Below are 72089 nucleotides of genomic sequence, written 5' to 3'. Positions count from 1 at the left end.
CTATATGCATCTGCCATACCAGGACCAGTAAATGATGAAGAACAAATACTCAACACATCACATATTATTTTTAATTAAAACCTCTATTAAAAGATTCATTTTTTATTTGGCTACCCAAATCTGACTGTGCAAATCTAGCTGCACAAATAATAGCCCCCATAGAGGTCTATTACACTTAGTCTTGGTACAATTAGCAAGGTGTCTCACTGCCAGCTAGAGCCAGGCGTCGATGCCACCAGAGGTAGAGCTTGATGTATTCTTGCTTGTTATGTGGCGTATGATGATGTTTCCGGTAATAAAAAAAACCTACCTTGGCTTATTTATAAGTCTATAAAAAATTAACTTACATACTCACCTTCCAGCACCCCCGGCTTACATCCCCAATGCTCCGCGCGCACCCCCCGCCCACCGCGGCTCCTCCTCTCTGCTGTAACAGCCGGCAGAGCTGCAGCCGTGCTCTCTGCTGGTTGGCTCACACTATGATGCAGGGGTGACACTGGTCAGCAGAGCACATGAACGCGTCTTTGCCTACTGTTTTAGCAGAGAGAGGAGAGAACAGGAGTCAGGGGGACTTGAGCATTGGGAAGCCACACCGAGCATTGGGGGCTGCCGAAAGTTGAGTATGTAAGTTTATTTGTTTATGTGCTGGGAAAACTGGGGCCTATCTGGCTATATACCAGAGGGGGCTGTGTGACAATATACCACAGGAGGCTGTCTGGCTATATAAGATAGGGGGCTGTCTGGCTATATACCGCAGGGGACTGTCTGGCTATATACTACAGGGGGCGCCCTGGCTATATACTACAGGGGGCTTGCTGGCTATATACTGGGAGGCTGTGACCAATGCATTTTCCACTCAAGTCAATAGGTTTGCCCATTTTTTGTTGGTAAAATTAACCTTGGCTTATACTCGGGTCGGCTTATACTTGAGTATATACCGTAAGTTACATTATAGTGTCCCTGTAATTACAACAGTATGTAACACCGTACTAAATTATCTATAATCGTTATAATTGATCACACTGTACCCCCAATAAAAATCACAAGAATAAAGCTCAAACAGCTCAAGGATGAAGTTGTAGCAAAATGTATATTCTATGGGAGTCAAAACAAGTAGGCATGGTCAGACAATGTGGGTGAGTTAAAAACTCCCCACAGACAAATTGTTGGTTATTACTATTACTATTATTACAGCTTTTACTACACATTAATAGACTTACACCTTTCTTTGGAACTAATGGTGGCCCTACAAAGTATACATTTTCTTTTCACTTCATAAATACTTGATGCTTTAAAGGAACTCTACCATCAAAATCAAGCATGATAAATCAGCGACACTTACTCATAGATCAAGGCACTGTGGTTGAGTTTCCTGCATTTGTTATCCATGGCCTCTTTCCTCCTAAAATCAATTTTTACAATTACATTTTGGTGGGTGTTTTCAGAGCCCCTTAGTGCTGTAGCTTCACAGACTGTTAAAATTAGCATAGCAGGTCTCCCCTCCCCCTGCACTTCCAACTGCTGCTAGATTACACAGGCAGATGGAGGAGGGAGATAACAGGGGGTTGGGTGAGACATGTTCTGCTCATTATAACAGCCTGTGAATCCCTTCACAGTAATTGTGGGAGAAGAGAATTGGAAATATGGATAAAGGAAAACCCCAAGATCACTGTGGCTGAGCTCCAGAAATGCAGTAGGGAGTTGGGAGAAAGTTCCACAAGGTCAACTATCACTGCAGCCTCCACCAGTCAGGGCTTTATGGCAGAGTGTGCTGACAGAAGCCTCTCCTCAGTGCAAGACATATGAAAGCCAGCATACAGTTAGCAAAAAAAAACATGAATAAGATTCTCTGGTCTGATGAAATGAAGATCAAACATTTTGGTGTTAGTTCTAAGCGGTATGTGTGGAGAAAACCATGCACTGCTCATCACCTGCCAAATACAATCCCAACAGTGACACATGGTGGTGGCAGCATCATGCTATGGGGGTGTTTCAGTTTCAGGGATAGGCAGGGCTGGTGCTATAGGGAGGCAAAGTGTGCAATTGCCCAGGGCCCCTTGAAAGGGGAGAATATCTTCTTTCAAATGAATCTTGAATTTTGTTTCTAGGTGCTATGGATCCAAAGGTTTAAAGTGAGAATATCTGGTGCCAGAATCACTCCCAATGGCAGTTTAACAGTTAATATCTCTGTGTTCCTGACACTTAGAAACACATATTTAGATTCATATAAAAGAGGAGACTCTCTTATTTCATAAAGAAGAAAAGAGAAGAAAAAAGAAGAAAAAATATGTAAGGTTCTATGTCTCAGAGAGCCAGAGATACAGCCCTCTGAAGTATAGCCCCCTCCAGATTCTTAGCCATCAGGCTACAGGGAGAATTTGCTGCACACAGGAGTTGCTGCACCTTACAGATAATGGAAAAATTCACTTTATCTGTTACTACATTTTGAGAAGGGATAATATCAACTAATATTCATGTTTTTAACCCTTCTCTATGCAGAACTATCTAAGAACACACTTTCTCTCTTGCCTTTTATTTTGTGATAGTTTTATTTTGCGTTGCTTCAACATTTAAAAATGAGAAAAGGTTCAAGAGGTATGAATGCTTTTGCATCCAGCTGTACACCGAAATCAGAATGGTCTGGCAATTTTTCACAAACGTATACGAAGTCTTTAATGGTATGTTGTAACTTTTCTTGGGTTATAACTTCTGTGATGTGCAAGAGATTTGAAATCAGAGACTAGGAACTTCAAGATACGTCTCAGACTATTGTAACACCCAAGAGAGAAGAAAATCTAACATTTGAGTTTTATTTATAGTTTCATAATTTTCAGGAACTTTTCTGATGCAGCAGCCGAATATCAGTAGGTTGTCATTCCTTTCTACATCATATATTACCAAGCTTTAAGTCTCCTATAAACATTTAATTGTGCAAAAAACTTGTCTATTTCACATGTTAGTTTAAATTTGGTCTAAGGTTGTTTATGAAATTCAGGGGGATTATATGAATATATTAAAATACGTGAGATGCCTTCTATACAAATGGATTACATGTTACCCAGTTCATGAAAAGCATGCTGTGAAAGGTATGCAGTGTTCCATTGTATGTTCTACAAGAAGAATACCAAATCCTCTGTGATCTTCACCCTGCGCTGTTCTCTGGGACAGGCAGTGTAGATTTCCATACATATTTAAGGATTACTCCTTCATTTTTAACAGATTCAGTGCGCCTTTTGCTGGTAAATACTTTAAATACCTTAAATCTCATCAAAGGCTTTGTCTTTGATCACTTCTCAGCATAAAATGAAGGGTTAAAAATAGCTCTGAAGAAAGAGTAATCAGTTCTGGAAGGCTTAAAATACCGGGGAGTCCCAGATAATTCTTCTGTGATTTGCTTTTTTGCACACAAATCATTTCATCCTACTGAAACTTAAAACAGGGTGAGTAAATTAACTGAAAATGTAAAATCTGCACATGTCATAACTTCTTTTATAGGGAAATTTCATTTATATATAAATCTTATTTGCTTGTTGTAAACGGGAGAACCCCTGCATCAATTAGCTGTTCTGTGCCATATAAATACATGAACAGGTAGCCAGTAGTTGGTTCAATGTGCATGTAGTGGTGTCACTGTAGCACCAACTCCTTGTGAAAGTAATAGTTGTAGTTAAAGCTACCTGTAGCAAATAAAGCATGGAGCTAACTGTGTCTGCCTCTGTCATCCTGGGTTTAAGCAGCACCAAACAGTTGAGCAGTGCGTGGGTTGTAAGTCTGCCCTCTATGATCAATGATTGCTGGCCTAACCTGGGCACTGGCCATCAATAGTCATTCCTGGACAACACCTTAAAGAGGACCTGTCACCTAAATTTTCGGCACCAGGCGCTGCTTACTCCTCTTTAAGTGTATGAGCTATATAGTACTAGTGATTTCACAGAACCCACTTGTTCCCATAACTAACCTGTACATGGGGTCAAACACCTGAGCAGTGTGGAGTCTGTTTATTAATCCCCACTATCATCTATTGATAATCTATCATGAGCAAAGGCCATTAATAGTCATTTCTATTCACCCCCTTTTATAATACTATTATATTGACTGATTTTACAGAACATCCAAGATGCAAGACAAAGGTTGTACAGAGGCTGCAGTTGCAACTGGGCCCGGGAGTCTTAGGGGCCCCATACGAAGAGCCCAGAACTCTCAACTATACATCATTGTTGGAGTTCCAGCAGATTAGATTTTGCCCGCTGGTTGTTTCCATTTAGGGTAGTACATTCATGATGTACATAGAGGGAACAGAAGGAATTTGTTACAATTCAATGGAGTCCATTAATTTCACTATTGTCAGATTAAACAGTAACATATTTTTGTTTTTAATGTGTTTTACTATGCAGATGTGAGAAGAGCCACTTATTTATGCTTGAATATACATATGTGTGTAAACATATACACATACATCCTTCTTCCTGGATGTAGTCATAGCCATATTCAAAACATTGCACATTTACAAAAATGCTATTATGATAAGTAAAAAATAATAATAATAATTAGATAGTGTTATTTATAATTTATCAGATCAGTGGCTGAATTGTCACTATATTGCAACCATATAAACAAAACAATGTCTGGACAGTACTTAGTTATGGACAATATTTAGTTATGTGCTTAATGGGTTTTAATTTGTCTCCCAAACACTGACTTTTTACAAACAGCAGAGATTCAAGAATACATAATGAAGTTAATACAAACACATCATGGATTAATTATGTTTACTAGATCAAAGCTGCAGTCATAAAAATATGCAAATAATAATAATGGTCTTTGGTCTGCTCCGTTATTATTTTACTTTACGTGAGTAATGACACATAATGATAAGGATAATATAAGTCCGACTATACAGGCGCATAAATAAATGACACCAACAACCTTTTTTTGGATAAACAAAAGGCCACAGTGTTTATTAAGGATTACTCAACAGTTAAAAAATATATATTCTCAATTAAAACTATAAACACATAAACAGTAACAATGTAATCAACATAGACCTAATAAATAGAATTAATATCAATAATTAAAATGTCCACCCAATATTAGCTAAGTAACTAAGCCCTGCTAATAAATAACTTGACAAAATTTTTCAAATATAAAAATCATAAGAAACTAAAAACGGAGAGTGTGGGCACTCTGATGAATAACCTGGGGGTCATGGTGGAAGGAGATGAGGAAAGGGCCAATCTACTGAATGCCGCCTTCCCAACTGTTTTACAGAGAAAAACCCATGGTGGGAGACATGATGAGGAATAATGTAAATTCTCATTGGAATGTCAGCAGTTTAACCCAAAAAGAAGTACTGTACGTAGCTTGTAGACTACTATAGCCACAATTCCCTGAACAGTACTACATAAATTGCAAGGAGAAAGAGGGGAATTGCATCTAAATGGCTAAAAATAAACAAATAGTTTTTATGCCATTAAAAAATGAATGTTTATTGTCGCAAAAAATTGTCACACTTAACAAACATTTAAAAACACTTAAAAAGCCCAATAGATGTGTGCTTGTACCTAGGCATGAACTACTTGGGTTGTCTGCAGTTCATGCTAAAGCTGCCTATCTCCAGGTATGCCTATTGGTGGTGATGTCTAATGCTAGCTGTGGATGATATAAGTATGTATAGTAGGATATCTTACTGGTTGTGAAGGTATACTTAACTCTGTTGAAACAGTGTCATGACAGCAGCACGAGTAGGGAATAATCCTAGATGTATACGAGGTAGAATGTCACCATGTCCAATAGTGAGGGATAGGGGCTCAGCTCCCCACGCGTTCCGCCAGCGTCTGGCTTCCTTAGGGGTAAATGTTTTTGGTATAGGATGTCGTATTTATCCTAAATAGTTGGTTTGCTAAGAGAAAAAAGAAGTACGACGCCGCCTCACAACCACTAAGATAGATAAATCACCAGGCCCAGATGGTATTCCCTGAGGACTGGTTCTGTTCCACAGGACTGGCACATAACAAATGTGGTACCAATATACAAAAAGGGATCAAAAAGGGATCCTGGAAACTACAGACTTGGGAGTCTAACTTCTGTGGTAGAGAAAATATTTGAGGGGTTTGTTAGAGATCCTATCCTGGAGTATTTCTCTTTGCACAACCTTATAACCCAGAATCAGCATGGGTTTATGAGGGATCAGTCCTGTCAGACTAATCTGATTGGCTTCTATGAGGAGGTAAGTTCCAGACTGAACTTTGGGGAGGCTGTGGGATGACGTCATGGGGAGCGACGATCTTCGGCAATATGGTGCCGCCATTTAAAAAAATAAAAACACCCACTGTGGTCGTTACCGGTAAGCCTTTGCTGAAATATGCAGCAGAGACTTAGCGGCTATGGAGAGGGATCAGCCAGTGAGCCCTCTCCATGCACCCGCACCCGACATGTGATGTACCGTTACGTCATATGCCATTATTCGTTATTATTCGATTCGGTTCGAAACAAATGTTCTCTGGAAATTCACCGGACCAGGTCGAATCAAATTTAGATAAATTCGCCCATCTCTAATTCTTCATAAGGACATAGTTTTCCCCTTACACAAATCCCTGGTCAGACCACACATGGAATATTGTGTACAGTTTTGGGCACCAGTGTATAAAAAGGACATGGCAGAACTGGAATGGGTGCAGAGGAGAGCAACCAGGATTATTAGGGGAATGGGGGAACTAGAATACAATGACAGATTACAAAATCTGGGGTTATTCATTTTAGAAAAAAGAAGGTTGAGGGGAGACCTTATTACAATGTACAAATACTTGAACAGGCAGTACAAGGATTTCCACATTAATTCCACATGGTTTGGCATTAATTCCACATCATTACATATGGTTCCCTGAAAGTCATGGTTAATGGTAAGGGACCTGCCTTACATACTAGCAAAAGAGGCGTGGTTTTCCTTATTCCATCTTGGAAAACTTATTTGCATTTCTCCAATGCCAAATCTAAGTGCCAGTCAACTCACTATAAATTGTGCTCTTTCAGGCGCAGCTTATAGAGCAATTCTGTGCCAGGTAGAACTGATAAATGCAACGGAGTCGGCAGGGTTTAATCACGATGTGCCAGTGTATGATAAATCCCCATGCATAAGTATATATGTGAATATTTGCAATTTGTGTAGTTTTAGAATTTTATTTCAGTAATGTGTGCTATCTCTCTCTCTCTCTCTCTCTCTATATATATATATATATATATATATATATATATATATAATGAATATATATTATATGTGTGTAATGCATACATGCCTATGTGTAATGTTTGTATATCTATTTTATGTGTGTACAGTTGTATGCAGGGTATTTTACCAGCATCTGTAAAATTTAGGGCATAGGCGGAGGTATACCTAACAAATTGAGAGGCTGGGAGTAGAAGAACGCTTATACCCAGTACTTATCCTGCTTTACCTACATCAGCTCTAAGATGGGCATTTTCATTGTGTGGAGAAAGAAAAAGAGTTATAATATCATCCACCTTTTCATTGTGTGGAGAAATAAAAAGGGTTATAATATCACCCACCGTTTCATCACTGTCTCGCGCAATAAAAATGCACATCTACTAGCCTGTGCTAGATAAATAAAGCTTTTGTTTGGTCAGCTTTTGTTTATACTAAGCCATCTCCAGGGAAAAAAAAGGTAGACCGCGGCCAGTTGCAGTCTCATCCTCCTGTGCACGCCCACACAGCGGAGAATGCTTGCAGCAGGGCTTGTAGAGCATGCATGGCCGCTGTGCAAGCTCTGCAATACAAGCCTATAACACAAGCAGCCAATAGCTGCTATGCTGTGCATTCTGTGCACAAGCACACAACGCTATGTGGGAGTGGAGTTTCATGGGACTTGAAGTGCTCAGTCCTCGCCTGCAGTGATAAAAAGGTAGTAAGTGTAAAAATAACTAATTCCACACAAATGTCAGTGGAAAACTGTGTATTCTTAGGAGTAGTGGGTGTATTTATCACACACAGGAGGTTTTTTTTGTCGCTTCAGGGACTGTAAAACCCCTTTAAAAAAGATTTCTTGGTGTAAAACACTGTATGCCTTGAGGCTACAATCAATCTATGATTAGACATAATTTATAAATGGAGAAAACAATTTTCCCTCTCTCTTTCTCTACTCAACAAGGAGTTGGGTGAGTTTAACTTGCATAAGAGAACAATAGAAAAAAGCATGAAAGAAGGCTGGATCAAACTTGGTCACGTCTAGAGGGCGGTGGAGTAGAAAATCACAAGGCTAAAGAATAGTCAATAGTAGAGGCAAATATCAAAATTGCTGGCATAATGTGAGCTAGTTAGTTAATATAGGCCACAAGGAGGCAAAAAGTAGTCAGGTAAATGTAGTGCTAAGACACAAAAGTTGTGGTTGTGGCTCTCTGTCACTCCTACTGGCTCATGTGACACACACCCTACTCACAGAGGCTGCTCATCTGTCACTCTAGTCTCTATTAGAACATACCATCCAGGGGTGGTCTTGAACCTAGAGAACTCACAGCTTCAGTACCTCCTTTCCCCCAGGAACCACAGGAGTAAGTGCTGAAAGCTGTTCAGGTAAGTGGGTTCTGACAGGAGCTGTGGAAGTGGGTATTCAGACCTTCCAGCAAACTATGGAGATCATATTTTTTTTTTCTTTTACACTGTTGCTGTTGTCAGATTTTTGTATTATCCCTATAGTGTAGTCTATTCTAAGGTTAAAGCTATGCAATAGTGTTTATATTTTCTTACAATATCGAATATTACAATATCGAAAAGGAAGATTTGAAACTGTAGTTGATCAATTCAATACGAATTTACATTTTTTTTCAACACAATGCACTTAGATTCATGAATTTACAGTATTCACTCAAACTCTGCTTAAAACTTGTACTTGTAGCATCTCATTGATTTACTGAAACTAATACAAATACATTTGCAGGTGTCAAAATTTTAGACATTAAAAATGTTGCTTGTCTTTTACGCCATGAATTTGTTGGTATATAAAAATTGGCGAGACAGAACTTTAGGATATAGATGACAAGTGAATTTCCGATATGACTTTTACCTGCAGACAAGCAATATAACGTCTTTTTAATTTTACTATGTATTCCGCAAACGATTTTTGACATATTTAGTAGTTTTTCTTTGTTGCCTAGGTAACTTGGAAGAAACAACACAGAACTTGCATTAGTTCAAAGTTTACTTCCAGACATTGTTGATGGAATGCTTATGTTAACTCATTTTAATCCTAAAAGGAAAAACATATCATCAGTGATGTGACATGACTACATTCCACAGAAGGCAGCATTCTGGTCCCATATGCTGGTCACTTTAAACAAGCTACATGACATTTAATATATTTAGAATTACATTCATTACATAAGCCTTATGCTAGACTTCTATAAGGAAATGGCAATATTCTCTATCATTTATCTTCTAGAATAATATTTCCTGTGCCATGGTACTTCAATGAAAACATGTAAAGCATGAGACACAGGAACCATAGTTATAAGGAACCACCAGCCACAGGAATCCAAACCAATAACAACCACGACTACCAACCTGTATAGTTATCAGCGTCAGCCATGCTGCAGTCTGCCACACAGAATTGTAACTGACTTCAGCTACATGACAAACCCATATAACCAAAGCCTGTAAATAATTATAGTAAAATGAATATAAATATGTATGTATAATCCATTGTCTCTACAATTAAAAACAAATAAACCTCCTTTAATTATTATACAAATAGAAAGCATAATACTTAAAGGACACCTGTCATCAGGTCTCTGCCACTAGTCCTGTCACCTCTACCTGTTGGAGCAGCTCACAAGGATCCATCCCAGCCTTTATCTAGTTATTTCATACATTATTCATTGTAAAATCATCTATTTTTTATCATGTAAATTCGGCTGGTCACAAAGTCAGAGGCAGTGATGTCACCCCTGTTACCCCTCTCCTCTCCTCCCCCTGCTCATGTCTGTGTGTAATGTATAGTAAAGCATGGCTAGTGTGTGTACTGCATCTGCTGACATGCTGCTTCCTCCTAATATACAGGAGAGAGACACAGACATCAGCTACACATGAATCTGACATGTTCTGCTGTAACATGGCTGCCTGGAGCTGCTGGATCTCTCCTAAACACACACACACACATGCACACACAGGCTGCAGGGGGCGTGGCCACCAGCACCAGGAAGCACATCATTATACAGCCTCACATCATTATACAGGCTGTCAGTCATGCACTGGGGGTGTGGCTGTGCCTCCCACTCATGAATAGAGGGGACAGCTTGAATATGCTAATGCTTCATTGGACATTTCACAGGTCATTTGCATACAGTTTTAGGACCTCATTGCTTAGGTTTACAGGCATGTAGAGGGACAATGAAGGGACAGAGGCACTGCTCTCTAATGGCAGTTTATGAAAATATATTTAGTTTGGGGGGGGGTTATTTTGCATGACGGGTTCTCTTTAAGGGGGTACTTCAGTTATAGCAAATTAGCCCCAAAACACAGGGTATGGTTTAGCTTGCTGATTCGTTGGGGTCGCCATGATGTACCCCCACTGTAGCTTGAGGCGAGGAGAGAGCAGCCAGTCGTGCATGTGTCGGCTCCTGTATTCATCTCTATGGCACTTTTGAAGATTCCCAAGTTCGGCGCTCAGTTATCTCAGTCAGGCCCATAGAGATGAATGGAGCAGCCGAATGCTGCGTGACTGGCTGCTGCAGTCATCTTTAGTGCAACAGGGGTACAACCATGGGGGTCCCTTTACTGTGGCCTGTGGATTTGGCCTAACTTAGTATGTCCATAGAACCTCTTTAACTGCAGGTGAGACCACAATTGAACTCTTTGGATGCAAAACTACAGGTCATGGAGGTTGAGTGCAATATTTAATGTTTACTCTAAAACAATTGTACTTGCTTTCTTCTTTAGATCTCCACAGCTGCTCCTACGACAACTCCTGTGATAATTATTTTCACTACTCAGAAATTTTGTACACGGTTTTGGCCAGTTTATGGGAAAATGATGACTTCTATAATCCATCAGTTTTAACCAGCTATTATTATCTAACTACTGATATATTTAAGATAGTGTTTTGAATAATGTTAATTATTGATAATTATTAATTAATGTTTTTCTGAATATTCTTCTCTTCAGGTTCTCAATATTTTTTGCTTGTGTCTTCTTTTTCGCAACAAGGAAAAGTTTATCTATTATTTATCTATTATGACCAACCGGCTGAATGTCAGCATATTGCAGCAAAGTCTTACCGGTAACACCCGGCGGCGGCTTAAAAAAAATGGCGGTGCATGGGCGCCGTCATCTTGGTGAGGATTGACGCTCCCTGAGAACTGATATAAATATAAATAAACAGTAAAAATCATAAACAGATTAGGTATCGCAGAGTCTAAAATGCCCGATCTATCAAAATATAATACAGGTTTTTCACTGTGTTTATCCCCGTAATCCCCAAAATTTGCACTTTATGTCATACAATCCTCAAAATGGTAGCATTGAAAACATCATCAAAAGTCCCCAAAAATTATACCACCCTCAGCTCTGTACACGAAAGTATAAAAAAGTTATTAGCACCAGCAGATGCCAAAATATATATATTTTTTTGTAAAGGAGGTTTTAATTTTTGTATGAAAACATTATAAAACCTATACAAATTTGGTATCCCCGTAATTGTACTGACCCAAAGAATAAGTAGACATGTCCTTTGGGGCGTACAGTGAAATCCAAGCCCACAAGAAAACGCCAATTTCACTGTATTTGGATTTTTTTCCCACTTTCCTGTACACGGCATTAGATACCACAATTTTTAAGTGCAATTTGTTACACAGAAAACAAGCCATCACACAAATCTGTACATGGAAAAATAAAAAAGTTAGAGATTTTTGAAGGTTGGGAGTGAAAAATGAAATGAAAAAAAAATTAAAAAGCAAAAATGAAAACGGGCTGCGGAGGGAAGGGGTTAAAAGGGCAGGAGCTTTGTTTCAAGATTTATGTATATCTTTTTCCTGACCTGGGGTCTCCTAAATGGCTGGTTTACTCTCCATTGGTGTTCACTGTGTTTAGACTTATCCAGGCTTCTGTGCATTGTGGTCCTGTTGCTGATATTAGACTTATTGGTCCTGTTGCCCATTGTTTTGATCTATTATTGAATTGTATTTTTTTTTTCAGAAAATAATCCAACAGTATGAATTCTTGTCAAATTAGACCTTTCTTTGATACGGATTGTAGTTGTACAATCTGTATATGATTACGGTCTAAGGTGACTGAAGCATCAAACTTTTGAATTGTTTTTGAAATAAAAAATACACAAGCATCTCTTGAGTGACTAATTTCTATATATACATATGTGGGGTTTGGACCCCATGTACCAAAGACACCAAAAGGAGTGCTGCGACATTCCCTGAAGACTGTGTATTTCTCATTGTTATACATGACTTGATTAGTGGATATCTATGGTTTGACTTTGTCAGTATGGACTGGCCTGATTGCCACCAACATCTGGTGATAATTTCATGTCAATAGCACCTTTGTAAATATATTTAATGAGAGAATTGTGTTCACTTCTTATTTCACCAGCTGTATATAAAAGCTTGTCTTTTTGCATTCTGCTACCATCCTAGCTTGTTTGTGGCCACATATACAGTGGGGAATAGATACTGAATACACATATGTAAACAAGTCCTGTTGAATTCCTATTTTATCCAACATCTTGACTGTGAAGTGCAACAGTGTTCTCATTAACCATTCACAGTGGTTTGAATGCAATGTTCTGTTTCATATCACAGGTCAATAAATTCCTTCTTCTAAGAATCCAATGTACTTTGAGTCAGTATAAATCGAATAATAAAATTATAGTGTTTTGGTGCATTTGTGAGCTTCTCAAGTTACAATTTTACTAATGCCCCAGCTTTCCATTACATAAATAGACTCAGAGGCTATAACATGCACAAATAGGTATATTTTACTGCCTGCATATGGGTTTATTATTGTCAAGTGGGCTGAGACTCACAGACTAACAAAAGCAGCTCTGGCTCTAACAGACCTGGCCTGTCAAATAATATATTAAATAAGCAACCAGTAATAATCAATTTCATTTACATGTAATACTATGAGGACATACCTCTGAACATGCATAGCCTTTTCCTACACATACCTCTGAACATGCATAGCCTTTTCCTATGTATAACTCTGAACATGCATAGCCTTTTCCTACACATACCTCTGAACATGCATAGCCTTTTCCTATGTATAACTCTGAACATGCATAGCCTTTTCCTATACATACCTCTGAACATGCATAGCCTTTTCCTATACATACCTCTGAACATGCATAGCCTTTTCCTATGCATACCTCTGAACATGCATAGCCTTTTCCTATGTATAACTCTGAACATGCATAGCCTTTTCCTATACATACCTCTGAACATGCATAGCCTTTTCCTATACATACCTCTGAACATGCATAGCCTTTTCCTATACATACCTCTGAACATGCATAGCCTTTTCCTATACATACCTCTGAACATGCATAGCCTTTTCCTATACATACCTCTGAACATGCATAGCCTTTTCCTATACATAACTCTGAACATGCATAGCCTTTTCCTATACATAACTCTGAACATGCATAGCCTTTTCCTATCCATACCTCTGAACATGCATAGCCTTTTCCTATGTATACCTCTGAACATGCATAGCCTTTTCCTATGCATAAGTCTGAACATGCATAGCCTTTTCCTATACATACCTCTGAACATGCATAGCCTTTTCCTATACATACCTCTGAACATGCATAGCCTTTTCCTATACATACCTCTGAACATGCATAGCCTTTTCCTATACAAACCTCTGGACATGCATGGCCTCTCTCTTATATACTCCTCTGCATATGTATAGGTGTATATAGGAGAGACATTTATTTTTCCATGAAATTTTGGAGACTACAATCCAGAAACAGAAAACCAACCAGGCAAGCTTTTCTACTTTCTTTTACTCATGGCCAAATCTCTTATCCCGCTTCTTTGGAAACAATCTAGGCCCCATGTATAAGTGGATTAATAATATTGCTCAGCTTGCTAGATTAGCAGAATTTACTATCACAGGAAACATAGTGCCTACAAGAAACTCTGGGAGCCCTGGTTCTAATATTTTGAAACCAGTCTACAAGAGGAAGATGGTAATGTCGCCCTTGTTCCCTAAGCACATTTGACATCCTCCCTTTCTCATCTAGTATGCCAGTTTGTAGTATGGTAAAACAAAAAGCAAGGAATCTCTAAGGAAGAAACGTCACATGCCGGTTCCCGGTGCATGGAGAGTCCTCTCCATAGCCGGTAAGACTTTGCTGCATATTGCAGCAGCGGCTTACCGGTAACACCTGCGATTGGTGCCGGCACCGATTGCGGGTGTTTTCCTGCTGATCGCATGGGCGCCGCCATCTTTCCGAGGATCATCGCCATGTCGCCATGGTAGAGTCAGGTCTCACGAAGACCCGAAGCTACTTTGGCTTAACCCATGCATTACAATGTGCTATCAGCACATTGTAATGTATGAGGAGTAAAATCCCCATATACTGCCATACTGTAGTATGGCAGTATATGATAGGATCGTACAGACACCCTAGGGTTAAAGTACCCTAGGGAGTCTGAAAAATAGTAAAAATAAAAAAAAAGTTAAAAAAAAAATTATAATAAAAAAATCTAAAAATTCAAATCAACCCCCTTTTCTCTAGAACAGTGGTGGCGAACCTATGGCACTCGGAGACCTCTCTGCGGGAACACGGGCTGTCTCCCAGGCACAGAGTTGGAATGCCTGAGACTGCAGGAAGGTGTCATGTCAGGCAAAGTAGTGACCCATCCTGTGCTGCTTGGTCCTGTCTGAAGAGTGAGGAGGTGTGGACAGGGTCGGGTTGGAACTCAAAGATTCTGGTAGCAATAAGTTTGTTACTGCCTAAATTGCCGTGTTGGCACTTTGGGAAAAGCTAGTGTGTTTTAGGTCTCATTTTGGGCACTCGAGCTCTAAAAGGTTTGCCATCACTGCCCTAGAACTTATATTAATATAAATAAACAGTAAAAATCATAAACACATTAGGTATCGCTGCGTTAAAAAATGCCCGATCTATCAAAATATGATAACGTTTTTTCACTGCGTTTAACCCCGTAACAGAAAATCGTGCCAAAGTTGAAAATGGCACTTTTTTGCCATTTAAAAAAAAATAAAAAATTCTATAAAAAGTGATCAAAAGGTTGTACAGTCATAAAAATGATAACATTGTAAACATCATCAAAATCCGCAAAAAATGACACCACCCACAGCTCCATACATCAAAGTATAAAAAAGTTATTAGCCCCAGAAGATGGCAAAATCCCCCCAAAAATTTTTGTACAGGAGGTTTTAATTTTTTTAAATGTATGAAAACATTATAAAACCTATATAAATTTGTTATCCCTGTAATCGTACCGACCAAAAGAATAAAGTAGACATGTCATTTGGGGCGTACAGTGAAATTCGTAAAATTCATGCCCACAAGAATACGGCACAAATGCGTTTTTTTACCAATTTCACTGCATTTGGAATTTTTTTCCCGCTTCCCAGTACACGGCATGGGATATTAAATACCATCATTTTGAAGTGTAATATGTTACGCAGAAAATAAGCCCAAATACAGCTCTGTACATGGAAAAATAAAAAAGTTACAGATTTTGAATGTGGGGAGTGAAAAATGAAAACGCAAAAACGAAAAAGGGCTGGGAAGGGGTTAAAATGCTGAAGGGTGGAGATGGCAGATCAGACCACACTAGGTTCATCAAATACTGACATTCTGAGATCTGACATGATAATATAAGAGAAGTGGGCCAGGCTTGCAACACATTTCTCACTCAACTGAAACCTCCACTATTAGCAGAACTATAAGAAATACAAAAAGGAGAAACCAACTAATGTTCAGGGAATGATGAGACCTGAAGGGTATATAAATAGGCCTTCATGAAGTCATTAACATGTGTCATGTTGCTTTGACAACATGATACTATTAGCCAAGAATTTAAAACTTGTGAAAAAGTGTACCACATCTAAGTGATGCGAGTAGAATGATAGCAAAGATCACCCCTGAAGTGAGGTAGATATATGTGGGGGTGAGAATACTGTGTGTCCCACTGTTGACTGCACTGCAGAAGTGGTCTCATCAAAATAAATAGCCATAACTGCTGGATTTTTTTGCTTACACCGGTTATCATATAAAAACATGCAATCTTTATATCCAATTCACTCATCATTGCAAGTAAACTTTATATTATAAAGTGGCTCAAGGTCCTCCAAAACAATTATTGTCTAATGTCCTCAGCATACAGAGAAGAATGCTACAGAAGTTGTCTTCCTTCCTTGTTAATTTCTCTTTTGCCCCTTTTACCTTTTGCAAATACACATATTATTACAGTCTCTCAGTGCAACATACAATTTATCCAAGATGTCAACAGAATCTTGTGTGAAACGTCAGTTCATGAATGGCTTTGATTTAGCAAAGTGAGTAGAACAATCACAAACACATTCAAGTCTCTCAAGCAGTTGATCTGTATCCCATAAACACAACATGACGCAGCTGTCAGACCTGCCAACCGGTGCTAAAGCGCAAGCTGTGAGCAGCTGTAACTCAGCAAGGGATGCTAAGGACAATGGCACAAAAATCTGTTAGTGAGAGAAGGGTCAACCTGACACATAATATATTGTATGTACTGTATGTGCTAAGGTAAATCATGCATAGTATGGTTTGGAATTTTTTCTCATTATTACTGTAATTATTATTATTACAATAAATTGTAACCTCTTGATTTTCAGCATTTTTATGATTAATTAAAACATGTTAAAGTGCATGTACATAATTCTGTTGTCAATTTCTGGCCAACCTTTTCAATTAGTAGAATAAAAACTATTTTTTATATTTAGAATTACAAGGTACTTTCAAATATATCATTACATTGGATTCCCAAATGTAGGGCAAATTATGAACTGTAAAAGAATATAATAAAGTAGGTGTCATGCAGGGAACAGATATAGGAACACAGAAGACAGTGAGCAGAAACAAGTATGTGATCTAGAAGCCCCCACTCAGAGACCCAGACAACACAGAGAGCAGCAGAGGAGTGTGAAGCTGTCAATCAACATGGATTAAAGTGAACCTGTCGTCTGGGATTTTAGCTGGTGACAGGTTCCAATAGTCTATGTATTGCTGAGTTTAATCATTTCAGTAGTTTATGTAAGGTTAATTCACATTACCTTCTCCCTGGGGAGGGGGCAGCTGCAGACTGTGTGTTCCTGTATCAGTCTGCTCTCCTCCAAACTCATGCAGCTCCCTCCCACTTTGTTCATGTGCAGTGAGCTGTCAGGGGAGAGAGGCAGTAGGTGTGGAGGAAAGAACAATGCATGATGTTTGGCATATTTAAGGCATCCTTCTTTCCTGGGATGCAACAGCAATTTTAATGCTACCCTTCCTTAAATGAAGTAAGATTGTAACTATTTTAAAAGTTCTGTTCAATAAATCGGGGGACTTCAGTTAGACAGGATAACCATGTTCATTTTCTCACACACTTTTCACAAGTGAAATGCCTTGGTAAAATGCAACAATAAAAAATAGCAAAAAAGCCCAAATACTTTCAAAATCTTATTTTGATATAAAAACTAAAGATTTATCAATTGAAGGATCCCCTTAATTCATGCAGTACCTCTCCATTCTCTGTTGTTTCTAGTCCCTAAGACCAGAATTGATGGTTAAGTATAAAAGTTGATCCCTGAGGTCGGGGTTTGGTTCAGACATTACACCCATAATATTCATAACTTCATCAGTTCTGGTCCAATTGTGCAGATAGCCACAGCTAAAACCATAGAAGACCACAGAGATGTAGGAGAGCTGACTGTGTCATTGTGTGTAATATCGATCTCATAATCTCATCTCTGATCTGTCTCATCTCTCCTTCTATGTGTCTGTTACTAGTAAATGTTCAGAAGTGAAATGAAAGTGTTTATAAACCTGTACCCTGATAATCTAACCACATTGTCAGGTCATAGAACTAGATGGATCATAATGGGGCTTATTTAGTAAGGGTCCTCAGATTGCATTTCCGTCAGCCTTTCTGACATTTTCGGGATTAGTGCCGCTGGGACAGGTATTTAGAAGGGGATTTTGTCGCACGCAATCGTTTTTGGTGCAGCTGCACCGGCTTTCATGCGACAGAAATTGGGGGGCGGGCAGTCGGACGATCCAACAGATTCGGACTCAGTGCAGGATTTAGCATTCAAATTGTGTCGCATCCAATGCACTTACATACACTGGGAAGAAGATGTTGAACTCCGGCAGACCTGAGCGGGGAAGCGACACATGCAGGATATCAGACTCACGATCTTCATGAATCTTGGCAGAGTTCATTCTCGTTGGACAATGCACATCGGGGAACACACCAGAGAAGGGTAAGTAAATGTGCCTCAATGTGTCGCTTAGAGAGACCCCGCCCACACTCTGGACTCTTACACTGACCATAAGTGAGTTATAGGAGCTAAAACAGCAATAAAACTGAATAAATTGTAAGGTAAGGGGTTGTGTAAACATCACTAGTGGATTAAAATTTGAGGATTTTCTTTCGTGTCCAAACCCCTTTAAATATATGTTTTGCTTTTTTTTCATTTATAAACAAGTGATGCCTCCTTAGGGGGTTTTCCAGAAAATGGAAAATCCCTTTAATTAATGAATGAAATGTCAACAGTGCACATAAATACTGGAGCCCATGGTTGAAAGATGCCCAGAACTGAACTCAGTACATTTGCTCATCTAAGGAACACCACAAAATAAATCATTTAAAGGCCATGTGTAAATACAGGTGCTAAATGTAATGAACGTGTCTTTATGTGGAAGACATAAGAGCGCTTGTCGTGTAATTGGCCATAACAAGTGATGTACTATCTTGCTCTCAGTTGCATTTAATGGTAATTGATCCAAATACTTAATAGCTTCAGGCTTCACTCAGCATGTTTGCATTACATAGTGAAAACATGAAGAATGACATACGTTTTTACATACTGCCAGATGTTTAAAGTCATTAAATGGTTTATCTATCTTTACACCACAGATCACTCAAGCCTATATCTCTGTCCCATGGGCACAAGTCATTATAATGACATAGTCCTCTGTTCTATATTTTATTTAATCCCTGGCTTAAGGTCTCTACTAAACTCAGGACATTAGCAGTTTCTTAAGTACGTATTAATCCTATGATATGTTGGATGAAACATCTTAAACATAATTCTTTATGTGTTATGCTAGTTGCTATGGCTAGATGTAATTTGGAGATGTTTTACATTCTCTGCCTACACATTTTCCAGAAACATTTAATAATTTATATAAATTATAACAGTCTTGTCTGCATTAGATAAGCCCTTCTCAAATATCCAATTCAGGCATTCAATACTAATATAAAGGACTTGGTCTTCTGATTTTGAGTGTTACATCTGTGTCCCAGTCTTCTGCAGTTCGGACTGTCAGGCTGATAAGGGGCTGATTTCCATCTAGTGATCAGTAATCTGAACAGTGCTCTATTGGCTGTACTGCTGTCTCTCTGTAATCCTTGCTCTGAACTAGTACGGATTAATGCTCTTGCACCATCAGAGCCCTGCCTCTCTCACCTGGAGCACTCTGATATAAACCTCGTGAACTTTTCCTATTTGACTATCTTCAGAATTGGATATTCTGAATCCATGCCTTCACATAAACCCAGTATTTGCCTTTTAGACCCTATGTGCAGCACCTTCCTTTGCTGATCAAACAGCTTTCTGTCAGTGTTGATTAGATTAGATTAACTTTATTTATCCAAAAAAGGGAAACTATTTAGCCGTAGCATACAAAAATACATACAACAAAAAACAATTACATATTATTATAATAATATGAATACATTATAATTTAAAAAACATCCCATAACCCCAAAAATACTGTTTCACTTGTTTTTCTGTTTTCAATATTGACTCACATTCTCGACTATTCTCCTATTTTGTCAATTCTTTTGTTTCCTTGCTGTCTTGTTGTAACCCAGATTTTCGAGCTCCCCTTTGTGTTATTTGTTTGTCTGGCTTGTTACGTGCCCTGCCCTTACAATGAGCTTCAACCATTAGACAAAACATTAGACATTAGACAAAACTTGTGGCACATTTAAGCATTTTTTAATGTACTAAATATCCATGTCAAAAGGAGCGTCATCATTTAAATAAGCCCTATACCCTTTTTCCTGTCTATGACTCTTCTACCATTAAGTGATTTCAACAACATGTAATCCCTTTAGTATACTAGGTTTATACAAGAAAGTACATAGAACAAAATCAATTCTGTCAAATCGGCAGCATTCTGTCTATAGCATCTTTAAAAGAAATCTACCACTTTATTTGTGGTAGATTAACTATTAACACTGCTAGGTAGACCCCAGCAGCATAATAAGAAAGATATGTGTGATAGAAGCTGTGCTCCTTTACTTGTAAAACTAACTGTACTTTTATGCAAATGAATCGCTAGTACTCGGGGCTCCAGCTATTACAAGGTCCCTGGAGCACTTCTCCCTGCATCCCTGCTCCTTCTTCCGTGATTTCTGGCAAGAGAAGAGCATTGAGGTGGGGGAAAAGTGCGCTAGTGGGAGGGGGTGTTTGAAAGGCAGATCCCCTGGAACCCAGACGGCCCCCTGGAGCTCCTAATACACATATTTTCTTATCACACTGCTAGGATCTACACAGCAGCATTAATAAATAATCGACCACAAAGATAGTTGTCGATTTCCTTTAAAACAGAGTAGATCACAGATCATTCCATGATCCCAGTAATCCACAGACTAATGCTGATAGGATGCATAACATAACATAATATAAATTGAGAACATTGTGGGATTTCAGAAGACTAGAATGAGTAAATTAGCTAGAAAACCAGTGTGTGTGTATTTCCCTACATAGGTGCATATATCATAAAAATTCACAGGCCAAAAAGTTGAATAATTGAATAATTTTTAATCTGGAAAAATTATAGACACTCCTATTGAAGTACAAGTTGCCACATTGCAGTTAAGGGTTAATGGGTTATTTTCGATTATTATGATAGTAATCATGAATACTAGCTTGAGAGCCTAGAAGGGTCATGGACAGTTATGATCACATGACCCTCCATCTAGGGCCATTTATTGGATAGGAATGGCTGCTGATTAGGTAAAAGAACCAGGGGCAGGGTTGGTTCTAGGTTTCAGTAAGCCTCTAGGCGACAGCGCCTCAGCATGCCCCTGGTGGCATTAAAAATTCAGAAACTAAAACTTTAAATTTCAAGAAAGCAGTGCAGAACTTTTAATAAATGTTTATTGGTAAAATTATATTAAAAGTATTAAATATACTACACCTATACTTACACATATTACAATAAAGCATAAGGTAAAGTGGCCACCCCTATCCACTTTCCTGTCAGGCCAATCCTTTTTTGTACAAATAATAATCCACAACACTTGTGAAATATGGCACATGCCAATTTAGACTTTTCTTTTTGCCATGTCTCTTTTTGCTTATAAATCTCTCACATAGTATATCAATTACATTACATTATAAAATAAGGGGAAATGATCAAGCCTGCACAATTGAATTGTGGAATGAAAAACGCACAAAATTTTACTATCTTACCACCTATTGGACAAATTATCATAAAAATCTTTTGTTGTCTTTTGGTTCTTACTTTTGCTTATAGTTGAAGTTGAATGTAATGCATGTTTAAGAATGTGATAATACTTTGCATTTCATAACATCAAATATTTACTTTGTATGTTGATTTGCAAAATTTACTGTATAAGTACCTTCAAAGACCTGGGATACCCTGCCTGGATGATCAGAGGTATATTTCAGATTCTTCACATATTTTCTTAAATGTAAACTGCTGAGTGCAGACCATAAGGCTTACATTGATGAGTACAAAAAGGAAGCTGTGTCAGGGTAAGATACAGTAGAAGGCATTTTATAAACTCATGGACTGCTAGGAAAGCATAACTTGTTTTTTTTTTGTTAATTTTAAGTTTACTTTCCAGGTGTACAGTGGAAGCCATTTAGTAGTAAATTCATGCTTGAGCTCACAGACAATACAAATGAAAGATCAATGACAATTTTACATCCAAACATACATGGATACTGTATATAAGGACCTCCAACGGGCATCACTGTGGAATGGCCACTTGTTTCTTCTAGTGATCAGGAACTCTTTATAGGACTTGCAGTTTTTATAGGTAAAGTGGTCAATGCAATACGTAGACTCCATCCAGGAATATATGAGTATATTACATGCCTCTTAGAAGTCCACTGTCTAACTTAAAGCAAACCTGTCACCTGTAAAAATGGAACTATGAGCTGCTAACTAAGGTAAACAGCACCTTGTGCTACAACAGTCCCATGTACACTAAAAACACCGGAAGCATCATGCTGCAGTCACCGCTTTGAGAGCGGTCCGACATTTCTAGTGTATACTGCGGCAGTGCCTGCTAGCATTACCGGAGGTTTCCGATCACACTAGCAGTGTGTAGCATTAGGAGCACTGTTGTAGCATTAGGAGCTGCTTACTTTAGTAATCCCCTAGTGATGTTTACATGATAAAGATAATTTTTAACCCCTTACTTTATAATTTTACTCAGTTTTACAGCTGTTTTAGCTCCTATCACTCCATAGGCTGGTCAGTGTAAAATTCCAGAGTGTGGGCGAGGACTCTCGAAGCTTACATTTCATATTTCCTCTAGTTCTGTGTGCTGAATGTGGTTAAATTATCAGGGTACAGGTTTATATACACTTTCATTTAGCTTCTGAACATTGACAAGTATCTGACACATAGGTAGATGAGACAGATCAGAGATGAGAGATAATGAGATCCATGAGATGGATATTACACATGACATTCTTAGCTCTACTTTTACAGCCATAACATACACAGCTCTGCTATATGCCTCCCTCTCCTTCTGCTCTGGATAAAGATGTTATCTGTCTGTAGCTTGTAGCTTTACTCCCCTCACAATGTTTTTGTTTGACGGCAGAAAGTCAGTGTGTGTGTGTGAGCTCTTCTGGAATGCAAGATTGGGGGATAGAGGCATAGAGCATGCGACACAAATCGAGGGCGTGGACGTCGGACAACCCAACTGATTCAGACAAACCGCGGAATTTAAATACCAAATTGTGTTGCAAGATCAGCACTTACATGCACCAGGAAGAAGAAGGTGAACTCCGGCGGACCTCAGCGGGGGAAGACATGCAGGAAATTGGATGCACGATCTTAGTGAATCGCGGCAGCTCCGAATCCTCATCGGACATTCCGGATCAGCGGCACCAATATGTCTGCCAACCTTAGATTTAAAATTGTGTACACCAAGCATAATGATCTTTGCACAAAAACTCTATGTGGATACTATTGCACCACATTGATATCTCCCTTGCCACAAGTCTCTGGTTTCCCACCTGTTCAATGTCTCTAAAACTTGCATCTAGCCTGTTGGCACTTCACTGAACCTCCATCATTTCTCCAATGACTTGTTAATAGACTTCACCAGATAGAAATTCACGGACCTGAAAGGAACAGCTTGCTTTCAGAAAGCTTGGTTTCACTGTTCCTCCTTATTTCCTTCACCTACTACTTCAAAAAAATTATCTGCACCAACCATTAATAATCCAAAGTATACTCCCAATTAAAAAGAACCCCATACCTACAATGAAAAGAATTACTCTTTGTGATTTAGTAATGTCACAAAGTGTATGTAAAAGGCAGGGTCACTCTGACTGTAGACATGGTGGCAGGTATATGGGGGACATATGGTAAATGCGCCTTACGGTAATTATTTATTTTGTATCACTTTTGTATATGGATATATAAGCCTGTACTCATGATTCATTTTGTATCACAATGATGTTTTGGTAATTCTTCATTCACTAGTTTTGCATTTTAAATAAGCATCTTATTTTGTATTTTAATATGCACAGTATTATGTATGGGCTATATTTAGCTGCAAGTATTTTAAGTATAATTGAGTACTCAACTTTATACTTTAGTTTATACTAGTTAATACTTACCTAGTCAGCAAAAATATTTCCCAAAAGAACGCCCTATAATAAGCTTTGTGATATAACTTTATTGAATGCGGTAATGCTTCTGTATAGGTTCCTTTTAGCGTGGAATACATTCTTTCTTTTCGTTGGTTTTACTCATTGTTTGCAAGGAAACTCCCATATATCATGTGGACAAGTTGAGGAGGCATAATTATCAGGAGTATGTTATCAAAAATGTTGCCAGGAAGCATTTCAAAGCCATTACATACCCACACAAAGACGTAAATAGTATTCCACTACATGACACAATGGCCCAGATTTAATAATAGTGAGGCAAACTGCACATAGTACAGTTTGCCTTACTACTGTGCAGAGTGCATAGGATTAATGAAGGCCGGCACATTGAGTGCACCACTTTTTTTTTGGTGCATTCAGCTTAACTGGTATGCTGCACAATTATGACAGACTTATGGACATAATTGTGGTGCACGGTATTGTGTGGTGGCGGACAAACTGCAGCCATGATGCCTTGCCACCTCACAGAACACATGCCCATGGCTCATGACTCTAAATTTACAAATTCAAAAAACCTTATTCAATGAAGGGAAGATAAGCTCTTTTGCTGTTTTATGGAGCAATTTAATTGTCTGTGACCTAAAGGGAAAACAAATGTCTAGAGCATTATCAATGCTGTTCCCTGCACCTTCATGTTGACTTTTTGTTTACAGGGAAGTTAGCCAAATCTATAACAATCCACTAAATTTGGATACCTTCACTGCACCAAAAGAGCAGTAGAAGGAGTTCTGCAATGTGAGTGATATTTTTTTTACATTTTTAAACCAATCATTTAATCTTTATTCTCAGTGCACAAATAGATAACACAGCTCCCAACCGTCCTGACTTTAGCAGGACAGTCCTGGTTTTTCAACACTGCCCCGCCATCCTGAGTGGTTGGGAGATTGTCCCAGACTACCCCACTTTGTCCAGCCTCCTTCTGGTTTTGTACTCTACAGCTGCAGAGCAACCAAGGAATCAGGACCAGGAGGACAGCTCAGCTTCCTGTTACCTCCATATTGTTTGCTTTTCTTTAGCAGATGTGTGTGATACTAGCATCTCCCTCAGGTTGGCCCAGCCCCATCCTGCAAGTCAACTGAGAGGCAGAAGAAGAGGAAGCAGGACTGCTGCTGGGGAACAAGGGAAGGGTAAGTTACAAAGATTTTTTGTTTTCATACAGTTGTAGGTTGAGAGGAGGGGGCCATAATATTAGGGAGAGGAAGGACAGGGGGGCACAATATGAGGGGATGGAGGGCAAGGAGCCACAATATGAGAGGGTTGGCAACAATAAGATGGGGTGGAGGACAGGGGGCCACAATATGAGGGAGTGGAGGACAGGAAGCCACAATATGAGGGGATGGAGGACAGAAGGCCACAATATGAGGGGGATAGAGGACAGGTGCCCACAATATGAGGGGGATAGAGGACAGGTGCCACGATATAAAGGGAGGATAGAATACAGAGGGGTCACAATATGAGGAGGGTGGACAACATAAGGCCACAATATGAGGGGGTGGAAGAAAGAGAGGCAACAAAATGAGTGTAGTGGAGGACATAGGAACCATAATATGCGGGGGATGGAGGACATGGGACCACAATATGAGGGGGTGGTGGAAGGGCCACAAAAAAAGGGGGATGGAGGGCAGGAGGCTACAGTATGGGAGGATGAAGGATAAAGGCCCACAATGTGAGGGGGTGGAGGAAAGAGGCCACAATATTAGGTAGATGGAGGAGAGGGGCCACAACATGAGGGAAATGGAGGGCAGGGGGGCCATAATATGAGGGGAATGGAGGATCGAGACCACAAAATGAGGGAGTGGAGGAAACAGGTCACAATATTAGGTAGATTTGAATAGGGGCCACAACAGGAGGGTGGTCGAGGACAGGCAGCCACAATATGAGGGGTGTGGAGGATTGGGACCACAATATGTGGGGTGGAGGACACAGGGACTACATTATGAGGGGATAGAGGATCGGGGGCCACAATATGAGGGGTGGAGGACAGCGGCCACAATGTAAAGGGGGGGGGGGTAGGAGTACAGAAAGCTAGAGCAATAAACGTAAGTGCGTGGGGCCATAGAAAGGGGGAAGAAAGGGGGTGTTATATGGGTCCGTAGTGGGTTGGCCACAAGAAGTGGGCATTATACTATGTGGCAAGCCATTAAGGCTGATAATATACTTTGTTTGAGAGTGGGGCAGGGCAATGGTCTTGGTCTGTGTTAAACATTTTTATTGCGGAACGCACACCACCCCTTTTGTGCCTCTTATTTTTGGGGCATCAATGTATCTATACAGAACATGCCTAGAAAACTCTCCAGAGATCTCTATGATATATAATCAGAGAGCTAAAAATTAATTGGAAAAAAGATACATTTTATATATTGATTTTAATGATTGAAATTAGTTCAAATATTTTCAAGAAAATCCCTTTCTTGAAGATAGAGAAAGGTAGAGAAAATGGGGCAGATTTATCAAGAGTCTGAAAGTCAGAATATTTCTAGTTGCCCATGGCAACCAATCATAGCTCCCCATTAAAATATTCATGAGCATTGGTAAAATGAAAGCCAAGCTGTGATTGGTTGCCATGGGCAACTGGAAATATTCTGACTTTCAGACTCTTGATAAATCTGCCCCATTGTGTGAAATCAAATGAGAAACTCAACTACAAGTGAGAATTTTCAAGGGACATATTATAATTTATTTGATATTCATGACCTAAGGGCCAATGATTGGTTAAACGTCTACTTAGTTTCTGTGCACCACGTGTACCCCCTTGTGATCAGTAAGGGAATGCCAAACATCAAATAGCATAAAACACATTCATTTTAGTCCCAGCACAATGTTCTCTCATATATAGACAGTACATGTCACTTTTCCACATGAATGATATGTGTGTTAGATTTCTTACATGCTTCAGTTTCCTATCGTCTTATATTACATATATATTTAGAAACTGTCTAGTGTCACAATTTACAACAATAAGGGACATACACTTTCATAGTATCATATATTTTACTAATCACTTTCTTTTGGTCTTTGACTAAGTAATTTCTTTCTTAGCTGTGAACAAAATGCAGCCACCTCCTCCTCTTCTTTGCTGTAAATGAGATTCTCAGTGCTCTGTCAGGAATACAAATATAAAAAACAAAGTGAAAAAAAGATTACATCCATGCTTTCATCTACAGAAAGTATTTACTTATTTACTGGTTGGTTTATGGCATCCAAATGTCTGTAGACAGTATAAATGTTGCAATGCAGGAAGATAGTGACTTAAAGGGGTTGTATTGGGTTTATTCAATTTATCCCTTATTCTGTGGAATGATCGCTGGGTGTTCAACTCGCAAACCCCCTTCGATATTCAGAACTGAAGACAAGTTCTCCAACCCGCTCTATGCCACTAGGTTTCCTGGTTTTTTACATGACCTTATATTAGGGGGTTGGATAGTGACCTGCTGCCACCTAATGGCTATTCCTGAGACTGCTTCCCCACTCTATACTCAACCACAGATATACATTTTAGGACTTGTCTGATATTAAAAAATGTCCTGGGCACTGCAACAGCATTTTGTATTGTTGCAGGAATACCTTATGTTCATATGGAACTAGTGGACTTCCCCTGGCACAACACCATCAACTTTTCCCTTGCACAAACTCCAAGGCCAGCATAAATAAGAAAACATCGCTTAAAGGGCACCTATCACCACAAATCTACCTATAAAGGTAGATAGGGTGGTAGGTGGATCAATGGGACGTGAGGATAGCTCTTTTAAGGGCTAATCCTCACGTCCCCGCACTTCTTTGGTAACTTTTATTTTACTTTTATGGTAATTTTATTATGCGGCTACTGGGGCGTGGAGTAGCCGCATCTGAGATTACACGAGGCGGCTACTCCACGCCCCGGTAGCCACTTTACCCCTCCTACTCACCATCTTCGGCGCGCATATACGGCGCCTGCTGTAGGAGGAGTAGGAGGGGTAAAGTGGCTACCGGGGCGTGGGGTAGCCGCCTCGTGTAATCTCAGATGCGGATACTCCACGCCCCAGTAGCCGCATAATAAAATTACAATAAAAGTAAAATAAAAGTTAACAAAGAAGTGTGGGGACGTGAGGATTAGCCCTTAAAAGGGCTATCCTCACGTCCCATTGATCCACCTACCACCCGATCTACCTTTATAGGTAGATTTGTGGTGGTAGGTTCCCTTTAAGAAGTTCTCAACCCCTCCACTTCTAAAAGTCAAAAACAGATAGAGAGACATTTACCTTAGACATCCAACCATCACAACAACAATCACAGTGTCTATTATGAGGCCTCCACCAGCACAGCTCTGGCTCAAACTGACACTCCAGGATAATGGGGCACTTACCCGAAAGTGCATTGTCCGATGCACTGTGCCGCGATTCACTAAAACTGTGCGCCCGATATCCTGCATGTGTCGCTTCCCCGTTCAGGTCCGCTGGAGTTCCCCATTTTCTTCCCAGTGTATGTAAGTGCATTGCTTGCAACCCAATTTTAATCTTAAATTCTGCGTTAAGTCCGAATCAGTTGGATCACCCGACGGCCCGCCCCCCCCAATTTCTGTAGCATAAAAGCCGCTGCACTGTGCTGCCACCTGCCGGGATCTATCAGGAGACCAGAGCCGAAGGTGCCGAAGTGCACCATCATACCCTGGCACACTTATTGAAAAATTCATACTCCTATCTCATAACCTCCTAATCTTATTTAATTCATGTTATCAGTATACGGTCGATCATCGAACATGCAAATTTAAAGTTAAAAAATAGAAATAATTAAAGGTTCTTAAGTTCAGATCGTCCATTGTAGATTATTTCATATTTGCCTGAACCTTTATGTCAGTAAAATCCAACTGTTACCTTAATCTGTGGGAATATGAAGGTCTGATACAAAAATACAAAATCACTGAGACCTTTTAAGCCAAAAAAATTCTCTTTTTCTTTTATATAAATATATAGCCATAACAAACATATTTCGGAACATCACCAATCTTTGCTTGTATTTACAAGCAGCAGTCCATAATCTCTGATATTGTCCACATAGACTCCATGGTTTCCCTAAGACCGTAAACTCTTTAGCTGCATGTTATGACGTTTTGAAGGAGACTCCTCCTTCTTCAGACATGTTTGGTATCGCCAATGGACTCTTTTATATACTTCAATATGAAGTCTTCATAAGAGAGTCTTCCATTGTAGACCTATGTTCACATTGTATTGCATACGGAGAATTACTAGATTATCAGTGGCGTAACTAGAGTCCTCCGGGCCCCAGTGCAAAATTCCCAACAGGGCCCCCCCCCCGGGTAGGCATAAAAACATTGAACACCATTCACCAGTAGCCAAAATAAATGTCCTCCCCCACCAGTAGCCATAATTAATGTCCCCCCCCACCAGTAGCCATAATTAATGTCCCCCCACCAGTAGCCATAATTAATGTCCCCCCACCAGTAGCCATAACTAATGTCCCCCCATACCAGTAGCCATAATTAATGTCCCCCCATACCAGTAGTCATAATTAATGTCCCCCCCACCAGTAGTCATAATTAATGTCCACCCATCACCAGTAGCCATGATTAATGTCCCCCCCTCACTAGTAGCCATGATTAATGTCCCCCCCACCAGTAGCCATAATTAATGTCCCCCCACCAGTACCCATAATTAATGTCCACCCATCACCAGTAGCCATGATTAATGTCCCCCCTCACTAGTAGCCATGATTAATGGCCCCCCCCCACCAGTAGCCATAATTAATGTCCTTTCCACCAGTAGCCATGATTAATGTCCTTCCCACCAGTAGCCATGATTAATGTCCCCCCAGCAGTAGCCATAATTAATGTCCCCCTTACCAGTAGCCATGATTAATGTCCCCCCTTACCAGTAGCCATAATTATTGCCCCCCCTTACCAGTAGCCATAATTAATGTCCCCCCACCAGTAGTCATAATTAATGTCCCCCCCTCACTAGTAGCCATGATTAATGTCCCCCTCACCAGTAGCCATGATTAATGTCCCCCCACCAGTAGCCATAATTAATGTCCCCCCCACCAGTAGCCATAATTAATGTCCCCCCATACCAGCAGCCATAATTAATGTCCCCCCCACCAGTAGCCATAATTAATGTCCACCCCTCACCAGGAGCCATGATTAATGCCCTCCCTCACCAGTAGCCATGATTAATGCCCCCCCCACCAGTAGCCATGATTAATGCCCCCCCCACCAGTAGCCATAATAAATGTCCTTCCCACCAGTAGCCATGATTAATGTCCTTCCCACCAGTAGCCATGATTAATGTCCCCCTTTACCAGTAGCCATGATTAATGTCCCCCCTTACCAGTAGCCATAATTATTGCCCCCCCTTACCAGTAGCCATAATTAATGTCCCCCCACCAGTAGTCATGACTAATGCCCCCCCCACCAGTAGCCATGCTTAATGTCCCCCTTACCAGTAGCCATAATTAATGTCCCCCTTACCAGTAGCCATAATTAATGTCCCCCCACCAGTAGATATAATTAATGTCCCCCCCCACCAGTAGCAATAATTAATGTTCCCCCTTACCAGTAGCCATAATTAATGTCCCCCTTACCAGTAGCCATAATTAATGCCCCCCCCTTACCAGTAGCCATAATTAATGTCCCCCCTTACCAGTAGCCATAATTAATGCCCCCCCTCTCCAGTAGCCATAATTAATGTCCATCCATCCACCAGTAGCCATAATTAATGTTCCCCCCATCAGTAGCCATAATTAATGTCCCCCCTAGCCGTAGCCATGATTAATACCCCCCCAGCAGTAGCCATAATTAATGCCCCCAGCAGTAGCTATAATTAATGCCCCCCCTCACCAGTAGCCATAATAAATGTCCCGCCCCAGCAGTAGCCATAATTAATGCCCCCCCTCACCAGTAGCCATAATTAATGTACCCCCCCTCATCAGTAGCCATAATTAATGTCCCCCCCCCCAGTAGCCATGATTAATGTCCCCCATAGGTAATATCCCCCCAAAATAGCCATTTCACCTATGCCCCCTCAAATAGAAACAGAGCCCCATATAGTTAATCAAAATAAAAAATAAAATTCTTACCTAGTTATTCCGCTCAGCAGACCCGGCGCAGGCAGACGCGTCATTAAGCCTGCATCGGCGTTGATGGATGCGGTGCGTGGGGACGGCGGATCGGGGGCCTGTTCTAATTTTGAATTGTGACAGCTCCGGGCCCCCCTGATCCAGCGCACGGACCAGATGCAGAACAGTCCGTGCACTGTAACGGGAGGGCCCATGGCTGTCACAATTTAAAACATCTGCCCGCTGTGCTGTGCCGAGTTATCAGCGCAGCGCAGGGGTCAGGTGTGGGCCTCTGACTGACAATGGGCCCGCTCTCAGTCGCGACCCCTGCGACCGCGGTTGGTACGCCACTGTAGATTATCATTTACGGTCTGTTACAAAAACCTATAATGCTATATCTAAATGAATACAACAAAACTCAATGTCATTAATCACAAAATGAAACTTAAATGGTTTTCTTTAATGATTCACACAATGTTATGGCCTTTCTAAAGTAGGTGGAGTTATCTCCAAAATGGCTGCCACAGAATACTACTGTAAAATTCCCATGATCCCGCAGTTCTCAGTAACAGCTTCTACCTCTCACGCTCTGCTCCCAGTGATAATCTAACATCACTATCCTGCTCTGTTTCCATATTAATGATGTGTAGCTGCCAACACTACACATTGCCCCACTCAAATGGGTCTTTTCACAACACTGGCCATACTTGATGCGCTGCAACCAACTGACTACAGCCAAACATATTGATGTTCACATGACCAAGCCAGGCAGGCGTAGGACAAGTGATGTAGATTTGTGACCAGCAGTCACCTTCTGTCCTGTGTCTCCTCCAAAGGGACAAAATCAATGAACTTATTAAAGGGCCATTAGCATTTTAATTCTTTATTATAGTGCATGACCACACAACTGCTAAGGGAAGCAAAATTTTAAACAACAATTAATTACTTATAAACTTATATTTAAATGACCCATTTGAATATGAATTATTGTTTCTGAAATAACTTTTACATTTTTTCTGCTCTTAGGTCATGTTTACATATTGTGCTTGAATTGGAAGGGGCTTATTTTGCTTGCAGATGCATTTAGCGCACAGAATTGTGGAGAATGTCAGTAATAAATGTGGTGCAAACTCCGACTGCCGTGCGGACAGTGGACACAACACTAAGGTATTGAGGACCCGGTCCTTACTGCTGAAGACCATAGGAATGGGCTTCCCCCTGCTGCGCTGCTGTTCTCCGATGCACCACGCGGGCCGGCATCTCTGCCAGTTGGATTTGAAGGCCATGCTTCAAACACTGTTGTGAGCTGACTGGCGACAACTAGATGACCACGCAGGCACCCCCTGCCATCGCATCTGCCCCCCCCCCCACCCCGGTGATCACCCCCGCGATCGCACCCCCCCCCCCCCTAAGTGCAGGAAGTAGAGGAGCTTTGGCAATAAACTACGCAAGGAGAAGAGAACTTAAGTGGCTGTATACAAGGGACAGTATTGCTGGTGTGTATGTTACATTGGACTGTATGGCTGGTGGGGACTGGGGTGTATGCTACATGGGACTGTATGGCTGATGTGTATATTACATGGGACTGTATGGCTGGTGTGTATATTACATGGGACTGTATGGCTAGTGAGGTGGCTGTATGTAGCTGTGTTACTGGGGGCAAGGTGGCTGTATTTAGCAGTGTTACTAGGGGCGAGGTGGCGGGTGTATGTAGCGATGTTACTGGGGGCGAGGCGGATGTATGTAGTTGTGTTACTGGGGCAAGGCGGCTGTATGTAGCTGTGTTACTGGAGGCGAGGCGGCTGTATGTAGCTGTGTTACTGGAGGCAAGGCGGCTGTATGTAGCTGTGTTACTGGGGCAAGGCGGATGTATGTAGCTGTGTTACTGGAGGCAAGGCGGCTGTATGTAGCTGTGTTACTGGAGGCGAGGCAGCTGTATGTAGCGGTGTTACTGTGGGGAAATGACCGTGTGTGAGCGGGGCGAAACGGCCGTAGGTAGGGTGTTATATTAATTAGGGCAAGACGTATATTAGACAGGAAGGGAAAATGTTGCAAAGACATTTTAATAATAACAAATAAACGTTATATTTTATCTGCCACAATTTTTCCCAATTTTCCCTTCCCTTTCTGTAAATGCTATACTGTAAGTGACTGTGATGTTTATAGTTGTAGTGTGGATTATGTGCTGCACGGAGCGGAAGACGCAGGGGTCATGGGTGAATACAGTAGCAATAATTTACGATCAGGAAGTGCCACTATGTTTTGCATGCAGAGTAGCAGATCATCACCTGCAAGTTGCTAGATGCCATTTGTGTGATGCTACATGTGTCTGATTTGTGAACCTCCTAATGTGCGTAGCATTGATATCTCATAAGCTGTACAATGGTAATTTGTAATGTCGCTTTGATGGGGAGGGGGCAGGACTGACTAGTTGCATCTATACTTTTGGTTTTGGTTATTCTCTTCAACTATGGAGGAGAATAACGGAAATCAAATACTTCGCCATAATTTACAATAGATGTGCAGCATTGAAGGTTCCTTTTAGTCATTCTTTCACTATTTTAATGTAAAAAAGATAACTGAATGCGTTGTTATGTTTTTTTTAACTATAGCTGAAGCATGACAAAAGGTAACTTTTCACGCTTGCCAGTGTTTTTTAAATAGGTGGGGGGCTGTCATAAATATTGCCCCGGGCCCCCAGGACTCTAGTTACGCCACTGCATTCCCCTTTAGGTGCACAGTTTTCTTCTCGGTCATAACTGGGAAGACACTTTATAAATACATGTACAAGCAGTTTGCACATTCTTTTCAGTGCAAAGTCAGACCGAAAACTGGTGGAAACCCTTGAATTAATGTGGCCATACTTACCATACTGCAGCAGTAATCCTCCAGTGTCTGGCAGTATGCAGCTCCACTGCTGCTGTGAATAGTGGAGCAGGCGATTGGAGGAAGTGCCCTGCTAATTACTGCTCTACTAATGAACTCTCATTTAAGCTTATGGCGGATATATGTCTCTATAAGGGTTTTGTGCAAGGGGCCTTACAGTAACAATATATAGGTTTTGCATGAATAAAATAACTCAAACCAAACGTTGGTCAAAAACAAGAGTCGGATGTAACTCATTGAAAATTCTGTTCCCCAGTGATTTATGTAGTCTGGGGGAGGGGCATAGCATGGTTAGTTAGGGACACTATTCTGTAAGTGACTGGGGGTATTTTCAGGGATGCAGTGTGTAGATGGACTGCAAGGTGCTGAAGACACCTGGGCAGTATATTCTCCACTGTTAAGACAAGGCCGGGAGAAGTTATTCTCAACTACTAATAGTCCACCAGGACAGACCAGTACAGAGAAAGAAGGTAGCAACTGTGACTGATTTACACAACAACTGATGTTTATACCTGCCTGATGGCAGCCCTTGTAGGAAGTACATTTATTGCAGCTTTGTATTTATTTCTGATATATTCACTGCTGGTATATACATTTCTAGTATGTTTGTGTTTAATTCACTGCAGGCACATATTTCTGTATATGTTATATTAAATGTGAGTATATTTTATGTAGGTTTTATTGGGGCAGTGGGAATTTAGGCATATAGGTCCCTGATGCAAAGTTTGCATTTTCCATTAGATTCTTTTTATGCCATTTTATTTCCCACAACAGCATATTGTTCCTTGGCTTAGCGGGACCTTTCTGGTCCCTTACCATGCATCTTGCTACAGTACTTTTTGTTGTACGCATACAAAGGTGGCCAAAATAACCTCCAATCACCACAGAGATTTTAGAGACAGAGTAGTCACTACATTTTTTTCTGTCACTTATTTCAGCTGATCCATGCAACCAAAATGCATTTGTTGGGCACTTGCATCCAGCTTTTTTATGTAATCCTTTTACCTAATGATTAGTTCTACATGGATTGTATTGAACTCAGGTAAATGACATGACAGGTCACTTTACCTTAATGCAGGCTGCTTCGGCTGCTTTCCAGGTCTGTAATATACTATGAACTAGGTTCTGTGCATTTTTCAATAGCACATCTTCTGCAGAGCAGTCATCACACCCTGTGGCTGCTTTCACACTAAAAGTGAAAAAAATAATGACATTTCACACTGTAAAGCATAAGAGAACCTCTTTCCATCTTGCTTGCAGGAAGTAAATATGGGGGATAAAAAGTGCTTAATTGAGAAAGAAGCCATATGCAAATGCGATGAGAATGGAGTGTGTCACTTCAGACACCCATATCTCCGGTTCTATAGTACCTAGAACCGTGCTTCAGGCTTGTGCTTCTGTAAATTATAGAAAATATGGGCAGTTAAAGGACATCTATAGAGATGAGCGAACATGCTCGTCCGAGCTTGATGCTCGGTCGAGCATTAGGGTACTCGAAACTGCTCGTTGCTCGGACGAATACTTCGCCCGCTCGAGAAAATGGCAGCTCCCGCCGTTTTGCTTTTTGGCGGCCAGAAACAGAGCCAATCACAAGCCAGGAGACTCTGCACTCCACCCAGCATGACGTGGTACCCTTACACGTCGATAGCAGTGGTTGGCTGGCCAGATCAGGTGACCCTGGGATAGACTAGCCGCTGCCCGCGCTGCTCGGATCATTCTGTGTCTGGATGCCGCTAGGGAGAGAGCTGCTGCTGCTCAGGGAAAGCGTTAGGGTGTTCTATTAGCTTACTGTTAGGCAGGAGTGATTCTCAAAGAACCCAACAGCCCTTCTTAGGGCTACAATAACGTTCTACTTTTTTTATTTTAATTTGCATCTAGTACCATTTTGTGAGGAATTAGCAGGGGGACTTGCTACCGTTGTGTTTAGCTCTTAGTGGCACACATATCCATAGCAAAGACCGAAGTGGGAAAATTTAGTAGGGGTTGGATTTCAATTAGGCACTAACTCAGTGTCATCTCATCTGACAGTAGTGTGCTTTGATACTTGGCTAGAAAATAGCCATAGGAGAATACAAAGAGCTTACTTACGCATACAGTAGCGTTCTATATATTTGATTTCTGGTTGATCTGCTGGTGGCTGTACTTTCTGCAGTGCATGTACTAGCCAATTCTGAGCAATTTGTAGTGAGACTTGCGACCGCTGTGTTCTGCGCTTAGTGACGCACATATCCATAGCAAAGACCGAAGTGGGAAAATTTAGTAGGGGTTGGATTTCAATTAGGCACTAACTCAGTGTCATCTCATCTGACAGTAGTGTGCTTTGATACTTGGCTAGAAAATAGCCATAGGAGAATACAAAGAGCTTACTTACGCATACAGTAGCGTTCTATATATTTGATTTCTGGTTGATCTGCTGGTGGCTGTACTTTCTGCAGTGCATGTACTAGCCAATTCTGAGCAATTTGTAGTGAGACTTGCGACCGCTGTGTTCTGCGCTTAGTGACGCACATATCCATAGCAAAGACCGAAGTGGGAAAATTTAGTAGGGGTTGGATTTCAATTAGGCACTAACTCAGTGTCATCTCATCTGACAGTAGTGTGCTTTGATACTTGGCTAGAAAATAGCCATAGGAGAATACAAAGAGCTTACTTACGCATACAGTAGCGTTCTATATATTTGATTTCTGGTTGATCTGCTGGTGGCTGTACTTTCTGCAGTGCATGTACTAGCCAATTCTGAGCAATTTGTAGTGACGAGACTTGCGACCGCTGTGTTCTGCGCTTAGTGACGCACATATCCATAGCAAAGACCGAAGTGGGAAAATTTAGTAGGGGTTGGATTTCAATTAGGCACTAACTCAGTGTCATCTCATCTGACAGTAGTGTGCTTTGATACTTGGCTAGAAAATAGCCATAGGAGAATACAAAGAGCTTACTTACGCATACAGTAGCGTTCTATATATTTGATTTCTGGTTGATCTGCTGGTGGCTGTACTTTCTGCAGTGCATGTACTAGCCAATTCTGAGCAATTTGTAGTGACGAGACTTGCGACCGCTGTGTTCTGCGCTTAGTGACGCACATATCCATAGCAAAGACCGAAGTGGGAAAATTTAGTAGGGGTTGGATTTCAATTAGGCACTAACTCAGTGTCATCTCATCTGACAGTAGTGTGCTTTGATACTTGGCTAGAAAATAGCCATAGGAGAATACAAAGAGCTTACTTACGCATACAGTAGCGTTCTATATATTTGATTTCTGGTTGATCTGCTGGTGGCTGTACTTTCTGCAGTGCATGTACTAGCCAATTCTGAGCAATTTGTAGTGACGAGACTTGCGACCGCTGTGTTCTGCGCTTAGTGACGCACATATCCATAGCAAAGACCGAAGTGGGAAAATTTAGTAGGGGTTGGATTTCAATTAGGCACTAACTCAGTGTCATCTCATCTGGCATAGTAGTGTGCTTTGATACTTGGCTAGAAAATAGCCATAGCAATAGGATAGCATTGTTTGGTTTTAAAAACTCAAAAAAAAACAAAAAACACAAAAAAAAAACAAAACACAAAAAAAAACAAAAAAAAGTAAAAAAAAAAATAAAGTTATAACTCTCATTTTAAAAATGTTTAACCCGAGGGCTAGGGGTAGAGGACGAGGGCGGGGACGTGGGCGTCCAACTACTGCAGGGGTCAGAGGCCGTGGTCCTGGGCGGGGTGAGACACCACCTGCTGATGAGGGAGCAGGGGAACGCCGCAGAGCTACACTCCCTAGGTTCATGTCTGAAGTTACTGGGACTCGTGGTAGAGCACTGTTGAGGCCAGAACAGTGCGAACAGGTGATGTCGTGGATTGCTGACAATGCTTCGAGCAATTTGTCCACCACCAGTCAGTCTTCCACGCAGTCCACCCATGTCACCGAAATCGCCACTCCTCCAGCTCCTGCACCTCAGCCTCCTCCCCCCCAGTCTGCCCCCTCCCAGGAAAATTTGGCATTTGAACCGGCATACTCTGAGGAACTGTTTTCTGGACCCTTCCCACAGTCACAAACCACTTGTCCGGTTGCTGCTGAGCAATTTTCCGATGCCCAGGTTTTCCAACAGTCACAGTCTGTGGGTGATGATGACCTTCTTGACGTAGTGGAAGTGTGTAAAGAGGTGTCCGACGATGAGGAGACACGGTTGTCAGACAGTGGGGAAGTTGTTGTCAGGGCAGGAAGTCCGAGGGGGGAGCAGACTGAGGGATCGGAGGATGATGAGGTGACAGACCCAAGCTGGGTTGAGAGGCCGGGTGAACACAGTGCTTCTGAGACGGAGGAGAGTCCTCGACCAGAACAGGTTGGAAGAGGCAGTGGTGGGGCCAGACGGAGAGGCAGGGCCAGAGCTGGTGCATCAGCGCCAAATGTGTCAACTAGTGAAGCTCCCGTGGCGAGGGCTCCTGCGGCGAGGGCTAGATCTTCAGAAGTCTGGAGGTTCTTTAAGGAAACACCGGATGACCGACGGACTGTGGTGTGCAACATTTGCCAAACCAGGCTCAGCAGGGGTTCCACCACTACTAGCTTAACTACCACCAGTATGCGCAGGCATATGAATGCTAAACACCCCACTCAGTGGCAACAAGCCCGTTCACCTCCGGCCGTGCACACCACTGCTCCTTCCCCTGTGTCAGCTGCTAGTCAGCCCCCTGCCCAGGACCCTGCCACAAAAACCCCATCGTCGCCTCCACGATCCTCCACAGCATCCACCAGCGTTCAGCTCTCCATACCCCAGACGCTGGAGCGGAAACGCAAATATAGTGCAACCCACCCGCACGCCCAAGCCCTTAATGTGCACATCTCCAGATTGCTTAGCCTGGAGATGCTGCCCTATAGGCTAGTAGAGACCGAGGCCTTTCGCAACCTCATGGCGGCGGCCGCCCCTCGGTATTCGGTCCCCAGCCGCCACTACTTTTCCCGATGTGCCGTCCCAGCCCTGCACCAGCACGTGTCAGACAACATCATCCGTGCCCTGACCAACGCCGTTTCTGACAAGGTCCACCTGACCACGGACATGTGGACGAGTGCTGCCGGGCAGGGCCACTATATATCGCTGACGGCACATTGGGTTAACTTGGTGGAGGCTGGGACCGAGTCTGACACTGGGGCTGCTCATATACTGCCGACGCCGAGGATTGCGGGGCCTACCTCGGTCCAGGTGTTTCAGGCCTACTATGCCTCCTCCTCCTCCCACCCCTCCTCCACCTCCTCCTCCGAACTACCATCCGTGGGCACGGCGCCATCAGTCGGTAGCTCTAGGCACAGCAGCAGTGCCGTCGCTAAGCGACAGCAGGCGGTGCTCAAACTGCTGAGCCTAGGCGACAAAAGGCACACCGCCCAAGAGCTATTACAGGGCATCACGGCGCAGACTGATCTGTGGCTGGCACCGCTGAACCTCAAGCCGGGAATGGTTGTGTGTGACAACGGCCGTAACCTGGTGGCGGCTCTGCAACTCGGCAGACTGACACATGTGCCATGCCTGGCCCATGTGTTAAATCTGATAGTTCAGCGTTTCCTCAAGACATACCCCAATCTGTCTGATTTGCTCACGAAGGTGCGCCGCATCTGTGCGCATTTCAGGAAGTCCAGCCCAGATGCTGCCACTCTCAGGGCAGCGCAGCGCCGCCTCCAACTGCCCGCTCACCGACTGTTGTGCGACGTGCCCACGAGGTGGAATTCAACACTGACCATGTTATCCAGAGTTTACCAGCAGCGCAGAGCGATTGTAGACTGCCAGATGTCAACTTCCACCAGAACTGGTAGTCAGGTCAGTCAGCTTCCTCAAGTCTACAATGAGGAGTGGACGTGGATGTCTGATATCTGTCAGGTGCTGAGTAACTTTGAGGAGTCAACACAGATGGTCAGTGGCGATGCCGCCATCATCAGCCTCACCATCCCGCTGCTTGGCCTGTTGAAAAACTCTCTGGTCAGCATGAAGTCGGAAGCTTTGCGCTCGTCACAAGAGACGGGGGAAGAATATTCCCTTGTTGATAGCCAAAGCACCCTGAGGTCTGTTTCTCAGCGCATATCGGAGGAGGTGGAGGTGGAGGAGGATGAGGAGGAAGAGGAGGAGAATGTTGGCGAGACACAAGAGGGGACCATTGTTGAGTCCTTCACTGTTCAGCGTGTATGGGCAGAAGAAGAGGAGTTGGAGGAGTTGGAGGAGGAGGAAATGGACAGTCAGGCCAGTGAGGGGAGTGAATTCTTACGCGTTGGTACTCTGGCGCATATGGCAGATTTCATGCTAGGCTGCCTATCCCGTGACCCTCGCGTTCAAAGAATTTATTCCAGCACCGATTACTGGGTGTTCACTCTCCTGGACCCACGGTACAAGCAAAATCTTTCCACTCTCATCCCTGCAGAGGAAAGGAGTGTGAGAATGCATGAATACCAGCAGGCCCTGGTGCACAAGCTGAAACAGTATTTCCCTTCTGACAGCGCTAGCGGCAGAGTGCGTAGTTCTGCGGGACAAGTAGCGAGGGAGAGTAGGCGAGCAGGCAGCTTGTCCAGCACTGGCAAGGGTACGCTTTACAAGGCTTTTGCCAGCTTTATGTCACCCCAGCAAGACACTGTCACCTGTCCCCAGTCTCGGCAGAGTAGGGCTGATCTTTACAGAAAGATGGTGAGGGAGTACGTAGCTGACCATACCATCGTCCTAAATGATCACACAGCTCCCTACAACTACTGGGTTTCAAAGCTGGACATGTGGCACGAACTGGCGCTGTACGCCTTGGAGGTTCTTGCCTTCCCTGCCGCTAGCGTCTTGTCCGAGCGGGTTTTCAGTGCAGCTGGTGGCATCATCACCGATAAGCGTACACGCCTGTCGACTGACAGCGCTGACAGGCTGACGCTTATTAAAATGAATAAAGGCTGGATTTCTCAGAATTTCCAATCTCCACCAGGTGAAGGAAGCTCAACCTGAATAATTGATCCACTCCTCCTCCTCCTCATTTTCCTCCTTCTCCTCCTCTTTGTACAGTAAAGCAGAGGAAAATGGCTATTTTTTGACAGGGCCCACTGGCTCTTGCTATAGTACTTCATGCATTTAATTTTTCGGGAGGGCCACCTACCCGGTCCTCTGTTTGAAACAATTTTTGTGAGTGCCACATACAGGCACTCAATCTATTCCATTTTACTGCAGGGCCACCTACCTGCTCCTCTGGTTTGAAACATTTTTGGGACTGCCACATACAGGCACTCAATCTATTCCATTTTACTGGAGGGCCACCTACCTGCTCCTCTGGTTTGAAAAATTTTTGGGACTGCCACATACAGGCACTCAATCTATTCCATTTTACTGCAGGGCCACCTACCTGCTCCTCTGGTTTGAAACATTTTTGGGACTGCCACATACAGGCACTCAATCTATTCCATTTTACTGGAGGGCCACCTACCTGCTCCTCTGGTTTGAAAAATTTTTGGGACTGCCACATACAGGCACTCAATCTATTCCATTTTACTGCAGGGCCACCTACCTGCTCCTCTGGTTTGAAACATTTTTGGGACTGCCACATACAGGCACTCAATCTATTCCATTTTACTGCAGGGCCACCTACCTGCTCCTCTGGTTTGAAACATTTTTGGGACTGCCACATACAGGCACTCAATCTATTCCATTTTACTGCAGGGCCACCTACCTGCTCCTCTGGTTTGAAAAATTTTTGGGACTGCCACATACAGGCACTCAATCTATTCCATTTTACTGCAGGGCCACCTACCTGCTCCTCTGGTTTGAAACATTTTTGGGACTGCCACATACAGGCACTCAATCTATTCCATTTTACTGCAGGGCCACCTACCTGCTCCTCTGGTTTGAAACATTTTTGGGACTGCCACATACAGGCACTCAATCTATTCCATTTTACTGGAGGGCCACCTACCTGCTCCTCTGGTTTGAAAAATGTTTGGGACTGCCACATACAGGCACTATCCAAATTAAATTGTCTCCATAGCAGCCTCCACACGTTGTCTCCATTGCTACCTCCAAAAGTCGTCCATATAGCTGCCTCCATACATCGTCCCTTTATCAAACGAGGTGTGTCAGGCAGAAATTTGGGTTGTTTTCATGGATTACACATCAAAGTTGTTAACTTTGTCGCCACCCTGCTGTGTTATCCACAAAATATACTGGCAAACTTTTACCATTTAGGGATATTATTTCAGCGCTTCTTGCGCATCTGTTTACATTCCCCTCACCCGCCATATCCTAAACTTATAAGAACGCTACTACACTTGATCTTATACAAAAGGTTCTTAGAAGTGCTGTTTGGGGAGTAGCCTAGAGACAGGGGCTTGAATTGGCGAAAGCTCGCCTGGCAGCGGAGCGCCAGCTCCATGCGCATCATGCGCTTCTTGCGCATCTGTTTACATTCCCCTCACCCGCCATATCCCAAACTTATAAGAACGCTACTACACTTAACTTGGTGCAGGCTGGGACCGAGTCTGACCCTGGGGCTGGTCATATACTGCCGACGCAGAGAATTGCGGGGCCTACCTCGGTCCAGGTCTCAAAGGCCTACTATACCTCCTCCCACCCCTCCTCCACCTCCTCCTCCTCCGAATTACCATCCGTGGGCATGGCGCCATCAGTCGGTAGCTCTAGGCACAGCAGCAGTGCCGTCGCTAAGCGACAGCAGGCGGTGCTGAAACTGCTGAGCCTAGGCGATAAAAGGCACACCGCCCAAGAGCTATTACAGGGCATTCCACATCAAAGTTGTTAACTTTGTCGCCACCCTGCTGTGTAATCCACAAAATATACTTGCAAACTTTTACCATTTAGGGATATTATTTCAGCGCTTCTTGCGCATCTGTTTACATTCCCCTCACCCGCCATATCCTAAACTTATAAGAACGCTACTACACTTGATCTTATACAAAAGGTTCTTAGAAGTGCTGTTTGGGGAGTAGCCTAGAGACAGGGGCTTGGATTGGCAAAAGCTCGCCTGGCTGCAGAGCACCAGCTCCATCCCAAGATCCAACTAACATAGTTGCAGCACCTTTAATCTACTACTAGTTCACTGCCTCCATAATAATAATAATAATAATCTTTATTTATATAGCGCCATCATATTCCGTAGCGCTTTACAAATCATAGGAAACAAATACAAATGTATTGTAACAGAGCACAACATTTGTATGGAACAACAGGAGTGAGGTCCCTGCTCGCCAGAGCTTACGGTTTATGAAGATGATGGGGTAACACGAGGTAAAAGAATATTTAACGGTCAAGCCATTCTTCTTAGGGAATAGAACAAAATATAATAAATGGAATTGCTGTCGCTTGAACCACTCAGCCGTCATCTTATATACCAGGTCCAGGGTGAATGGGACTGCAGAGAAGTCTGGTGCCTGTTGGTTGCTGGATAACAGATGGGAGGACGACACAGGACGGGTTAGTAGAAGAGTTAAAACTTCATGCAGTTAATGAGTGTTATAGGCTTGCCTAAAGAAATGGGTTTTAAGAGCACGTTTGAAACTTTGGAGGTTAGGTATTAGTCTGATAGTCCAGGGCAGAGCATTCCATAGAATTGGTGCAGCTCTAGAGAAGTCTTGGAGACGCGAGTGGGAGGTCCGCACTAGGGTAGAGGTTAATCTAAGATCACTGGCGGATCTAAGAGCACGGGTTGGGCGATAGACTGAGATAAGAGAGGAGAGGTAGGGGGGTGCAGCATTATACAGAGCTTTATGGATGAGGGTTATTATTGAAAGGAGACTGGCAGCCAGTGCAGCGACTGGCATGAACTGTAAGCATACATGGTCCCCTTATCAAACGAGCTGTGTCAGGCAGAATTTTGGGTTGTTTTCATGGCTTCCATGTTAACTTTGTCGCCACCCTGCTGTGTAATCCACAAAATATACTGGCAAACTTTTATCATGTACCGATATTATTTGAGCGCTTCTTGCTCACCTCCTTTGGTTCCTCTCTGACACCCATTGGTTTGAAGCCTGAGTCCAATTAGGGTATGTCGCCATGCCACTCTCTAGCCTGCTGCCGCTGCCTCTGCCTCTGCATGCCGTCCCCTGTAGTGTCAGGGTCAATTATTGGATGTTTTACATGCTATCTAGCTTCATTCTGTCACTCTGTCATGGCCATGCTGTTGCCCATAATTTCGGCATAATGGTGCGATTAAGCAGCCTCAGAGGCATCCATGCATGCTGCCCCTGCTGTTTCCTGTCCATTTCCGTGGTGTTTCCATCCTTTTCTGAGGTTCCCAGGTGTTTGGCCAAGCTTCCCTGTGCAGAGCCTTGGTCCCCTTGAAAAATGCTCGAGTCTCCCATTGACTTCAATGGGGTTCGTTATTCGAGACGAGCACTCGAGCATCGGGAAAAGTTCGTCTCGAATAACGAGTACCCGAGCATTTTAGTGTTCGCTCATCTCTAGACATCTACCATCAGATTTACTGATGGTAGATGTGCAACATCCCCCATCTTGGCTGGCTGAGCTCGGCCTGGGGTCATGGTGCTGGGTACAGGAGGAACAAGCTTTGTCCATAGCCTGGCAGGACTCCGACAGGTGGACAAGAAAGGAGGAAGAGGCTGCAGGGGAAGGAATTCTCTCCCTGGGGCAACCCCGATTTAGGTGTAGGGATCCCTGGATGATGGTAAGTGGGGCGCCCTTGATGTTATCAGCCTTATGCAGGGATCACTTGGAGACAAGGGATGTCAACCATAAAACTTACAGTTTGTTTATTCCGGAACACGGCAACGGTCACAGATGTACCACCTGCTGGGCTGTGGTCTCAGAACATTATGCACCCTGAGGCTGCAGCTAGTTTACAGGGGTAAAAACAGTGGGGGTAATTTATTATGACCTTTCAAATGAAATGTCTTTTTCCTCCTTATTGCACCTTTTGCGCCTTAATTTATGAAGTGTCAACACCACAATATTGCTGTTGTCCAACACTGTCGACTTGTTCAATTTTGGGCGCAAAATTCTGGTACCGCTTGTGAATCCAACAGTTTTTTGGCGCTTTTATTTTTCTGACTTGTTATTTTTGGCACAATTTGTGGTGCAAAAAGATAGCAGCTAAAAGCTGGTCTAGGGAGATCTATACCTTTTAGTCCGTGTACCAATTTGTTAATCCCTTACGCCACAAACTTACACCCCATTGAAAAATATATCATGGTCTCAGCGCCACCACGCGCCAAAATTAATAAATGCCCCTTGGTGTCACTTTAATGAATCGATCAGAATTCCTGAAATGTTGGCCTATCCTGAGACATGTTAATTATGTCTAAACTGATTTCAAGAAGCAAAATATTGTGATACATGTTAGCTGCACACATTGAAAACAATGAACATTATTATACCTTGAAACAATGTTGAGTTGGTTGCTAATTGTCTGTACCTGCTCCATACCACAGAGCAGCCCTTGGGTACTTCTCTCATCTGAGCAGTTTTTAGCCATAATTCCAATAAACTTTACAAAGGTTTGCCCAAGGGCAGCTATGCTTTTAGCAGAGGCTATGAACTGTTCTGCGCTCTAAGTTAAAAAAAAAAATCAACTCTGTTAATGGATTCTGTAATGATATTAGAAGTATATAGATAAAAGCACTACAAGCCATTCAATGCATACATGAGAGACAAGGTGTAAAAGTAGGTGCATTGTGACAGGACCTTAGGGTGATGTCACACATGGCATTTTTGGTCCGTTTTTGGCAGTTTACCATGCATTTGGCTGCTTAAAACCTGTTTATCTATTAAGATAATTGGGAAAAACGGACTAAAAACTGACCAAAAATGGACCAAAAACGCCATGTGTGGCACCACCCTTACTCTGGTGCAGAGCTGAAACAGCATCAGCTCTAAGCCATACTATTATGTCGTGGTGCGCTATTAGTCGGAGCAGCAAGTGGTTACTGAGAGCTGTAATGTTTTTTGTATATTGTTCCTTGTATATCTGTATATTAAAACCTGAATACTTGAAACATGCAAAAAAACATGCTTTAGCACTGCAAACAGTCCGGCAACTAAATTAATTAACAACAGTATTCTACCTTTATGGGTCCTTTTCTGTCTAAATACTGTATCATGTAAGACATATGTGTTGCCATGTCTCTCGTGATTTTGACTACAATATTTGTCTCACCCTCCCATGTCTCCACTTCTTCAGCTAGAAGACATTTAGCATATCCTTGAGAACGCCAGCGTATAGTCTGTACATCTTCAACTGATGTGGAGTTTACCTGAAAGAAGACAAACATTTTTCTTTAAATTCATGTAAAAATGAAATTCATTCATTAAAACATGTAAAAAGATTATTACTCACAATGCATGGTTAAAGGGGTATTTTCTGTATTAATTCCTCAAGTATTTCTAGATCTCTGCTTGCTGTCATTCTATAGGAAGCTTCCATGCATAGAAATCTGTCCACCGTCACATAGAGGTACCTCTCGTTATGAACCACGGCTCTGATTACTCTCTACTAACAAGCTGTGCACCTGTGTAGCCATAGTCAGGTTTCTATGCAATGGCAGTTAACATATAAGCTTCCTATAAAATGACAGCAAGCATCGATCCACAAAGTATATTGGTAAAAGTATAATTTTTCATCATGCAAACAATAACATTAATTTGCCGAAATGAGAACACCCCTTTAGGTATATTTGAAAAGATGCCTTAAAATATACAGCAGCTTCCTTGGTATTTATTCTGTCTCGCTAAAACTTCCCCCTGGTTGACATATCAGTATCCCATAGAAATTACCTGTCTTTAGGTACTTATCCAGTGATCAAACACAACTAAAAGTTATAGAATCAAATGCATTACAGCAAATATAGCAAAACTGATTTACACTATATATAGCAAAGCTGTGAGATTAAAATATCTTTGCCTCTACTACTCTCCAACCTCTCTGTAAAAGCAAACAGGTGATGTTATTGTTTAAAGAGTTGTCCAGTATTAGGCTATATTCACACCAACGTGTGCCCACCGTACTGTAGTACGGCAGGCACAGGTTGGCGCTGCTCACCCCCTGCTTCTCTCCACAGTGATATATGGCACACGGTGCCGTATCCTGGGGAAGAATAGGACATGTCCTATCTTTCTCCTGGCTACGGAACGGTGCCACACGTGTTCTGCATTGTACTGCTCCTGTACAGCGCAGTGCGCCAGTTGCCGTCTATGGTAGACGTATATACTGCACATATACGTTGGCCGTATATAAGTCCCCCACACGGCAATATGAATGTAGCCTCAGAAAAACAGATGAAAGCCTTTTTGCAGATACAGTACCACAAGTATCTGGAAGTTGTGTGCAGTATTGCATTTCTCTATTAAAGTAAATGAGAATAAATTAGATGTAAATGAGACAATGAGCAATAGGCCACAATGGGCCACATTTATTAAAGTTTTTGTAAGTTTTCTGTCTGACTTTGCACTGACAAGAACGTAAAAACTGCTTGCACATGTATTTATAAAGTATCTGCGCCAGTATTGTGTTGCGGCTGCACTATGCCCAACTCGCCACAATATTCTGCACCTTTCAGTTCAGGGTCAGACCATGCAACACAATTACTGAGACTCTGCAGAATTCTGTTACACTCTCTATGTTACAGAGCAGAGCAAGGCACACAATATTTATGAAGACCGGCCACCACTTTTGATGAATCTGGTGCACTATACACACTCCACAGGCAAACTGCACATAGTACAGACTGTACTAGTTTTGATAAATGTATCCCAGTGTGAGGTATGGTATATTGCTGCTTTTGCAGGAAAACCCCTTTAATAGAAGAAAAAAAATCTAAGTATTTCCATGAAGACAAGCAAAAAGTATGAAGTACCTTGTGTAAAAGTTAGTATTGGACCTTTCATTATTATATATTATGATATATTATGGGCTAAATAGAATAATAAACTGCAGGATCCGAATCTAAACATAAGTTTTAGGAAAAAATATGAAGGATGGCAAACAAGCTTTTAATAGCCATGTTAAGACCATGTGAGTTTCCGTACCTTAGAATGTTCCACAACAACAGTAGTACAACTGAGGTTGTCCTTGGACACTGATGCTGGTTTCCTGTAGTCCATCTTCAATATGTTCATACCTGGATGTAATATAGGATGATTGTTATGCATTATTTTCTGAACACCTTCATCATGTCTTAACTCCTCTGATGTTTCAGCCCTCAGTTGATTGTTCTGAGTGTCATTGATGGTAGGCTCCTTGTCCTTCGTATTTTCCACTTGATTATTTAGGGTTAGCTTCTGCTTGTCAATAGCTTCTTTCTTTAGCAATGTGGGTGTCATATATGCTTTCACAGTAGTAGATCTCAGTTTTTTTATTTCTGTCATCCCTTCTTTATGATCTTGTTGAATTCTAGTCTGAGTTGATTTCTGTGGATACTCACACATTGAAAATGTTCCCTGGTTAGGAGTTTTACTTATTACTAAGTTTTCTACATTTATGTGATTTTTTGGACTTGACATAGATCCACTTAATGAATTTGTCTTGTTCTGTGCTCCTCTGTGCATAATATCTATTTCTTCATGACTTGCTACATTCTGCACCATTCTTCTCTCATCTCTGTTTCTTAGGTGATCCCCTGTTTCATCATTGGACATTCCTTGTACAGTTTCTGTATCCATTTTCTCATTCACTAATTCCTGATCAAGTGTTTGTTTTTGCATGGCTGTAAGTACATTGTGTGTTTTATGTAGCACTGTATCTTGGTGACTTATTCTTTTCTTAACAGCTATAAACAGTGTATGTGTTTTCAGATTTTTCATTTGCTGACTGGTTGCTTCCTTTTTAGCTTTCATGACCATTACATCTGACTTCAATGTTGGTGATTCTTGATGGACCAAACACTCCTCTCCTGTACTGTCAACTTGATGATATTGATTGGGTAAATCTTCACCCTTTTTCTCTCTTATATTAACCGTAGGAGCAGAGTCTTCTGGTTCTCTGATGATAATCTTCTCCAATGTCACAATGGGAGTGTTAAAAGGTTTTTCAGTAAATTTCATATTGTCTTCATCATGAGTTGTTGTTCCCTTCTTTGAACGAACTACTCTTATTGATCTTCTGATTGTGGATTTTCGTCTATTACTTAATTTCTTTCTCCGTGTTCCATTGAAATCACTTTGTTCTTTGCTGATTAAACCACTTTGTGAGGTAATTTTGTTGTATTCATTGATTTCACCACAAGGTGCAATGTCTTTGGAAAAAGTCCCACTAATATCTCCATTACTTCTGTCTTGTTCTCTTGGATCTGAGGTCTTTGACTCATACTCTGTGTCAGATCTTTCTTCCATTACATTAATATGTATTGACTGAATTGGAACATTTGATGCCTTATCTTCAAGGACATCAGGTTCAATCATTATGGTCTCTGTTCTTTCCCTAGATCTCAGGCACTGTGTGATAAATTCTAAGACATATGCTTCCAACTCTTTATCAGAATTTACATGCGAAATTAATTGTTCGGCTTGAGCCGACCACTTTAATAACATTGCTTCAAGCATGAAAAGATCCCATTCGTGACGATTTTCCATAAATAGTCTTGACCTTGCTATAATATCATTTGTAAGGAAATACAGGTGATCTACTAAAAGCAATAATTCTTTTTTGTTTGTGACACAATGGGAGCTTTCAAGTGTCTTTTTCACCAAAGTGACTCTGTCAACTAATGATTTAACACTTTCAAAAGCATTGTCACTGGAGCTAGACGAAGAAATGTTAAAATATAAACCTTGAATGAAAGTTTGTTTTCCCTTAAACAAGGTCTTCATGTGGTCCATAAGTAGTTCTGCCTTTATAATAAGCTCCATTTGCAATTGCATATAGTCTACAGTGGAGGACATCTCAGGTGGAGAAGCTATGAGGTCTTCTCTTAATTTTAGTAGTGCTTCAGTCAGAGATCCCATCTCTTCTTTGAGTAACAAGACTTTTTTCTGTTCTTTTTCATTTTTAAAATTCTGAATTGAGAGAACTGCTGCTTCTTGTAGCCAAAGTGAGGTTTCACATAGAATAACAAGATTTTTATTCTCAGAAATGTTGAATTGGATCCAATCAGTAGGTGCAATGATTGATAATTTATCAATGCCCATGAACTCATTTAATGTTTTGGACAATTGTAGTACAGACACTGCCCAAAACATGCAGATGTATTCTAGGCTGTGATTTTCAGACTGCGGCTGAGAACAAAAAACTTCTGTAAGTAACCGATTGGCAGTAGTCTGGCACTTGGAGAATTTGACTTGAACTTTTACCACATATTCTTGCTTTTCAGACAAATCTGTAAACTTTAGGTCATCACCATAATTGTCAAGTAAATGCTCTCTTATTGATTGTACAATCCTTGCAAAACATTGCATCAATTTGTTAAAGATCTCAACATTGGTGGCGGTATCTTTAATATTGTTTGAATTGCAAAACAAATGTATGGAAAAATGATACCAAGAATTGACTAAAGATATAAGATAGGTCTTCATCTTTTCAACCTCAAATGACAATAAAGTTGCACATTTCATAAAACGTTCCATTTCTAAGGCTGATTCTTTATTTTCGTTCTTTTTAAACTGGACAAGGTTTAATATTAGTGCTTCAGTGTCTTTACATATAAGTCCTTCAGTTTCATCATTGCTTTTATAGAGTGACCTATCATTTGCCACCTCCAGATAAAGGCTGCAGAATTCTTGTAGAAGAGAGCCACATAAATGAATATCTTTACTATTCTTCTTCCTTATTGCACTTAGAAGATCATCAACCAGTGGTTGTAAATCCTTTATTTGTAATGTGTTTTCAACATTCACACTGTTTTCTATAATTTTTCTTGTGTTGGCAAAAGGGACAGGTTTGCTCAAATATCCTTCATAGGATAAACATGTTTCATGTTGCTCCCAATGTTTTTTCTCATTATCCCCTTTGGACTCCTCAGATTCATGCAGATCAGATGTCATTAGTTTATTACTGAGTGGCCCACCTTCATTTCTTAATGGACTAAGCAAATCTGGATGTTTGCTACCAGTTATTCCCTCTTGTACATTATGTATAGATTCAAACAAATAGTTAACTTTTTCTAAGAAATCTTTTTGAGTTGTAAAACATGTTATCTTCTCAACGCATTTTTTCATGCTTTCTCGTGTTTCAAGGACTGAGGTTTCCAGCTGCCTTACTAAAACACGTAAGCCATTCCTGAATATTGGGCTTTTACTCTGGTCAACATATCTAGTTACAACCTGACCTGCACGTTCTGCCAGATCACATAAGTCTGCAGCATGATATTGAAAAATTTCTGGTTCCTGACTTCTTAAGAGTTTTTCACAATGGTATTTGTTTTCACCAATTTCTCTAATTGACAATTCCAAAAACTGGTGTACAGTTAAAATACCATCAAGACTCACTATTAAGTTGTCCGTAGCTTGGATCCATTTGTGATAAATGGACTGTGCCTTCTCAAACATTTTGCATTCATAGTATGACTTATTGGTATCGAGAACAAGTGTGACCACTTCATCCCTCACTCTACATAAGCAATCCACAGAACTTTGTATCTCATCAATGATTTGTTCTTGAGTGCATTGGGCTAGGACAAGGCTTGATATCTTTAACAACTTTTCAGTATGATCTTCAAAGGATAGAACAAGTGGTTGAAAAGCATTTGAAGCAAAAAGTTGCTCTGAATGGAGACTAGCTTTCTTGTTAGCCTTAAGAGCAGCTGATAACAACCTTTTCAATGGATCTTTTACAGTAAAAGCATCTAAAATTTGATAAAATAAAGAAGAAACCAAGTTTTCATAAATATGATTAAGTTGGACTCTCATAGCTGCACATTGCTCTACAAAGTCACATTGGTTTTCACATGGACCTTCCTGTAATTCTGTCAAATGGTCATACAGCCGTTTCCTTTGTTCCAGGAGAATTTGGCAGTGTTTTACCAGTTGTCGTTTTATATTTGGCCTTGAACAATCAGCTACATACATGCAGTAGAAGATAACTGTTCCAACTAAAAAGTCAAAGTCAGTGTTATGAAGTTCAAATGGATTTGGGTTGATTAATATGTCAAGTAAATTATATAACTCTTGAGCAAATGATCCTTGCTTCTTGATATCATGTCTGCCAAGGTCGGATGTCAACAATTGTTTCAACTCTTGTACTGTTTTTGAAGTTTGATCAAATATGTACAACTTAGAATTGATTATTTGATCATTATATGAATGTTTAATGCTGCTTTGTGTTGCTGTAAATAACATTGGGACACATTTACGGAGGATTTGCAGTTTTTGGGTTAAATTTTTTTGATGCAAAGAATCCTTTAGGTCAAGAATCCGATTCTCAGTTAAGCTGTTCAACAAGAGTAGAGCTTCAGAAAACTCCCAGAAATGAGACTGAATCTGTGAAATGTTTTCTGCTTTTTGTAAGTATGTCAAACAATCGAGGAACCAATCTGCAGCTTGATGAATTTTTCTTACTCCTGCATCGTCTTCTAGCTGAAGTATCTGTAGAAAGGACATAAAAGTGAAAAGTGACAAAAGTGATAGTGACTAGTGCTTGTAGTGATTTACATGTTGAAATTACTTTAAAACTCACTTAAAATTAGCTATATTTTCTAACATATTAGAAAAATGTTGGCTTTACTGGGCAATGATAGGTGTAGGGAGTTGTTTTCATACAGATTCTCATAATGTTGTCATAATGTTGAGAAAAGGATTGCATTTTTAAAATGCTTTCTCTTTTGGTAATAAGCCATCACCTGAGATGTCGGACAGCGAGAATGCATACATTGAGAACAAATAGCCAAGAGTACAAGAGAATAAAGAGGTGAAGAGAAATAGTCTGTCTCATTTGACAGTATATGGCCACCGTTAAATACCTACAAAATGATTTGCCCTGCAAATATAGCCCCGCTATCACTCAAAAACAATATATACCAATAGATGTATATAGGTACCAAATCCAAATTCAAGATAGTGTCCAAAAATATAAGTACATTTATTTAAACTAATCAATACAATTCAGGCCATGAAAATTCCTTAAAAGCTATGTCTAAAACCAAAAAGTGCAGACTGTTGTGGTTGGTTACATCTCCATCCCAAGGTTAAACGAAATCACCTAATAACAGGCAATACAGTTAATGTATGTGCAAAATATAGTACAAATATAAAATAACCATTATAAAGACAATTGTTACCCACCAGGTCGTTCCATAATAAATGGAGATGGGGGACAGGTGAAAAAATTACCTAAAAACTGAAGACACCTACATAGTTGCATTGTAAATGCTTTGTTTTCCATCAAAAAGCAGAATGTAAAAGCACAGTCTACTATGCTTTTTCATCCTGTCTTTCCTGCCTCTGTCACATGGTATAAGTCTGTATAGGTCTACATATCTTTATTGCCTCATTAAATTCCTAAGAGTCATTTTCCAGGGTCTATGAGGCTTGTATGTAGTAGTGTAATTAAGCCTACAAACCCCAGACAATCCTTCCACCTTTAAAGTACACATAAAAAGCTCTGTTTCTTACAGTTTAAGGCTATTACACTCGGTCACAGTGCGGTGAGCACATTGTGTGTCACCACATGGTGACCGAACTGGGCGATCATGCCACAAATTAAAGAGTAGGTCCTATTTTTGGCCTGATTTGCGGAATGGCAGCGGATCTTCCTATAGAGAGGAAAAGGGAGAGGAGCATTCTTTTTCCCCCTTCCGTACCTGGGCATGTGCTTCCATAGCTGAACATATAGTACATACGTAGAAAAGCAATTTGTCTTTTTCACTGTCCATAGGCTTTTTGGACATAAAACTATTTCATGCGACTCCAATCCCCTACCTAAGAGTTCATGTAAACGACAGTGATTTTACACAGCCCCGTACATGAGTCAACTAGTCACAAATGATAAAGTAAGTCTTATTTTTATCCAATTTTTATCCCAGCTTGAGAGTTATTTCTCCGCTGACAGTCAGGCCCGAGAGCTCGCCGCTGTTCTGTGCATGTGGCCTAACATTCTTCATATACACATTGTACTGTTATGCAAAGCTTGTTAAAAATGTAAGTCTGATTTAACTTTCTGACTATGATCTTTAAAAATGCAATTATCATACCTTAAGGGTCCCCATCAATATGTTTTGTGCTGAAATAACCAATTCCTCTTGGTGCTTTCGAACTGCAGGTTGAATGTTTAATTTCTGTACTGACAACAAGATGCCTTTTCCAGTTATTAGAAGAGACCTTGCTGCTTTTTCCATTTCTTGCCCCAAAGTTCTATCGCCACATTCCACTCCAATTCTACATAGATAAATATCCAGGATTTATAAACATTCACTTAAAAGAATTAGTACTTTTCAAGTGGTAAATAGTAAAACACAGGGCACGGTATAAAACTTAAAGGGATTGTCCATGTTAAAGAACATCTACCACCAGGTTGAAGGATTTGTAAACCAAGTACACTTACATGCTGGTTTGTGATCCCTCTGGCAGGATTTGCTCTAGCTTCTAATGTCCTGGTTTTAACAAAAAAAGACTTAAAATTATGCAAATGACCCTGAGGGGCTCCAGGCTCCATTTACATATATATGGAGCCTGGAGCGCCTCAGGCTCATTGCATTAATCATGTGTTAGCGTTTCCCTTGTCAACTGGCATGTTTGTACACATTTTACACTGTCCATGCAGTGCCAACAGTTTGATAATGTGCAGGGCATACCTTGTTGATTAATTTTCTGTGGCATATAAGAAACACACATGTAACATAAAGTGATTACCGTATATACTCGAGTATAAACCGAGGTACCTAATTTTACCACAAAAAAACTGGGAAAACGTATTGAGTTGTGTGAGCCTAGGACATGCAGAGTGGGGCTTTTTCAGCATAAACATATTTATGAAGTGTCAGCACCAAAATATTGGTCCTTTTCCGACACTCATGCCTTTTTTTTTTATTTTTGGTCGCTCAATGTGGGCGCAGTTTAGTGATCCCATCCCTTTTTTATGCACACTTTTTTGCTGCACAAATTGATGAGCTAAAAGCTGGCCTACTAAGTTCTGCTTCACCTTAATAAATGTGGACAGTTCTAAACCTTTATGGTCATTTGCCAATTCATCAACCCCTTGAGCTATAATCTAACATCGCAGCGTAAATTGATGAATGTCCCCCTATGTATTTTACTGTCTCTTTACTTCTCACCATTTTCTTTCCTTGTCTGTAAAATGGTCCGTACCTGAGTGAAGTGTTTGCAAAATGTTCTGCAAATTTGGATAACTCCTGAGCCAACTGTTCCAGGTCACCACTTATCGCAGTATACTTGTTGCCATCGCATTCCAAGGAGATGATCAAATGACAGAGCTGTACAGCCATTGGGGATATAATCCTGTCGATTGTCTTGGTTATAAATACTGAGCTGATATCACAGTAAGAAAAGGTATCCATCATCTCCTAAAAATGTCAATATCATCCCTGTTAAAGGCACAAAATATATCAAACACATGAACCATTGTTGGTCAGTATAGGCAGCTAATATTTGGTAAAAAATTAGTGCATAGTACAATCTGCTATGTATTCCAATATATTTATATTTAATGAGATCACAAAATTATGGCATAAAAATTACCTAAATTTTCCGCTAGGTTTTTGCAGTGGATACCTCCTCTCTCAATGGAAGTCTGCAGCCCAATAAAGAAAAATGCTGTACAGAAATACTCATGGTTTGGACTAGATGGCCAGATAACCATACAAAAACCAAATTGATTGGGATTAAAACGAAGCCTTTATTTCTCTAACAAGCACTGTAGTCAAGTTTATCTCTATTTAACTCATTTGGACTGAAATGGTTCAACCACAGAAGACATCTGATGAAATCTGTATTGGTATAATAAAGACACACATGCACATGCGGTTGTCAGCCTGTGATCATAGACAGTGCATCGTCCTATGTCATGTGCTGACCACACTTCAGGGACAGGAATCCTTGTATCTTATTTATATATATAGTCACTGATTCTCTGCTAATCAGTAGCGTCATTTTTACTGTGTTGACACTGCTGTTTAGCAGGGAATCAGGGATTCCTTGCATCATATATCAATATTGATCTCAGTCTTACTGGCATCCTAGGTCGTAATATAATTACAGCCACCTACCTATAGGTTAAACAATCCTGCAAGCAAAAACTCAGCACCCTAGTCACACCATAGAAGCCATTCCAGTAGGACAGTTAACAAGGATCTGGAGAAAATGTAGTGAATCATACACATACATGGAAGAAGCCAACAACATATGTCATAGATTAACAAAGAGAGGGTACCCTTAGTGGACTCTTACAAAGCACGAAGTAGGTTATGCAAAAGAGACAGGGATTTACTCATCAATCCCCCTAAAGTGTCTTAGGCCAGCAGAGATCCATGTCCAGTACCCACTGTCGTCATACAATATAGTCTTCAATTCATAGCTATCCCATCCATTATGCAGAAGCATTTACCTTTGCTAAAGGCAGAGGATAAAGGATGCAGGGTTGTATCACGTAAAGGACAAACTTAAGGGAACCTTCTGTCTCCATCCTTATACAGGGTTCAACCAAACATGGCTTTCCACACAAGGTTTTTATAAGTATGATGCCTCATGCTGATTTACTTGTGATTTTACCACGACTAAAACATTTTTTTTATAACAGTAATGGGTCAAAAGAATATTAAGAATTTTATCTTTATGGTGCCTTTAGCCAGTTTTTGCAGGTACATAATGGTAGAACTACCAATCTTTGCACTTATGCTATCAAGTAGGAAACTATATTGAGACAGGAATGATGGGATCATTACATTTCTATTGCCTGAGCATCTAGATCCCCTGTTAACACACCCTAGACAATGGCTAATAACTATACATACACTCACCGGCCACTTTATTAGGTACACCATGCTAGTAACGGGTTGGACCCCCTTTTGCCTTCAGAACTGCCTAAATTCTTCTTGGCATAGATTCAACAAGGTGCTGGAAGCATTTCTCAGAGATTTTGGTCCATATTGACATGATGACATCAGATGTTGGGTACATTGTGGTCATAAAGGGATGGACATGGTCAGCAACAATACTCAGGTAGGCTGTGGTGTTGCAATGATGCTCAATTGGTACCAAGGGGCCCAAAGAGTGCCAAGAAAATATTCCCCACACCATGATACCACCACCACCAGCCTGAACCGTTGATACAAGGCAGGATGGATCCATGCTTTCATGTTGTTGAAGCCAAATTCTGACCCTACCATCCGAATGTCGCAGCAGAAATTGAGACTCATCAGACCAGGCAACGTTTTTCCAATCTTCTTCTGTCCAATTTCGATGAGCTTGTGCAAATTGTAGCCTCAGTTTCCTGTTCTTAGCTGAAAGGAGTGGCACCCGGTGTGGTCTTCTGCTGCTGTAGCCCATCTGCCTCAAAGTTCGACGTACTGTGTGTTCAGAGATGCTCTTCTGCCTACCTTGGTTGTAATGGGTGGCGATTTGAGTCACTGTTGCCTTTCTATCAGCTCGAACCAGTCTGCCCATTCTCCTCTGACCTCTGGCATCAACAAGGCATTTCCGCCCACAGAACTGCCACTCACTGGATGTTTTTTCTTTTTCGGACCATCCTCTGTAAACCCTAGAGATGGTTGTGCGTGAAAATCCCAGTAGATCAGCAGTTTCTGAAATACTCAGACCAGCCCTTCTGGCACCAACAACCATGCCACATTCAAAGGCACTCAAATCACCTTTCTTCCCCATACTGATGCTCGGTTTGAACTGCAGGAGATTGTCTTGACCATGTCTACATGCCTAAATGCACTGAGTTGCCGCCATGTGATTGGCTGATTAGAAATTAAGTGTTAACGAGCAGTTGGACAGGTGTACCTAATAAAGTGGCCGGTGAGTGTATATCCTATTGTACCTCAAGAAGCCAGACTAGAAATATACACAAGTGATAGAGAAAAATACTTTATTTAGACAATGCATTAAAACATTAAAATATCCGGGTGGTGGCAAAAGCAGAGGAACAGGGGGGCATCACCGGACACAAAGGTGGAGGAACATATATGCACATATAAATAGGTAAGACTTGTGTGTTGAGATGAAAATGAGACACTTAGTATGGGCTAGCAGTAAGGCTATATATCATACATGCGTTATACATAGGGATCAAGAGACATAGCAACTCATCATGAAAAAGGTCTTACCCTGATGTTTAAAGGTAACGCTCCACTGTCTGGGATGGCACCCAGGGGAGACAAACACAAAACACAAACAAAAATTGCACTGAAAATGCCTTGATAACGTACGTTTTTACATAAAACTAACATCGAAGTAGAGATTTGTGCACAAATAGGGATGCTAAAACAAAAAGCGCAACATATTTGGCTGATAACCACAAATGTGTTTAAAAACACACAAAAAAAGCTTCTATTCTGTCAAATTTTTCCAGAAATCACAATGTAAACAAGAATAACTTTATACACACTACCACCTTCATGCAACGTTGCAGCAAATGGCAATAAACTGCAAAAATTGCATGACAATTCAAAAATCCACAGGGGACACCAAACTATTTTTGCAGAAAATTGCACTAAGCTTCACACAGATCTATCATTGTATTGGCTAAAATCAGACAGCTTTGGGTCTTTGTATAACCCCAGGCTGTCATAGTAACCGATCCCCACAAGGGATGGCAATCAAATCCTATATGTATCCAATAACACCCGCTGTTACTGGTGGGTGTTTGCTGCAATATTCAGCAAATGCCCACCTTGTATGGAGAGGGATTAGCATCCTGTCTTTTATCTCATCAGCCAGATAGTCCATAAAATGGCAGCAGATGGAGACTCATGTGATCTATATCTGTCAATAAACAATCGCCCTGCCAGAACTTTAATCTTATAAGATCGATTGTTCATGGACAGATAAGATCACATGACCCTCCATCTGCAGCCATTTTATGAACAGGAATGTTTAGCTGATGAGTTAAAAGACAGACTTATAATGGTTCTATGGCCCATATTGATTAAAAACAGTGCAAACTGCACTAGGTGCCATTAGCCTGTGTAGTGGGCACAGGGTGCCAGATTCCTGAATTGTGGCACATCTTTTTCATGAATCTGGTACTCCCTGCACTGGTCCGACAGAATGCACCAACTTTTTTGGTGCATCCTTAACATAGGGTGAAGACATTTCTGAAACACATGTGCAAGCAGTTTGTACAAAAAAAGAATATTTTCGGATTTTCGCTTCCCGTGACGTCTCGGGGGCGGCAATCAGTTGCCATGACCATCTTCGGAAGACCCAAGGCGGTCTTGTTTTAACCCATTCATTACAATGTGCGATTTACACATTGTAATGAATAAGGAGGAAAATCCCCATATACTGACATACTATAGTATGGTAGTATATGGTAGTATCGATCAGACAACCTAGGGTTAAAGTACCCTAGGGGGTCTGAAAAATAGTATAAATAAAAGTTAAAAATGATAATAAAATACCTAAAAATTCTAATCACCCCCTTTCCCTAGAGGTCATATAAATATAAATAAACTGTAAAAATCCTAAACATATTAGTTATTGCTGCGTCACAAAATGCACGATCAAAATATAATAATGTTTCTTCACTGCGTTTAACCCTGTAACAGAAAATAGCGCCAAAGTAAAAAATGGCACTTTTTTGCCATTTTGAAAAATATTTAAAAAATTTCAATAAAAAGAGAACAAAAGGCAATACAGTCCAAAAAATAAAAGCATTGAAAACTTCATCAAAAGTTGCAAAAAATGACACCACCCACAGCTCTGTACACAATAGTATAAAAAAGTTATTAGCGCGATAGGTGGCAAAAAAAAAAGATTTTGTAGAGGAGGTTTAGAATTTTTGTAAATGTATGAAAACATTTTAAAACCTATGGAAATTTGTTAGCCCTGTGATCGCACCGACCCAAAGAATAATGTTGTTTGGGGTGCACAGGGAAAGCTGTAAAATCCAAGCCCACAAGAAAATGACGCAAATTAGGTTTTTCACCATTTTCACTGCATTTGGAATTTTTTTCCAGCTTTCCCGTACATGGAATGGAATATTATATACCATATATTATAGACGCAGATTACTTGTCCTGGCAGGAAGAAAACTGAGGACTCTGCATGACATTACCAACTGGGAATTCTCTGAGGTTTGGGGGAAAGCAAAGACCCAGATTACTTGTCCTGCAAGTTAGTTTGATCTCCCAAGAAGATATCTAGTAGTGTAGACTTGTACCGTGTTAGCCATAGAGAGCAGAAGAAGATTGACCAAATCAGGCGATAACTTTTTGAGGTTAATTGAATATATTTGACAGTGAACTTTAGAGAATACTACATATACCATTGTCTAAGACAGTAGGGGGGGGGGGGGTTGTTCCAGGGTAATGTGGGGGTGTGTGTGTTTGTGTGGCTGATATTTAAGTTTGTACATAGATGTTTTCCCTATGCTCCACTTAATCCCATTTTAAAGATACAAAACCCCCTTGACCCCCAAAAATGATTGTATTTCATTATACTATGCAATTATTAACTAGCCCTATATGTGTCAGTACCTGTCCAGCAACCGCGCAACCACAACCAGGCTTGGCGCTAGCTGTCAGACTAGGTAGGTGGTGGCGAACTCACCCTGCGACATCCCTGCAGGCTAAGGCCCTGCCTAAAGCAGATAAACCGCCCTGATAAGGGCGAACCCACTATCAGGAACCTAACTGGCTGTCCCTGAGTGACCCTACAAAGTGACAGGAAAACTTACTTCGTCAGACAGCTGCTGGATGGTGGAGCGGATAGGTAACCAGAATACTGATATAGACCAGTGTTCACACTGGTAACAGAAACCGACACTAGACAGACAGGAAGGTGGGGTCACACTAGGAGATAAACGATACTGAGAGACCAACAACAGATACAGACAGACAAGCAGAGTCAAACAAACTGGGTCAAAACCAAGATGGCAGCAAAGGTACAGATACATATAGCAAATAGAATGGTCAGGAGGCAAAGCAGAAGTCAATACACCGAATAGCAAGAAAAGAAATGGCAAAAGCGCTAGATACACAGATAGACTGCAATAACTAGCACCAAATTAAGGGCTGGGCAGAATATAAGGCAGTAATGGACACTGCCTCCAGCACTGACTGGCTCAGCCGTCCATCACTCAAACTGTAGCTGCAGGCAAAACGAGTTTAAAGACACACCCAGCTTTCCCAGGATCAGAAATGGTGCTGTCAATCACAGGCAGCTCTGGGTGTGGTTTTCCAGCAAGAAGTCTGAAACCTGATCCCATCAGTACAATTTGCCAGTTCTGACAATATGTCATCAAATAATGAGCACAACATTATTTTAGGTAGCTAACCAAAAAAATAAAACTTTGATTGTTAAGCCACTATATTCACAAATACACTTTGGTTTTTAAAGCTTTTATAGGTCTGTCATTAAGGGGTTAATAGCCTCAATTGATGCTGCAGACACCCTAGTATGGACAGGGCTTAGCTTGTGAGGTAAAACATTATAATTTTATTTTATATGTGCTCTATAATTGGAATCAACATTATTGTCAGTATTTGTTGATTTAATCATTCATAAGGAAGCCATATATTGAAATTTTGTGGCTCCTAATAATAATTATAAACTTAACAAAAATCCTCATCAAGCAGTTGTCCTACATACAGCCATTACACTGAGAAAGCACTACTAAATACAGCAACACAGCTACAATCTAACTGGCTTGCAGTGTAAAGAACATCATAGATAGATTCTTTAGAAAAACTCAAAGTATAGAATAAGTTATAAAATAGGAGCACTTCTTATTCTTACCATGCCTTTTCCTTGATCAGCTTTCCTCTTGTTCAGGTGCATGCAGTGTATAAATAAATCATGATAATACGTCATTCATCTCAACTACAGGAGGAAAGCGGTCTCATGGCAACTGTCTAATGAAAACTTGCCATCATGACCTGAATACTTGCTGATTTATTTATTACCAAGCTTAGCCTCGGAGGACAAAATCAATCCTAAGAAATAGTGCAGATTAATATATATGCTAAAAAAACCCTATTTCATTTCATAAAGAAGTTTTCCTATCATAGGCATCAGTGCTCTGTCTACAGGATAGGGGGTACATTCTTAATTGCCATGATCTTAAATGGCTTGTCTAATTTCAGTAAATAAAAACAGTTGTTTGTATAATGAAAAGTTATACAATATTTAAATTTACTTTGTGCATCAATTAGTTACAGTTTTCTAGATCTCTGCTTGTAGTCATTGTATAGGAAGCTTCACTGTCGCCTTCCAATAGATAAAAGTCTGTCCATGGTCATGTAAAATCTCTAAGGCCCCCACGGCCCCCAGTGTGTTTGATGCGCTGAACTCGCATCAAACATGCATCGTGTGCTTACTTTTATATCCGTCCCGAATGCCCACAAAGCAAAATTGAACTCAGCATGTCAGTTCAGCTCCGGTTTCTGAGTGTTCGGACCAGAGACTGCATTATTATTATTATTATTATGTATTTATGTAGCACCATTAACCCCTTCGAGACTCAGCCTATCTTATCCTCATTTTTCAAATCTCCCCTGTGTCACTATAAGTGCTTATAGATTTGGAACACTATGAGATATCCAGGAAATGGTGGCGGGATACACTGTGTTGGGGATAACCACAGCTAATTTTGCTCCGATGCGTATTCATACGTTCTCTTAAGCTCTGGGTGGTGCGTCCTACGTATTGCATGGAGCATGGGCATTCGAGGACACAGATGACGTAATCTGAGCCACAACTGATGAATGAGTTAATTTTAAACAATTCTCCTGTGGATAGGGCCTTGAAGTCTTTTGTTTTGTTACACAAGATGTCACAGGTCTTACATCTTTCCTTGTTGCATTTGTAGCAGCCTTTCAGTTCTGGGAAGAAGGAGAGAGTGGATTTCTTTTTTTCTTTACGAAGTCTTGTAGGGGCTAAAATGTTCTTAAGAGTAGGGGCCCTTCTAAAAGTGAGATGTGGTTTGGGAGTAATTCTGAAATGTGTGGATCTTTTTTGAGGATGTTCCAGTTTTGTTGAAGTGTGTGTCTGATAAGGTTATGGTCTGTAGTATAGGTAGTGATGAAATTGCACTTATATGAAGGGGCGTGTGCTTTATTAAGGGAGGGGATCAAGCAGTCCTTATGTGTAAGTCGGTTAACTTTCTGGTATGCATTCTTTAGTAGTTGTGGTGGATAGCCTTTTTCAGTGAATCTATCCTTGAGAATTTTAGATTGCGCCTGAAAGGTTTTGTGGTCGGTACAGTTTCCGCGAATTCTTTTGTATTGGCCGTATGGTACATTTTGTAACCATTTCTTGTAATGCGAGCTTGAAAAATCTAAAAACCTGTTTACGTCTATACTCGATCTCTGACTTGATCTCTGTTACAAAACTTATGGCCCTCTGTCCCTTTCCAGATAATAAAAAGTTCATCTATGTATCTTCTGAAGAACTGGATCTGGTGACTGTAATTGATGTTACCTGTAATGTGAGTCTGTTCGAAGCAGCCCATGAAAATATTTGCATAACTGGGTGCAAATCATGTCCCCATAGCTGTCCCCTTGACCTGTGAATAAATGTCCTTTTGGAATATGAAGGTGTTATGTTCCAAAATTAAATGAATGCTGTCCAGAATGAATTCAATTTGTGCTGGGGGTAATGATGGGTCTGTGAGGAGAGACTGTTTTACTGCTTCGATGCCCAGAGTGTGTGAGATGTTTGTGTATAGTGAGGAGACATCCATCTTGATGAGGATAAAATCTGATTGCCACTGTATTTTATCTAGTTCAATGATAAGCTGTGCCGAATTTCTGAGGTAGGTGGGAAGGGTCTGGACGAATTTTTGTAGTAAGATGTCAATATATTAGGAGAGATTTGATGTAACTGAGTTTATTCTGCCACAGATATACGCTGGAGAAGACCCTGATAAGTTGTGAGTGCAGTCTCCGTATAAACTGGATGGTAGATAGTAGAACTCACTGACATTCATTCCACAGCGTTGCCATTTGCATGAAGGGAGGATGCAATGGATGTGCTTTAGGTTCAGTTTAATAGCTTTACCTTAGAAATGACATGCCATGCGGTTAAAACACATTGCTACTGCACAGTGAGGATGAACATGTCTGCTACAGTCACAAATGGAGGACAGCATGAAGAAGGAGGAAGTGATGTCACAGAAAGAGGAGGAGAAACTGGGCAAAAGTGCATGATGGGATAGCTAGCTTAAAGATACAGCAAGCAAATTATCAAACAATAAAAACTTTGACCACTAGGTGGCAGCATGCATAACATGAGAATAAACATATCATTGCAGACTGAATGTACAATTGACAACCAATAACAACATATGACAGGCTGTCACAGCATAGAGTTGATCCCTGATATTATTGGGCAGCCGGGTGGTTTAGTCGGATTTTTGTGAATTTTAGACCTACCTAAAATTCACAAGAATCTGACTAAACCACAGCTTATCATTGAACTAGCTAAAATACAGTGGCAATCAGATTTTATCCTCATCACGATGGATGTCTCCTCACTATACACAAACATCTCACACACTCTGGGCATCGAAGCAGTAAAACAGACTCTCCTCACAGACCCATCATTACCCCCAGCACAGATTGAATTCATTCTGGACAGCATTCATTTAATTTTGGAACATAACACCTTCATATTCCAAAAGGACATTTATTCACAGGTCAAGGGGACAGCTATGGGGACAAGATTTGCACCCAGTTGTGCAAATATTTTCATGGGCTGCTTCGAACAGACTCACATTACAGGTAACATCAATTACAGTCACCAGATCCAGTTCTTCAGAAGATACATAGATGATCTTTTTATTATCTGGAAAGGGACAGAGGCCCAAGCCATAAGTTTTGTAACACAGATCAACCAGAACACCTGGGGTATCGAATTAACAGTCAACTTATCCCATACACAAATTGAATTTTTGGACCTCCTAATCCAAGTTGACGAACAGAGCTCTCACCTAACCACCAAAACCTTTTTTAAAAGCGTAGACGTAAACAGGTTTTTCAAGCTCGCACTACAAGAAATGGTTACAAAATGTACCATACGGCAAATACAAAAGAATTCGCCGAAACTGCACTGACCACGAAACCTTTCAGGCGCAATCTAAAATTCTCAGGGATAGATTCACTGAAAAAGGCTATCCACCACAACTACTAAAGAATGCATACCAGAAAGTTAACTGACTTACACAAAAGGACTGCTTGATCCCCTCCCTAAATAAAGCACACGCCCCTTCATATAACATTCTCAAAAAAGTTCCACATAATTACTTCCATCCAAACCACATTTCCCTTTTAGAAGGGCCCCTACTCTTAAGAACATTTTAGCCCCTACAAGACTTCGTAAAGAAAAAAAGAAACCCACTCTCTCCTTCTTCCCAGAACTGAAAGGCTGCTACAAATGCAACAAGGAAAGATGTAAGACCTGTGACATCTTGTGTAACAAAACAAAAGACTTCAAGGGCCTCCCCACAGGAAAATTGTTTAAAATTAACTCATTCATCAATTGTGGCTCAGATTACGTCATCTATGTCCTCGAATGCCCATGCTCCATGCAATACGTAGGACGTACCACCCAGAGCTTAAGAGAACGTATGAATACGCATCGGAGCAAAATTTGCTGTGGTTATCCCCTACACAGTGTATCCCGCCACTTTACATCTTATCACAATAAAGATCCATCCCTATTTAAACTGATTCCGATTGAACAAATTCCAACCTCACATCCTGACAGGTTTAACCAACTAGTCCGTAGAGAAAATTTTGGGATTTTTAAATTAAATACCCTGACTCCCAGCGGCCTGAATGAATTGATCGATCGTATCTGAATCTATAGGAACATTGTCATGCCAAAATATCCGCACACTCCTTATAATAAGGTTTCATTCATTTATTTATTTATTTATTACAGTAATTTTATTTATTTATTTATTACCATTACAACTGTACTTGTATATAATCTTTTATCTGTTTTCTTTCTCCTCCAATCCACATCACGTCATTCTTTCCACCATACTTCTTTCTTCTCTTTCCCAGCAGTTCCCTATACACATCAGTACCATGAAACAAGAAGATCTTGTATATTTATATACATTTTTATATATATATATGTTTACACCTTTTTCTATAAAATCCACCTTTACTCATTATATATATATATATATATATATATATATATATATATTTTTTTTTTTTTTACAACACAGTACACTTCCTCTATATATACATACATTCATTTACCTCATGTTCTACTTTCACACACATTCATCATTTACACCCACTGTTACAATACCATCTCCAACTATACATAAAATATATTTTTCCCAGTTCAATTTATCCATACACACAGTTTGCCGAACAATCAATCCATATACTATGTTACTGCATATCACATTCCCGCAGCAATATCTAGCTCTCTGCTAACACACTCAGCCAATCTATCATATCCCTCCTATTATCACAACAGCAGCGATCCAACTACATACTGCGCATGCGCCTAGTTTCACTCTCACCCCCGCGCACTTAAAGAGCTCCCGATCATAGTGGACGCTCATTTTGCTCCAAATCGAGGCAAATCGCTTCCAACTCCGGACCAAGTAAGTTTCCATCTACCCCTGCAACCTAATCTTTAGATTAAACATACATCATAATCTTCCTTTTACCCTTTAACAGTCGTCCTGTGCCTTCCCTTGGTTTTACACCCCACTTCGGCGCTCAAGGTAATCCTCCATCTATTTTACATAAATTTTATATACACCTTCCACATTCACGGTACCATTGATCCTCTGCATAATTCTCCTCATTTACTGATTCATTCTTCACATCTACTGTACTATAGATCATTTTTCCCAATCTACATTCTCATCTGCCCTATCAACTTCCACTTATAGAAGTCTTAAGATATTATTCGATCATTTTTATTTTTATCTATGTATTTATATGTGCATGAATTTATATATATTAACTAACATCTATCAACTACCTTTTTATGTAATTTATTCAATGCTATTAATTATATGTCATTATATGTACCATATGTACTGTACTCTATATATAATCTATATACCTTTTAAAGTTGATATCAGAAGCTTATGTATATTCCCAAATCACCTTTTACATATATACTTTTTACCATATTATTTTGTTTAACCTTTGTCACAGACCTGATGAAGGGGGTTGACCACCCCCGAAATGCGTAGTCCTTTTACCATTCAAATAAATATTATCTTGAACCTCACAATCTGTGTCGGACCTAGCCTATTTGGGCAGCGCGTCTTATACAAACCCGGGTTTTTTAAAACTCCATATCCATGTGATTCCCTATCCGGCACAATCCTGTACCGGACTCCGGGAAGACGCAGCATACCTTACCAACGACCACTGAAGAACAGATGGAACAGCTATTATCTGCTCTAAACGCACAAGACACAAGGTGTCTACAGGTGAGCAGATATCCTCGTTATCTCACCACACTCTCAAGTGACCTATTGCACTAGGGGCGCCGCCCGTGTCTCTTTCTATTTTTTAAAGTGTGGAGGTGGCAGCAGCAGCAGCATGAGGTCAGAGAGTGGCACAATGACACATACTGGAGCTGGCAGCAACATGGTAGGCCACAAAGTGGCACAATGACAAATTCTGGAGGTGGCAGCAGCATGAGGGCAGAGACAATGACAAATTCTGGGGGTGGCAGCAGCAGCAGCATGAGGTCAGAGAGTGGCACAATGACACATTCTGGAGCTGGCAGCAACATGGTAGGCCACAGAGTGGCATAATGACAGTGTGGAGGTGCCAGCAGCAGGTCAGAAAGTGGCACAATGACAGAGTGTGGAGGCAGGTGACAATTCCAGTCTCTGATAAAGAAGGTGGGAGGCAGATGGAGCAACTGGCTGCAGATGCGTGGCATCAGGCGGGTGGCAGCATCAGAATAGTGGCTGAGGCAGGTAGGTAGAATCCAGACTCATATCTCTCCACATTTGGGGGAGGCGTCATGGCTGATCTATTCTGATGCATAAGGCATTGGTGTGTTGAAATCCTGGCCGATCCACGCCTGATTCATCTTGACAAAGGTCAGTCTCTCCACATTATGGGTGGACAAGTGGGTTCTCCTTGGGGTAACGATGGCCCCCGCCGCACTGAACACATGCTCTGATGCCACAATACTGGCTAAGCAGGACAGCTTCTCTACTGCAAACTCTGCAAATTGCGGCCACACATCAAGTTTGGCTGCCCAGTAGTCCAGGGGATCCTCTACCTGGGGTGGTAGAGTGCTGCCCAAGTAGGCCACCACCTGCTGGTGCAGGGTCTGCTCCATGTACTGCTGCTACTGGTGGCGGCTACCCTCCTTACTAGTTTGGTGAAGGAAGCTGCTCATTAAGGACTCCAGACTTAAGCTTCTGCTAATGTAGCTGCTACTGCTCCGACCCCCCATCTCCCCACAGCAGCCGTGGCAGAAGTACGTGAGAGATGACTGTTAGGATTTCCCTGGTCAGACCTGACAGAGGATGGACAATGGCGCACATAGGCAGCGGCCAACTGTCTATCTGGGGTATACAGATCCTTAAAAACAGACACCCTGGGATTGGAGCTGAAATCACTACAGAAAATATGTGGATTTTACACAGATTTCTTCCTATTCACTTCAGAAACGAAAAAACCCCTGCAATTTGGGGTATACAGATCCCCCAAAACAGACACCCTGGGATTGAAGCAGAAATCACTACAAAAACTATATGGATTTTACGCAGATTTCTTCCTATTTACTTCATCAACAAAAAACCCCTGCAATTTGGGGTTTAAAGATTCCCCAAAACGGACACCCTGAGAAAGGATCAAAAATCACTACAGAAACTATGTGGATTTTACATAGATTTCTTCCTATTCACATCAGCAACAAAAAACCCTGCAATTTGGTGTATACAGATCCCCCAAAACGGACACCCTGGGATAGGAGCAGAAATTACACAGATTTCTTCCTATTCACTTCAGCAACAAAACAGAACTGCAATTTTGGGTATAGTATGTGAAGAACACATTGAAGAACACAGTGAGCAGCACAGAGACACCGGGGAGCAGCACAGAGACACCGGGGAGCAGCACAGAGACACCGGGGAGCAGCACAAAGACACCGGGGAGCAGCACAAAGACACCGGGGAGCAGCACAAAGACACCGGGGAGCAGCACAGGCAGCGGCAGGCACGGAGGCAGCACAGGCAGCGGCAGGCACGGGGAGCAGCACGGGCAGCGGCAGGCACGGGGAGCAGCACGGGCAGCGGCAGGCAGGGGCAGCAGCACGGGCAGCGGCAGGCACGGGGAGCAGCACGGGCAGCGGCAGGCACGGGGAGCAGCACGGGCAGCGGCAGGCACGGGGAGAAGCACAGGCAGCGGCAGGCACGGGGAGCAGCAGCGGCAGCGGCAGGCACGGGGAGCAGCACGGGCAGCGGCAGGCACGGGGAGCAGCACGGGCAGCGGCAGGCACGGGGAGCAGCACGGGCAGTGGCAGGCACGGGGAGCAGCACGGGCAGCGGCAGGCACGGGGAGCAGCACGGGCAGCGGCAGGCACCGAGACAGCGGGGCAGCGGCAGGCACCGAGACAGCGGGGCAGCGGCAGGCACCGAGACAGCGGGGCAGCGGCACAGAGACACCGGGAAGGGCAGAGAGATCGGGGAGACTTCAGTGGAAGAAGAGGAGCGGATCCCGGGACAGCGTATCTACCGACAAGTAAGCAGATGTGCCGAACATCTGCAATCTATTCTTCACTGTTTTTCACTTAAATGATCCTGTGGTCACTGTTTTTATTCTATTCTTCACTGTTCTTCACATCTGCTAACTTGTCGCGCAGAACAATGAAGAATAGATTGCAGATGTTTGCATACATCTGCTAACTTATCAGAAGTCATTCTTTTTCAATTAAATAACACATTTTATTCCCAAACCATGGTCCCTTTGAAAAATGCTCGGGTCTCCCATTGACTTCAATGGGGCTCGTTATTCGAGACGAGCACTCGAGCATCAGGAAAAGTTTGTCTCGAATAACGAGCACCCGAGCATTTTAGTGCTCGCTCATCTCTAATGGTCTCCTGTTCCTAAAAAAAGATGTTTTAAATGTAATTGGCTATTCAGCTGGAGGGGCTCTGGTGATGCACTTGCAGGTCAGTATTTTTAAAACATCTTTTTTAGCACACATTGCAGATTGTCACATGGAAAATCTGCATCCAATACGCATTGTTTTTATGTGCGTTTTTCATGCGGATTTGTCACTTTTTTGGGGCAAATTGTCTGCCTGCGGTTTTTTACTTGTTTTGTTTCACTTGATCAGACGCAATTTCAAGCAAAATCTTCATCATGATGCGGATTTGATGCAGATTTTCAATCTCTCATAAACTTTATATATGCAAAGTATATATAAAGTATAAATAAAGTACAATTTGTCATTAAAAAACATTTTTTTAAAAATTCATAATTTTTTAAAATGTATTTTTTTGTCATACAACCTGTTAGTTACTAACATATTTAATTTCTCTCCTTTATGTGTGCATTATTTTGTAAATGTACCTTTGTTTTTTATATTGTTAGAAATCTTGCATATCTTGCTTCAAGAAATTCAAGAGATAAAACTTACAAAATGTTATCATAATTTCTTTTTTATTGTAGATAAATTCAGCTCTATAATTGACCAATATTTAAGGGTTTAAAAGAGGATACACTCTAAAATGTGTTGTTAAAAAGTAGCCCCATCTGCATGTGAACTGCCATTTGGGGACATGTCAGAGCCCAGAAGATGTATCATCATAATACCAGGTGAGTAATAATGCGGGGCTAGTAGTTTTTCAGGTTGTCAAATGATTAAAATTGGACAATTTGGACAACGCATTTTGGGAACAGACCATTCCCTTCATCAGGTCCAGACGCTATGAAGATACATCAGGTAAATAGAGAGGTTTAATTATATATAAGGGTAATTAAAAGGATAGCACTGGATAGTGATACTATATATAAGTACCCCACGGTGGCAGTATAACACAGTACATCACAGTATGCAAGTAAAGTGGTGGAGTGGTGTAAGATATGAGTAGTAAATCTTGATACTATGAGAGCAGGAGGAAGGTGATGTTACAATGAGAAAAAAGGGAGAGGGATGGGTGGAAGACTGACCTCATTTGGTTGCTACATGGGGGTCTCCTTGATCACTGCAGGGTGAAGTGGATTTGTGGAGCTTGCTGGGAGATAGGAGCTAGTTGGTTGAGGGCTTCTTGTTTGTACAATCACATCAAAGGCAAGACAATGGTTACTTACTTTCAAACCATTGACGACCGGGGACACATAGGGGGACATGTATCATAGTTTTGTCTCTCTGTGGTAAATTTTTGAGACATTTGGCAGCTCTTTTTTTGTACTTTATGTATGTTCATGTCTTTGTACTTGTGATACATGTTCAGCTCTTCCTTTCCTAGCATGCACAAATTTTGTCTGCTTTTTGAGACTTTTTGTTGCAAATGTCTCAAATCCACATTGAATTTTGGATTTGAGCCTATGTCCTGCATTTTTAAACACTCTAGTCACACCCCAGGGAGATGATAACATATGAGACCACACGTGGTGTTAACCCCTTAATGACCGCCGTATCGGGATTCTACAGCGGTCATTAAGGGTACTTCTTCTGACACAACGTCTTTCTACAGCCTTTCTACAAAAATTTCGGAACACCGGGTCTCACTGGTGCCGGTTTCGGGCTGTAATCGCACTCCGATCCCGGGTGTTTAACCCCTTACAGGCCGTGGTCAAGCATGACCACGCCGTGTAAGCATGTCCCACATGGACCGCCCACCCCCCGCCCCGGTGTTCTTACCGGGGGATCTGATCCCTCCTGCCGCTGCCTCCGGGTCCGTAATATACAATTTTTCATCTAAAACCATCACATAAAATGTTCTAAAAAGTGATTAAAAA

The 72089-nt window shown here is 41.3% G+C and overlaps 1 protein-coding gene across 2 annotated transcripts; it reads right to left on the bottom strand.

Annotated features, from left to right (window-relative positions):
* Window positions 1-26829: 26829 nt before the first annotated feature.
* On the bottom strand, window positions 26830-61952 carry LOC140121521 (uncharacterized). Of its 2 annotated transcripts, XM_072141209.1 has the most exons (8): window positions 61912-61952; window positions 55300-55535; window positions 54186-54369; window positions 48094-52581; window positions 46226-46322; window positions 45447-45619; window positions 35180-35300; window positions 26830-27277 (listed from the first exon to the last, which is right to left on the bottom strand). In XM_072141209.1, exons 2-6 carry the CDS (start codon window positions 55509-55511, stop codon window positions 45591-45593), a joined length of 5010 nt encoding a protein of 1669 aa, XP_071997310.1. In that variant the 5' UTR covers window positions 55512-55535; window positions 61912-61952; the 3' UTR covers window positions 26830-27277; window positions 35180-35300; window positions 45447-45590. The 2 variants fall into 2 exon arrangements, with proteins under 2 accessions (XP_071997310.1, XP_071997311.1); XM_072141210.1 differs by lacking the exon at window positions 45447-45619.
* Between the last annotated feature and the right edge of the window lie 10137 nt (window positions 61953-72089).

This window comes from Engystomops pustulosus, chromosome 3, assembly GCF_040894005.1.
Source record: "Engystomops pustulosus chromosome 3, aEngPut4.maternal, whole genome shotgun sequence".
Taxonomy (NCBI): domain Eukaryota; kingdom Metazoa; phylum Chordata; class Amphibia; order Anura; family Leptodactylidae; genus Engystomops; species Engystomops pustulosus.
The sequence above is the reverse complement of the archived record's forward strand: the minus strand, read 5'-3'. Positions and strand labels throughout refer to the sequence as shown.

Bases quoted from the DNA above. Each gene is read 5' to 3' on its own strand.
- LOC140121521 (XM_072141209.1), bottom strand. From the start codon at position 55,511: ATGATGGATACCTTTTCTTACTGTGATATCAGCTCAGTATTTATAACC. The intron at 52,582-54,185 runs GTATGATAATTG...TCCTTTCTACAG, and splicing joins TATTGATGGGGACCCTTAAG to ATACTTCAGCTAGAAGACGA. The intron at 46,323-48,093 runs GTACGGAAACTC...GTCTTCTTTCAG, and splicing joins TTGTTGTGGAACATTCTAAG to GTAAACTCCACATCAGTTGA.